The 71511-nt window shown below is 45.1% G+C and overlaps 2 protein-coding genes and 1 pseudogene across 2 annotated transcripts; all 3 read right to left on the bottom strand.

Moving 5' to 3' along the window:
* LOC148591073 (structure-specific endonuclease subunit SLX4-like) overlaps positions 1-3509 on the bottom strand; it is a 13021-nt pseudogene extending 9512 nt beyond the window's left edge.
* An 11179-nt stretch (positions 3510-14688) lies between these two features.
* LOC148591072 (uncharacterized) lies at positions 14689-29582 on the bottom strand. The gene is made up of 11 exons (XM_088538143.1): positions 29213-29582; positions 28179-28436; positions 27176-27350; positions 26335-26544; positions 25271-25485; positions 23859-24151; positions 20211-20351; positions 19266-19441; positions 17088-18410; positions 14872-15055; positions 14689-14742 (listed from the first exon to the last, which is right to left on the bottom strand). The coding sequence occupies exons 1-11, from the start codon at positions 29580-29582 to the stop codon at positions 14689-14691; spliced, it is 3399 nt and encodes a 1132-aa protein (XP_088394269.1).
* Positions 29583-40764: 11182 nt separating this feature from the next.
* On the bottom strand, positions 40765-63369 carry LOC148591071 (uncharacterized). The gene is made up of 5 exons (XM_088538142.1): positions 63217-63369; positions 46314-46460; positions 45371-45546; positions 43187-44509; positions 40765-41131 (listed from the first exon to the last, which is right to left on the bottom strand). The coding sequence occupies exons 1-5, from the start codon at positions 63367-63369 to the stop codon at positions 40765-40767; spliced, it is 2166 nt and encodes a 721-aa protein (XP_088394268.1).
* Between the last annotated feature and the right edge of the window lie 8142 nt (positions 63370-71511).

The raw sequence follows: 71511 nt of genomic DNA, 5'->3' as shown, positions 1-71511 counted from the left end.
CACTGCTCTCCAAGTTCAGTATGGCTAAACGTGGCTCCTCATAGCTGATGACACCAGAGAGGAGGCTCATGAGGCTGCCAGAACTTACTTGGCTGCTCTACTTCCTGAGCGTCGTTAAGCTCAAGCCTCCACTGAGTTTGTGCTTCCATGGCCAACTCAACCAGTTGCTGCAGAGTCTGAACATGAACCTTCTCGCCCTGAGACGAAATCTGTCCAGCCTGTTCAGAGCCCGAGTCAGCTTCATCAGCAGCTTTTTCTCCAGTCTCTGGAGAAGCAGGATAATGAGGACTGAGATCAGGCTGAAGTTGCTGAGATACTTCTGGTTGATCAGATCCCACTGATGGCAGAGAAGTCTCTGACTTACAAATCTGATCAAAGGAGAGAAAAAAAAAAGACATCAATAAATTAATTTGGTATGTATTTGCAGAGTTCAGAGTACAGTCTCTGAATTGATCTCTAGTTCATACTTTCAAAATATCTTAATAAATATTAATAAAATACTTTGAGCGATCCCCAGATACATACTTGCTCTCCAAGAAGATAGTGCTATAAGGCGACAGACTAAAAGGTCCTGTCTGTTTCTGTAGGCAGCATTTATAAAACTACAGAAAAACGAGAGGGAAGACATCTGGATAATAACAGAGTGAGACCGCCCGGTTTAAAACTGGATCACAGTCCTGCATGCAGCTTCAGGCAGTGGGATACATGGGGAAAGCCTGAAATGCAAACGCTTCACTTTACAACCCTAGGAGTGCCCACCCCCTCCTCAGTGTAACACACAAGCATCCATCTTCAGTGTGAACTTTCCACACTGTTCCTTGCTGCCTTGATACAAAACATGAGTAAAGAAAGAGAAAGGCTCTGATTATAATCAGTCAGAGAAAAGTATCAAGAAGGACACAAGAGTCAGGCTACTGTAAAAATAGCTAAGCTAGTGGCAAAATGAAGAGGCTCAAGCCCTCTCACTCAGTGCTCTGCTCCCATTTGTTTTGTCTTCCAAAAGCCCAAAGAACAGCATGGCAACACAAGCCTCAGCCTCCTGTCCAAAAGGGAGAAGTGAAAGTTCAAGATCACCAAACCTACTTGTGTGAGACCAGGGGACAGTTGTGCAGGAGCAGAGAGCATGCAGAGCATGGGGTGACTCACTTAAATGGCAGAAAAGAGAAGGGCTACAGAGCAAGTAAACTGTGGCACACAAATACCAGAGGAAGGAGAAAAGAGCATCCCACCTGCACAGTTATGCAATGTACGATTGGAGGGGTCAGTTCAGCAGTGTAGAATGATTCAGGGTCGCAGGGCCCTGTTAGAGCACTGCTGTTCCATAAAGGGCAGTCCTTGTTTCTGGGCGATGGCATGAGCCAGTCTGTTTTCTCAGATCCATCCTCCAAAATCCTACTGGTGGGAAGCCGAGGAGTGGGAGGGAATTCCATCTCTTGTGTAAGCACCATGGCGGCTCGCTCTTCAGTCCTTTTGCGGGCTGTCTCTGGATCCCGCAGCAGTAACGGTGGAGGAGTAGTTGGGCCTCTTTTACGTGTTCTTTTCTCTTTAAAAAGAAAAGCAAAAGAAACCCAAATAAATGAACAGCTGAACACATAAGCAGAGGAACTGAACCTGCCAGCTTTTTCAAGTGTTGCAGTTGGCAATGATCAAAATGCAACTACAGCAGAACACAAGATTTCTGCAATAAGTCCCAAGCCTCCCGTTACTTCTGCCAGAGAAACAAACCTTCAGGGAAGACTTATTCGTGCACACATGGTCCTGCTGGGCTGAGCTGTCAAATCAGATCACTATGAAAGCAACTGATACCTATGTGCAGGCTACCTTCCAGACCCTTTGAACAGTGAGCGTACAGTGCTTTTGGCTAGTTAGCAGCGCTTCACTCAAAAAAGAGAGAGAGAGAGAGAGAGAGAGAGAGAGAGAGATAAGAAAAAAGACTCCAAAGCCATGAAGGACTGCTTTTGGTGCGTCTTGATCACTGGTGATGGTCACTCATGTCAAACCACAGCACATATGAATCATACAATCACCCTAAGCAGCCCTCAGCACTCTCCATGCACACACAGGAGCTAAATAACAGCAGAAACGTACCTTTTTCCTCGCTTTCTCGCTTTCTCGGGTTCTCTTCCTCGCTTTCATCAGAGGAATTCCTGCTAGCTGCAGCCTTTGGCAAGCTATCGCCCAGGCTATGTTTTAGCTGCTCAGGTGCCACTCTCTTGAAGTGCTGCATTCTCTCCACCGCCAGCTTTGCTGCCCGCACCTTCGACCCAGGCAGCAGTGGTGTCTTCAAGGTGTCTGAAGAGCAGGTCTCTGGTTGTGAAGGACGGAAGGATAGTGTAGTCTGGGAACAGTCACTCGGAGCATTCACTGAAGGGGACAAAGCACAGTTTCCCAGTCAGAATTAAACAGGTAACTGAGCTGCCCAGGGAGCTCTTGGGAAGCTTCCCAAAACAGCAACCTGAGATAGTCAAAAAAAATGAACATGTTTCTACTCTGATCTTCAAGCCCTATCCATGGTTCGGACTTTCAGGCTCAGAACCAAGCAACAGGTGTTCCTAAGGAGGGGTGGTAACGAGCAGCAGGCTAACAGCTCAGTGTATCTCCGCTCTGCTTTGAGGCAACCTGTGAGATCAGACCAAAGATCTCACCAGCCCAGTTTCTGAGTGCAGTCACTAGTAGATAATTACGAAAGGGTATCAGGCAGAACAAGTACAAAATAATCCTTCTCCTGGTTGACCTTAGCTGTCAGTTTAAGGATTTCATGCACTGGTGACTGCCTTCTGGTCATCATATTTAGTCATCACTGAAAGACCAATCCTTCATGAATTAACCCAGAACCTTTCTTAATTTATCTTTTTGGCCTTGGTGACAGTCAATGGCAACATAATTCAACATTCAATACAATAACACACTGTGAAAAAACACTTTGATATAATCTGAACTTGCTTCTTGATGATTTGAGGGATGATTTACATTCTGAAGTCGCAAAAAAAAAGGTAATGATTCCCTCATATATCACTCAGCACTTAGGTTTCACCTTACTGAAGAACTGCATACCTCCTCCAGACTTCTAAAGAGCTCTACTGAACTGAGTCTTTTCAGTACTAGCCTATTTTCTGTCTGAAAGATTTCAGTGCACGCACCTGTCACATTCCTCTTGGTAGAGTAACTGGTCACTGTGCGCAGCTGGCTGTCAGGGAAAGCGCTTCTCCTGTCTTCTTGTGACGTCCCACCACTACTGCAGGGCACAGCATCGTCGTCTTCTTCACGCATCCCTGTCGGCACCTTAGAACCCAAATTTTGTGGCAAATCTTTCCCTTCACTACTGGAAAGCACTGATCGATTTGGCTCCCAGGAACAGATCTGCCTGTTGTAGTGGTCTTTGTCCATTTCTGAACCTTCTTTGTTGCCTCAGTATCCTCAGCTTTCTCCTCAGTATCCTCAGCTTTCTTCTTTGCCCTACCGACAATTTTTGCCCACACTACTTTAAATTCATTGTCCTCTTCATCCATGGTGCTGCAGGCTGCAGTAATGCTGCCTAGCAGCGCTACAGGGAAAGATCTCAGGAACAGTCAGGGCTGCGTCTTCTCTGGCTCGCCGCCTTCATTCTTCAGGCGCCAGCACTTCTCCACTGTTCCAACGGTGGACTTTCCTCTGTGATTAATTCATCTGCATAGAATATATTATAGCATTTAGTGCAGCACATTCTCCAAGGACCCTGCTTATTTTTCACTCAGCACAGTGATGACTTTCTTGTTCAGAGGATTTTGGAATAGAAGTGAAGCATTTCAATCTGCCCAAAGCATGTGTAGGATCTTCATGGTACGCTAGAGGGCTTCAGAAAGATTTACTGAAGCCCTTTAATGGAAAAACCTCTAAAAGGTGGATATGTAAGATGGTATACGCAGATGCAGTGTGAAACAGGCCTCTGGTACCAATTTGAAAGAGGACATTCTTTGAAGACTCTTCTTTGAAGGAGAAGAGATTCTCATATAAAATATTGCAGCACATAAGTATAATAGCACATATTGACCCAAAACACTAATACTGTACTTTCAGCACAGACGGACACAGGCCACATTCAAAAGCATGCTGACCTCTCCTTTGAGGTCAGAATCCTGCCTGGAGCTCAGAATTTGAGATGTCCCACTTGTATATGCATCCATAGCTACATTTATATAACACAGCAAAAATGAATGTATTCACTCCCATAAGGTGGGGAGGAAAGACTGTCACTCGGAGTGCAAAATTTCATTTTGTGACACAGCATATTTAAAGAAGAGAGCCTGTCCCCATGATGAAAAGTAGCTAACAGAGTAAGGCTTAGCAGTGCTTGGCCTTGCAGAAGAGTTTCTTGGACAGATGAGAGAGCACATCTAACAAATGTGCCCACCCTTCTTTCACCCTCTGTGTTCTTACCTCCTCCTTTGGCTACTCAGTAGACACTGACCATGTCTCATAAACTGTGTCAAATACACCAGATAAAAGTATTGTCTCTTTCTTAGCTGGTTTAAATTAGCTTCTTATACTAATTTAAAAAAACCTGATTTAACTAAGTTTCTTAAACTTTCTCTACATTAAGAATAACAGTGCTAGCTAGTGATTTCTTGGAACAGCGACAGGTACAACAACATCCATATGGAAATGCCATCAATCCCTGAGCAACACTAGAACTAGATTTCTATTCTTAGACATTTTGATTGTCCTCTTCTTCCAAGCCCTATGTTCACTACGGTTCTGGCTATTTTAATGGAGCTTTTATATTGACTCCCAAATCCATTTCTTTCAAAACTTAAACAGAGTGTTTCATTTGGAATGGCAGCAGCTGTGGTTCAGTTTCTCCAATAAAGCTCTGGGCACCAAAAGACTCAAAATGCAGGAAGAACACAAGCAGGATTGTTTTCTCAAATGGCTTGGCTGCAGCCATGCAAGGCTAAGGAATGCTGGTTACACATTTTCACAGGTCAGCCTTTCCTATAAGCAATTACAGATGTTAATGGATTTATTTATTTTAAATTCAACCTCCGCAAACCTGCAGAGGACTTTGCTGTGAGTCTTGGAATATTTCCTGAGAGAGAAATTGACATTTTCTGTAACCAGTTCATGAATTTATTTTTTTCAGACGGAATCTTGAAGTAGTTATCACTACAAATTGACCTTTTTTTTTTTTTTCCCTAAGTAGGAGGAGGCACACAGAGAATCTCACATCCTCCATGGCTTTAAATAACTCTCACAGACATATGCGTACACATGTCATATTATTTACGGTGACTTCCTGATGTTAAACTTTTGTTTGCAATTAATACTGAATGCCCCAGGCAGATCATGTGAGATGCATAAGCAATGCAAACCTAAGGATTAATCTATCTTACTCCTCCATCTACAGACATGTAGTGAGGCGTAGGCACAGACCAGGATCCTCTAAATACATCTGATCATGCTGTCATTCATGTACCTTAAAGCCCCTTTGGCACCATCTTGTAGAGCTTGTCAAGTAACGGTTTTGCAAAATTATTTATTTCAATATAGAATTCAATTAATTTTGTAAGATTTTAGGACTCTACAAATCACACAAGCTGGTCAAATAAAATAAACAGCAGCACTTACCTATCCACTTAGATGTTCGGTCTATAGCCCAACTGAACCTTTTGATGTATATAATCAAAATAGCACAGAGCAGCAAGAACCTAGATGGTTCTTGAAGATGGAACCTAGAAATTGGGAGGAAAGGGTTAGATTTTAGTGTATTTTTACTAATTCCTCTTTTTGCTCAAGTTCCAAGCTTCAGAAGGTGGGAGAAGGTGACAGCAGATGCTCTAATGGTGCTAAGTTTAGCCACTTCCACAAGTACCTGTGTACTTAAATATGTGTGTGAATTCAAATATTACTCAGGATCTGCTCAGCCCAGCACTGCTCCCAGCAGTGAACAGCACTGCTCCTGCAGAAAACAAACAAACAAACAAACAACAAAACCCCCCAACGCAGCTCTTTGGAGGTCAGAATAGATCAGGCTAGATAAAGTCCTGAATAACACAACGCAATTCTAGAGCTGACCCTATTTTGAGCAGAAAGTTGGGACTTATGATACCATGAATAGTCTGCCCTTTCTTTTTCCATCTTGTTTCCTAATAACTTTCTTGAACCCAGAACCACAACTCTATGGCACACTCTCTCCTACTGAGACATAATGCAAGAGCTGCACAGTGCAGGTTCTCTGGCTTTGTGGAAGTGCCAATATAATATATAATACTGAGGAGAGAGAACAGGAGTTACTCAGTGAGCAGAGCACAAATATAAGTGTAGAAGACAAATTCCAAATCAGGTACTAACCTTTCTGCTCTAGTCTCTGTCAGTCTTCCTATGCAGACAAGGGTAACTGAAACAGATAGGGAAATACAAGCAATGACAAATTAACAAGCAAAAAATAACGGCTAAAAAAACAAAAAAGATTTTAAGAAGCAACTTTAGCAATGACCAGCATCATTCTCTACCAGACACTACCCACTTATGTTCCCTCATAACCCATCAGTGCATCATGTTCATGTTTCCTTTAAAGCAACCCCCCTCACTAGTACCTCGTACATAAGGCAAAACATTTTATATCTAGTAAAATTTTTATCACGTTCCAGAAATTAATTTTAAATTGGTACTTACATGACAAAAACTGCCCCTGTTTTTTAAGTGTTATAGAAACTAACCTCCTATTTTACAGAGCATCTTATTGAAAACAGGAAAAACTTCACATTATACCTCCTATGGAAGGATAAAGGGGAAGTAATCATAAAAATAAAAAGTAACGGTTGCTCAGGTGCAAATTTTCATGGCTTGTACGCAAACACAGTAACATACAAATCAGGAATCTATGCAGCGGGTGTTTCAAAATGAAAAATACAACTGAGAATTAAGCACTGTTTAAAAACATTTCAACTGATGCCCAAAATTCTACCATTCCACAACTAACGAACAGGACACCAGTTGTTAAATGCTAATCTGATTTTCAGAGGAGAAATATTCAGAGCAGGAATAAAAACAAATATGCAAAATAGCAACGTGATAACGAAATGGTGCAGTGCAGAACATAAAAAAAGGAACTGCATTAAAATGAGAATGTGGTAAAATTACACAAGATTTATTAGAGAATGTTCAAAAGGAGCTTTTGGTGTACATAAAACCCACAGAAAACTAACAACGCTATTAGATCGTTATTAAAACTACTTACTCAGAAATCAATGGTCTAATGGCATCTATCCCATAATGATGATGACATTAGTGTACTACAAGAGAAGCCCAAACACTATTAAAAACCACAGCTCCTGCAGGTCCCGATTTCTAGCAACGAGCTGCAACGCAACAGATGCTACGGGCGAACAGGCCGAGCGCTCTCTGGCCCGGCAGAGCCCCCGATCTCTCAGAATCCCCGTCCCCAGCGGCGACCTTTGAGCAGGACCGTTGGGGAAGCAAGAATCTTGCAGACCGAAACGGACGGCAACGCGAAATAAATGACTGATACGGGACTCGATGGATAACGAATTAACACGAATCCAAACAATTTTGTGAAGAACGAGGTCTCCCGGGCTAAGTCGGTATCTTTTTGGCGAGTTTTTTTTTTTTTTAAGTCACTTTAGAGGCGTGAACCACCGCGCAAGCGGCGCCGCCGTGACATCACGCCGCCGGCCCGGCCCTCCGCACAGAGCCGCGGCCCGCGGAGGGGATCGGGGGGCGCCGGTGCCGCCGCTCCCGCCCGGTCCTCGCCGCCCCCGGCCCGCCGCTGACCTCTCCGCCGCAGCCGCGGCTCCCTCCGCTCCTCGCACCCCGCCACAACACCGGGAAGGACCGCAGCGAAGCGCATGCACCGCGCGCCAACGGCCCGCGCTTGCCGCTGCTCGGGCGGTGCGCGCAGGCGCGTCCGAGCCGAGCGACGCAGGCGCAACACAGACTTCCTGACGCCACAGCGGTTGCCGTGGTGACGGGCCCCGCCCTGCGAACCGGGCCCAACGGCCGCCGCTCGCCATCGGCGCCCCCTGAGGGCCGCCCGCCCCGAGCGCGGGAAAATAAAATAAAAACGCTCAAATATGGAGTAAAACCCTAAAACACCGATCCGCTGGGCACACCGCTCACCCGCTCTCGGGCAAAAACAGCGCCAAAGCACGAAAACTTACAGCAGGGAGGGGCGCTTCTATTAAGAATTAAGGTCTTTGAAACATCCAATGCTAGAAACACATACATGTTGAGGAGATAAAGACAGAGCCTCTGCTTGCGAGCATCAAATATTTGCTTTTTCAGCTCTGTGGTTAAAACCCGCAGTGGTCATTTGCGGGCCACAAAGCTGCTGCTAAAGTCCATTAAATCCTCCTGCTCCAGGGATTTAACAAGCCCCTTCCTGCTTGCAATGAAGCTGGAAGGTGGACAGCTCCATCGCTCAGGCTTTCACAGAGCCCATCGGTCAAGCGACAGAGCATTACCTTTCATTTGTGCTTTCTGCTACCTGGAGTTGACAAGGAAGACGGATGTTGCCTTTCCACAGCATTTAGTTTGGGCTAAGATCACACGCTGCATTTTAATTTCAGACTGTGTTCAAAAGCAATTGAGTTAGTTGTGGCTAAAGGTCTAAAGGTTTGAAACTTGCAAAAACTGACACGAAAAACTCCTTTGTTTTTGTGTCTTTCAACACTTCTGCTGGTTTATTCAACTTCTTTCTTAAGTTGCTACACTTCATGGGAATTAGAAATGCTCTTAAGAAAATCCTGCAAGAACTTGCAAGCAAATATTGCACAAATATACCGAAAATACTCCAGTTAGGAGGTACTGAGACATTGCATCGGTTCCACAATTACTACTAAGCCAAGTCACAGTAATATTTTGCTGCACAGTACTATAAATGCCATTCTTGAGCACCAAATACTTAAAATAAAAACCCAAACTAAATGTTAGAGACACAGGAAACATAGTATAGGGAGAGAGCTAAATTATTCCAAACAATCTTACTTTTGCCTTCATATTCTCATCTGTGTTTCCAAATAGACAAAGCAAGACAGGGACTAAGCAAGAGACAAAACCCTTATATACAGCCCTTAAAAACTAACACATAAGGTAAAACCTTAGCTTTCTAGAAATGTCAGATCACATTCCTCACCTTCCAGCATAGCACTTGCTAGTACTGAGCCCCAAAGGCCAAGTTCTCTGGGATAGATGTTACTGGCTTAGGTGGCGAATCGCACTGAATTGTCCAATGAAAAACACTGACACTTAAAAGAGGAGGATCCCTCAAAAATGTGAAATGCATAACACGCACAGGAATCTGTTTTTTCATCCTCTGAATCATTTACAACTTGTCTTCAACTTCTATACGACAACCACCTTGAACCTTGCTGATCCATGTGAATACCTTGCAGCCTTTTTAAAATCTGCACTTAAAAACAACCAGCTGTATTGTAGTATTATTATATAAACAGACTCCAAAGCAAAGAGATTTAACAGTATCTGCTAGTATCTGTAGACGTTCATACTGGTAAACCTGTATCTATTTCACAGCACATTTCTATGCTTCTGACCATTGCTGCAATGCAACAAGGTCATCGTTGCTACAAAAGCCTCCATTTGCTATTTGCACCCAAGAATATTTGGAAGACGCTGCCACAGTAACAGGCATAGAGAGAGGAAGGAGCTTTCCCAAAATTATGCAGCTGATCAGAGGCAGGATATCAGATTCCCTGCGTAGGAGCTGATCTACAAGACTTTTGTTACTAAAACTCACTTTTTTGTCCCATTAGGGAAGTGGTCTGTGTCTGAGATGACCAGCCAGTCCCTGATCCATCATCTTTGCATTTGAAGAGCAGCTGCGACCGGTCCCAGCTATTGGAGTTTGCAGCCACTCGCTTAGGGCCTGCGATGTCACCTTCTGGGCACAAGAAGCTCCAGTTCCCCAAGAGTGGCGGTGACGGGAGCGCAGGGGCAGCAGTGGAAGGCACACGTGGTTCCTGCTAACCGGGGAGTGCAGATTCCCCTGGCTCAATGCAGGCAGCTGGGAGATAACAGCTCCCTACTGAACTTCAGCCGAACAGTAGAGCTAAAAATGGCTTGGAGCAATGACATGGGACTGAAATGATGTGCTATATTAATAGTACTGGGAAAGGTACAGAAAGGTAACATGGATGCCCAGGTTTGGAGCAGCCTCTGTATGAGAAATGATTTAACGGGGTGTTCCGCCCAAGAAAGGTTCATCTGATGGGAGATATCAGAGCTCTGTAAGAACACGCATGTCCTGCAGAGGGTGGGCAGCCATCTGCCCTGCGCTGTTTATTCCAAAACAAGAACCACGGGCATCCAGCGAACCAGTAGAAGGCAGCTTCAAAGCAGAGGATGTGGTTCCTCACAAAGCGCTGCAAGCTGCAGAATTCCTCAATGTAAGTTAGGCTGGATGCTAAAACACCCGCAGATGCAGACAGCAATAAAACACACAGCGGGTTATGAAATACCCCACACCGCGGCTGGCTCGGGAGTGCCCGAAGCCGCAGAAGACCCGGTTCGGACGGCGCGGGGGGCCCTTACCTGCACGGGCGCTGCTCAGGGGCGCCTGGAGCCGGCGGAGCCACCGCTCCTCGTCCTGCTCCATGTGGGAGATCATGTTCCGCCGCTGCCCGGAGCTCCTGCCGGGGGAAGGGAAAGGGGAGAGCAGAGCCCGGCCGCCCGCCCCGCCGGGGCGCCTGCGCCGGGGTCCAGAGAGCAGCGACGCGCGGCCTCGAGGCGACAGCCGCGCTGCCCGGGCCCGCGGGGCCGGCTCCGACCGTGTAGCGGCCGCCGCGAGGCCGGGCCGAGCCGGGCCGAGCCCGGCCGGGCCGCTACCCGCTCCGGGCTCGCCCACAGCCCGGCGGCGGAGCCACGTGACGGCGGCGGCCAATGGCAGGCGGCGGTCGCGGCCGCGGCCTGCGAGGACGACGTGAAATGGCGGCGGCGGCGGCGCTGCTGCCGGTGCTCGGCGCTGTCCGGGCGCGTTACGAGGCGCTTCTCGCCGTTCAGGGCCCGTTGCTGCCGAGTATGAACGGCGGGCAAGCTCGTTACCTGCAGCACGCGGCTCCCCCGTGGGGGAAGCGCCGCTGTCACGCGGGGGAGCCGCTTCTGAGCCTCGTGCAGGAGCAGGAGGAAGGTTCTTGGCCCTCGAGGTCCCCAGCGAAAGCAGAGGGGCAAAGCAGGAGAGCGGAGACCTGCCCTGGGAGGCCGCCAGGAGGGCTGCCGGCACCGGGGCCCAGGCGTCAGGGACACACGTCAGCCACCACCGCGGCTGGGGCGAGATGAAAGGGAAGAGCAACCGCACGCAAGGAGGTCGGAACGCACCGTGAACGCGTTACCTGTGTCCCCAGGAACCTCCGTGGGACCTGCGTGGCCAGGCCTCCCCCCGTCCTTCGTACGGCCACCATGGAGCTGAAGCGCACAGGTCACTGACCAAAGCCCACGGAATCCACCAGCATGGAGCTACCAAAGGCTCCAGGAGGCCCTTGGATGAGCACAAGGCTGTTCTTGTATTTAGCACTTCGGTACCTAAACTTTAGCACCGTAAACACAATAGTTGGGAGTTATTGGTCGGGTAGAAAGGGAGGGCACAACAGTCATCACCCTACTGATTTTGTAGGTAGGAAATGTGATAATGCACAAAACAACAGGCAGTAGCTGCAAAAGTTGCTCTACTAGTATCCATAGGCACTCACACAGATCACTTCGTTGTCACACACATTTGGAAGCAGTTTTTTTCCAAAGCTCATTTGGAGCTCATCAGGTGTGTCGGGGTAGGACAAGGGCTTTATGCATTGCCAATAACATATTGGCTACTTTTTAACGTAGGAAACAATTCAAATCTTAGTTGAAAAGGCTTTTTTCTTATAGAGACAAGGGATTTTCCAAGAGAGATATGACCCTGTGTTAGGAACATACAAAAACAGAGAAAAGTATACAGATGAAACTGATTGATAACATCATCACTGGCAGATGGGAACATCAATATTAGCTGGAAGAGACACCCTTGCGTACAGATTAATGGAGCAGGAGAATGAATAATGGCTTTCTGATAATTTGCAGCATGCAGGCTGCATTGTGACCTATCTGACATGCTGCAAGTCATTTTTCCTCTTTTGGGAGAATTGTTAGAATTAGGAAAACCATTTAATTTTGTCAACTGTAGCCACAAGAATACTGAGAGAAGCCTCTGCAAAATGTTATCTCCAACCCGAATGGCACAGTTGTTAAATTTTTGTTTTGTTTCATTAGGCAAAGTGTCCACTTGAAAGGCTTAAGGATGACAGAAATAAGAGGATATAGGCATTTTCGGTAACTGTTCTTTTTTAAATTTTTTTTTTCTTAGCATGCAACCAAGTTTCTTATGGTGCAGTCCTATTAGTTGAACGATTGTAATTTATATGCCCAAAGTGTAACACTGTATTTGCTGAAGGTCAAGATATAAGAAAGAATTGATTGCAAAAGTTTTGATGATAAATGTCTTGACTAGGAATACAGCAGAGAAGATGGAAAGGGGTCTTACTTATTTTCACATATTAAGACTGACAAGAGAGAAATATGTGATACATTATGGGAAACAGTATTTCCTAGAATGCCACTTAAGGCAAAACTTGGCCTTTTTCTGCAAGGAAGTCTTCCCCATCTCTCCTTCTGGCTGACCAAAACACCTTCCCCAGCCTTACCTGGAGTCTCTCCTACCTTGGTGCTCTCCATCTCAAACAAACCTGGTGATCTTCCTCTCTCCAGCCACTGCGCAGCAATCCCTTGTTCCAGCTCTCCTTGCTGCTGGGCCCCTGTGCCACGACTCACCTTGTCCTTCCGTCCTCTGCTGAGGACCCTTCCAGCCAGAGCGCTCACTGTGGAGCCACTACTGCTCCCAGCTAGACCCAGGACTGCTGCTTAGGCTGCCCCGGGCCTTCCTAAGGCATTACCTGTTACAGTTTATCATCAAGATCTTATTCTGTTTATTTATATAAATTAAATAAAAAGGCTATAATATATCAAAAATATAAATAATTTCCAGAATACATAAATACGTTACAAAAGTGGCTCCTTTTTAAAAAAAAATAACAATGTGCCCTTTTTGCCAAGACCTTTTCAGATTCAAAGCTCTCAAAACACATGAAAGTCAGAAGAGCTCACAAAATACATATAAAAGATGACCTTTTAGGGTCCAGGAGTTTGTCCAAGAGTTCCAGATGATGTTCACAACTTCTTTTACAATAGGTTTAAGAAGAGACTGTTCAAGGAAGAGATTTAATCACTATAATACCATCTCCTTAAAAAAACAAAACCAAAAAACCCCACCTCTGTCAAGGATGTGCTCTGATCGGACTACAAAGACAAGGTAACACAGCCCTCAGAAAATGGAGCAGATTATATCTTGGAGATCCCAGCACGCCAATACCTGCTACATGTTGGACACACACAGCGGAATGTTGGAATCCAGGCTTTCACACAATTGCTGGTGTTAGAGGACACTGCAAAGCCATGAGAAATAGTTTAGAAGAACAGCTGCACACAGATTGAGGAGTGTTACCAGAGACCACCAAATTAACCAAGGACAGCAAAGGCCTCTTATTTCCACAATGTCCCCTGCGTAGCAATCAGTAGGGCCGCTAAGATACTGAATAAATAACTACTTGGAGAGTCTGAAGATTCAGGAAAAAAGATCTTATTAGGGAACTAAAACTTATTAGGAAAAAATGGAAAGCAAAGATAAAGAGGAGAAGCAGCAGGGGAGTGCACCAACAGGAGGGATCTTTGCAGCTGCCGCTGGAAATGGGAGAGAGGCTCCATTCAGTAGCGTTTCCTCTGTCTTCCGTTCCCCTTGCCTTTGGCTTCCTTCTCCTTCCGCTCTGCAGCCGTGGTGAAGGTGATACAGTAAGCATCTAGAAAATCCATCAGCTTTGCCTTGGAAATCTTCATGCCGTTTGCTTTCAGCTCTCGGTGCAGTGCAGCCAGCTCAATTGGCTCGTAAAAGAGGACCTTGTGGTACAGGACTGAATTTGAAAAGATGTAGTTTCCCACTGCGTCCAGTGTATCTGCTTCCTGGGCTGCTGTCTGAGAAGCTGGGAGCTCCTCTTCCTCATCTTCGGATATATTGCTACAAGAACTAAAAGTGAGAAAAAGTGCAAAAAACAATCAAGGAAACAACTGGTCATCAAGGGCACACTCAGAGATGCCCAAGTCCCTGGCTGCCAACCCTTGCAATGCCCTGTGTAGGATCTCCGACACCAGCAATTGCCAAAGGGAGGGAGGCAGAACACGCCACGTGTTCTGCAAACCTGCACGTCGAGCTGTGCCGGTGCTGCCCGGCATTCCTTGCTCCTGCTGCACTACTGCTGACACACTTGCTCTGTGCAGCACCACACGCAGTGCTCACCGAGCAGCGCTCCCTGCTCCTCTTGCAGGCTCTCACTCAACCCTGCGAGGCTCCTTGCAGTGCCAGCTTTGAGCTCTGCCCATGTGCAGTTTCACCCGTGAGCATTTCTGTGCTCTCAGAATAGCTCACTAGCAATTAGACTGAAACGCACAACAGAAGAACTTACTTCAAGTGACAAAAGCTCAGGGAAGCTGGCTACAGTACAGATCCCCTGTATTCTGCATTGACACTTATATTTCCCATTTTCCCAGCTCATCTCTGTGCTGCACAGTAGACTCCTTTGTTAGTATTTTGTTCCCCTACCTCTGTATACCAGTAGAGACGTCACTGCCATCCAGCGAGGATGACGATTCCTGAGAATATGAAGATTCCTGAGATGATGACAGCATCAGCTCCTCCTTATCAGCTGCCAGAGAGCCCCTCTCTGGAGATACATTTGGTGTCTGTCTACCGTTGGAGATTTTGGCACGTTTCGCACCAACATGCCCGTTAGTCTTCAGCTGCCTACGGCGCTTGGCTGGAGGCCTCTGTGGGGGAAGCTGGGAGGATGGGATATCATCCTCCGTGTCAGTATCCACATCCGTATCCACGTCCTGGTGAGTATACTGGAATATGGCCTTCAACTTTAACACCATCTGGCGTTTTGGGAAAGGACGAACTCCAAATCTGAAAGAGAAAGGTAGGACTTAAGCCTAAGATAATGCTGCGCCTTCCACTGCTATAGCTCACAATGTGACCAGGCCAGGAAGCTCAGTGGCCAGCTGGAAGAGCATGACATTGGAAAACCATCAAGTTTTCCCCTTTAGCACAGTAGCTGCCTTTCACACCACCTACCAGCAGGTTTCTCACAGAATCACAGAATGGTTGGCGTTGGAAGGGACCTCTCGAAATCATCTAGTCCAACCCCCCTGCTCCAGCAGGGACACCTAGAACATGTGGCACAGGGTGACATCCAGGCGGGTTTGGAAGATCTCCAGGGGAGGAGACTCCACAACCTCTCTGGGCAGCCTGTTCCGGGGCTGTGACACCCAAACAGTAAAGAAGTTCTTCCTCATATGGAGATGGAACTTCCATGTATTTTTTCTGCTCATAAAGAGATGTACTTGTACTTTTTTTTTTTCTAGATATACTTGTAGAAGCAGTGCTAACCTGCTCAACTCCCTCTTCAGTTCTGGGGTCTTCATAAGGGAGTAAGCTGGCATTGGTGTCATAGGAGTCTCAGGAGACTTGTCCTTCTCAGGAGACTTGTCCTTCTCTTGACAGGCAGGTTCTGCAACAGAATGAAATTGTCATCAGAATTAGTACAGAAGGATATAGGAGGGATGATATCTTCCCCTCCTGGTGGCAGATATTTTAATGTTATCTAGTAACTGTTTAAGAAGAACTACTTGTCTGCAAGCTGGCCTACTAAATACCTTTATACTGAACAGATCAACACTTTCGTCTTCCTTGGGTCTAGGATATTTGTTTTTTACTGTCTTTAAATCAGAAAACAAATTGAGCCATATGTTAGGTCTGAATAAAAAAGCCCACTGGAGGCTTTGATAGAACTGCTGCAAGCTAATTAAAAATATATGTTTACTGAATTCTGTGAAGTGGTTCTTTCCCAAGGAAGAAAATTGCATAGGAGAGACTTGATGCAGAAGAAACTGAACAAGTCAAGGTTCTGGGGGCCTGAATTAGATACTGATTTAGTGATACTGATTTCCTGATACTGTGAAGCACAGTCAGTCTCAGGTCATGTTCTAAATCCTGCTTGTTAAACTAATTACTTACGATAGTATAATTAGTAATATATCTAATAAATATTAAGGGATAAATTACTGTTCTTAGAGCTTAGATGGAAGGAACTGTCCTAGTAAGCAGCTGACCCCAGAAGGGTATGACCCCAGAGGCTAGTGTTCTCTGTGTCATCAGACATTCAAGCAGACAAGGCCCAGCTCCTGACACCACTAAGTGCAATCTGGTGGCAAAGAGCAGCTTGGCCCTTAGTCTTGTGTGCGTCCTGAAACCGCTCACTGTGTCCTCCAGTTGGGACCAGTGCTGGACACACAAAAATCTGTTGGAAGAGCCTACAATCAGCAAACAGAAGGGCAGGGCAAGTCAAAGCAAAGGCAAATCAGAAGAGCTTTGCAGGAAAATATGCAGAGAGCCTACCCGTGGGCAGGAGAGGCACCTACTTCCAGCCAACCTCTATCTTCTACCACTGGAAGCAAAGCTTACCCGATGTCTTCGTGTAATTGTTAGCACATACATCAGTGATGAATGCATGAAAAACAAGACCCATTACTGCAAGGAATAATCATTCCCTAGCATGCAAAGTGAAGGCTGTTTGATTTTTTTTTCCCCTCCCAGGTAATGTCTCATCATTTCTACAATGCATACGATCACTGTCAAAGCAGCAGCATGAATGGATCACAAATGGCTACGCTCCAACTATCCCACGTATTTAGTTGCACTCCCCCACATCAGAAGCTGACTGTACCTTCTTGTGCCTGGCCCTGACTGCTTTGGATTAGAAGGCCAAAACACCCTCTCAATATAGCAGGTGAACAACAAACAGGATGATCACCTAAAATGACAGCAATTTAACCTACTTCAGTGAACTCTGTACAGATACAAGCTCTCACCGGGAGTCTTTGCAAGGTCTGTCGGACAGGCATCTGCTGAAGCTGACACCTTCTCAGTTAAAAAAAGCATCTGTGGGAATTCCTCCTCTTCACTATCCGAAACTTCCCAGAATCTGGGCTTCAGGAAACTTTCAGGAGAGCCAGACTCTGGTAACTTCCTCTCTTGTTCTAGCTCCATTTCATCATCAGAAGATGAAACAATAATATCAGCCTCTTTTCTGTTCTGGACTGCAACATCCGGAGTTTTTATGACTGGTGTTGACAAAACTGAAGCATATTTATGCTTGTTTAAATCAGTGCAGGAAAGCTCTTCTGGAGAAATTGTGCTCTCTATGTTCCGATTTCCTGATGTAATGTCCTGCTCATTGGCTTTCTGGAAAGCTATTTTGGGAGACGGGAATGGTTTTTGATTTCTCTCTGGTGTTTTTGCTTCTCTGGGAAATTTCCTATCCGATTCTGAAGACATAGGTGAAGAACCAACAGCAGGATAAAAAGACATAGAAGATTTGAGAGGAGGACTGCCAAAAAAACCATCCCTTTGTGGAGAGAGGTCTTTTTGTGACTTGGAGTAAGGAAGCAAATCATTAACATCAACATGTTTTTCGCTAACAGCCTTTCCTGACTCTTTGATAACTTCTTTCATTGGAGAAGGCTCACAGTATTCTATCTGATTTTTGGAAAATAAGCATTTATAATTTTCACGCCTATCAGTATCATTGTGCAGTGAACAGTTGGTGAATTGTTGTTCTTCCAAGCGGTCGTCCCCTCCCATATTATGTGAAGCCTGAGACAACTTGAAATCTTTCCCACTTTCCCATCTCCTAACCCACTTCTGAGGTTCAAACTGACAAGACTCAAAATTGATGCTTGTGGCATTCACATTTTTGCATCCACTTGTATTCTGCATTTTCTCTTCTTCAGACAAGTCACATTTGGATGTTTCCACATCATTGTCTTCCCTCAGATGCTTGAAGTCATTGCTTATCAAGGCAGATACGGACCTTTTTGCCTCTTTTTTCTTAGTCTGCTGGTTCGCACCTTGGGCTACCTCAGTATCCCTACAGATGTTGTAATCTGTGCCTTCACTCATCTCCAGTTTGTCTTGAACCATTTTTCTTTGAGTTGCAGCAAACTCATATATTTCCTCCAGCTCCTGTTCACCCACCCCGTTGTCGTCTTCCTTCTGGCATGCAGGGTTTAGCACAGCTTCTTCTTCCTCATCTTCAGCCACCCACACTGAGTTCAGGAGCTCTTTGAAGTTCTCAGCTCTGTTATCATTATCTTCATCATCTCTCGCAGAGGGGAGATCATCTTCTGGATCCACTCCAGAAGATGCCTGGCTCTCTTCAGCGCAGTCCTTACACCTGAGCACAAGTTCCCTTAAATCAAACCTGCAAGAATGTAACAGAAATGTTAATCTCCCTCAAAATTCATTCAAAATTCCAAAATGTTATAGTTGCCTGATCAATCTAGTGAGTCTTGTAAAGAAAGTTAAATTTAATTTGTGAAACTGTTGTGCCAAATTAGACATGCATTTTCAACATTAATAAAGTCAATAACAATTTCAGGTTTTCACTCCGTGTCACCATAATCTTCTCAGGTTTCACACTTATTTCCCCCATTCCAAACAATGCATCGCTGCCACTACAGAGGATAATCAGTTCTCCTTGATTAGGTATGAGTTTAACTGACTATCAACATAAAAGAGCAGATTTTTTTTCCTGGTCTTTTTCAGAATTATTTTAAAAGGAGGACACCTACATTTCCAGAACTAAGTGATTTTGATCCGATAGAATGTGTTTCATCTGCTGCTGTTTCAAGTTCATTATCTAACACATGTCTAGGATCATGACTGACATAACAAATTAGCATTCCCTGCATCCACATTCTGCAAGTCTCATTCAGATTAAGTGTGTCACTAGGGCAATGCTTTGAGAATTACACTCATCACCATTGCCACCATCAGCTGTCATTAAAGATCATGAGACAAAACTTGGCAAAAGTGTTCTAGTCATAAACCAAAAATAGAAAATCTCAAGCAGATGTAACCTGAAGAAAGATTCATGAAAAAATGAGGATAAGATGCTCGTGTGTTCATATTTCACTTAAGATGGAAGCAGAGGTACTTGCATCTCAAGTGAAATGAGTTTTGTGAAAGCCACTGAAACCACAACAGAAGGTATCAGGTTAAAGTCCATGTGGCTGAAAGCATGAGGTGACCCAAAGCACACTCATAAGATACAAACCTGGTAGCCAAAGCCCTCAGCTGGGGCACAATTCTAGCAGGGATGTCAGTATAAGCAGTGTAAAGATATCGCAGGAACGCGAGGACTGCCTCTTTTGTCACATCGCTCAGCAGCACCCGGCGCGTCTGCTCGTCGTCATCGTCCTTCACCTTCACATATATCCCTTCGTCGTAAACCTGTGCGGTAAAAGGAAAGCAAACGAGGTCCACTTCCTCATAACGGAACAACACCAGCAGTATCTGCTCTCTATCAGGCCACTATTTTTTTTTTTTTTTTGTGTGTCAAAGTCTGTTCCTATGGCCAGGATTTGATGCCTCAGAGGGAAGCTAAAAGGACCAGAGATACAGAGCTCCCTGGGGAATAGGGAGCTCCATACAGCTGTTAACTTGTACCCTGAAGCTTTCAAGGACCCCTCATAAATGGTCCTAAGCACCTTGAGTTGAAACTGCTGTAATCATGCATGAGGACAAAACGAATTCTACTGATTCCAGAAAGAATGACAAAACTTTGTCAAGAAGTTGGTATGGTCTGGTGGCAGCACTGTCAGAGGGCAAGTTCCTGTCTTCAGCCCACTGCCTTTCATTGCCTTTGCAGGAAATTGCACAGGAGCAGGCTGGAAACTGTATGAACCAAAATGCTTCTGGAAACACAGAAATTACTTCACTGGCCTTGCCAAAGGCACAGGTCAATGCAGCTACCTCCATAGCACCTGTGGGAGTGACAGACCTCTGTTTGGGTTAGTTACAAGCACAGCTTGTAAATACTGTCTACTCCATAATCAGCAGGTCCAGAGTGACTTGCCACTGGATCTCCAAATACTCTGTGCTTACTGTACGGCATCACTAACTCATTTGTTGTGATCAGCCTGGAATAGACGGTCAAACTCCTGTTACTGCAAAGGGGCTTTACTCGAGGGGAAGAGAAAAGTCTAACAGCAGTACTTACCAGCTGAACAGCCCGAGGACAGCGTGCATACAGCACAAACATATGGGCATAAAGGATTTCTCCAGAGTCCACTTGAAACTGGATATCACTCAAGTAGGCGTTGTTGACCATGATATTGTAATCTTCTGCCAGCATCCTGAAAGAGGACTAGAACATAGAAGGGACACAAAGACAGAAGTTGTTACAGCTGTAAGGCATTTTCCTGGCAGATAAGGAGGCAACAGCCCAGTTTGTCAGCACTGCTGTACTCTGGGTCCCAGCGTGGGTATGGCTGCCTTGGCCTTCTCAGGACTAACAGAATCCTTATCAGTGCAAGGTCTTCTTGAGGGAGGCTGCCTGACTGTAAGTAGAAAGCAGCTTTACCTGAGACACTAATTGTTGACCTTGTAATTTCTGAACCTAGCGCAGACTGGAAGAAAGGCAAGTTTTATCCAACTCCATGAGATGTAGTTCCACCAGAAACAGCAGAGCTCTTTATTTTATTAGCAGGTTTCTAGGTTAGTTCAGTGGGAACTCAGCCTCTCTACTTGCTTCAGTGTGTTTGCAAGGAGCCAGTACCAGTTAGCATGGAAACGGCAGCACACGCTGGGCCATTTCTTCCAGGCTTCACAGGTGGGCTAGAGGAGACTCTGCACGTCATGGACTGCTCTCCAAGGGCAAGACAGGAAGCTCAGTCTGGAAACCTATTAGGTGTTTCCTGCTCTCTTTTTCTTGGCAGGTAGGACACCTGCAAGACGGTACCCCGAGAAGGCAGGCACTGCTTTCCAGGCAGGAAGCCCAGAACAGCCTTCCTGCTGACACTAAAATTATGACTCGAAAATGGGGAAATTAAGTAAGAACAGAAATATTCTGGCTGCACCATTCTCTGTGCAAAAGAAAGACTGGAAAGGAAGATAAGAGGAGAGGCATTGACAAAGTTCTGCTCAGAACCATGCAAAATGGGTGCGTACATGAGCCTGGATGAAACCCCAGACAGTTCTGTCTCTCCTGGTCTCCAGGAAGTGTGGCCTGTGTCATCTAGGCTGGGCATCAAAGCAGAGTACTACCTAAGTGCTGAGCAGATACATCCCTAGTAACTACCCCCAAATACTCTATGCACTACAGCCTCAATATTTAACCTGGTTCTCTTTGTGTAAATTATGCACAAATTTGCTTTATGTTACCTGTTATTTTAAATTAAGTAGGACAAACACTCTGAAACACCCACAAGCCTGCCTGTGGGCATCAATGAAACATCACGTATTTGGACTTCAGCTTTGCCTAGGATGGTTCCTGTGAGTGACTGTAATGCTTAAACATCTCTGTTTCTGTGAAAATGAATGGGAAATACTCCATACTTCTGGAAATTAATCAAATAGGAGAGGCTTTTTTTTTTTTAAACAAATAAACAATACAAAAATACAGTGCAAATAAACAATACAAAAAAGGGGAAAAATAACATTTGTCCTTACATTTATATCGTTGCTTCTCGGAAATCTCTTCTCTATGGGTAGAGGGGCAAAGCCACTTAGTGAAGAATCACTGGAAGTCAATTCTTTTCCTCAAAGAAGAAAAGGCACATCTCAAGTCATGTACAACCTTCTTGTAAGACAGAACGAAGTGGCAACTCTTAACTGCCATTTCTTCCTTGCCATGACAACTCCCCAAGAGACTCCTGTCCCAGGCTGACATTTCTGAGCTGAACGGTTCAGCCTCTCCCTCTTGGCTTTATCAGATGCATTTGGTTTTCTTGGCATATGACCAGCAGCCATTTGCTGCAGCTTAATAGGAGAACTGAGGGAATTTTACCCAAGTCAAGTACAAAGCAGAGAGACATTAGATTTAGCAACCATAGTCTTCACTGATGAGTGAACAGGAGACACACAGTGCATATATTATGCTAAATGGTTGGACAATTTTAAGGCTACCATTGGTCTTGGAATGTGCCGTTGTGCAATGCACACCACTGTAACCAGGGAAGTTAGAGCTGCTCTTGAAGGAATTCTAGGTGGTGGACTTTTTTCAGCCTGTACAGATCAACTTCAGGGACTGTGTATCCATGTACCAACACAACATCATCTCTTACGCTCTTCTTTCACCAGGTCTTCTCCTGGTGAAACCTCGTAAGACAGTGCTGTCGGCAAAAGCCACTAGGCAGAAAAGAGCATATATTTTGGGGATATATTTTTGCCTCACGATTGGCCGTGTCTGGGCCCCCGGCTGGCAGAAACGCATCTGACACCTTTAAAGGATTTTTAAAATAAAATTTAGAAGCTGCTGTCTAAGAGGAGCTCTTCTTAAATATTGGGATCTATGAATCATTTCAGAAATGTCAACTTGATTGTACCTAAAGCCTACTACAGAACAATGCCCCCAAATATCACCCCCTGGATCAACAATATCGTCCTGCAGCTGCTGCCACTGCTCTCCAAGTTCAGTATGGCTAAACGTGGCTCCTCATAGCTGATGACACCAGAGAGGAGGCTCATGAGGCTGCCAGAACTTACTTGGCTGCTCTACTTCCTGAGCGTCGTTAAGCTCAAGCCTCCACTGAGTTTGTGCTTCCATGGCCAACTCAACCAGTTGCTGCAGAGTCTGAACATGAACCTTCTCGCCCTGAGACGAAATCTGTCCAGCCTGTTCAGAGCCTGAGTCGGCTTCATCAGCAGCTTTTTCTCCAGTCTCTGGAGAAGCAGGATAATGAGGACTGAGATCAGGCTGAAGTTGCTGAGATACTTCTGGTTGATCAGATCCCACTGATGGCAGAGAAGTCTCTGACTTACAAATCTGATCAAAGGAGAGAAAAAAAAAGACATCAATAAATTAATTTGGTATGTATTTGCAGAGTTCAGAGTACAGTCTCTGAATTGATCTCTAGTTCATACTTTCAAAATATCTTAATAAATATTAATAAAATACTTTGAGCGATCCCCAGATACATACTTGCTCTCCAAGAAGATAGTGCTATAAGGCGACAGACTAAAAGGTCCTGTCTGTTTCTGTAGGCAGCATTTATAAAACTACAGAAAAACGAGAGGGAAGACATCTGGATAATAACAGAGTGAGACCGCCCGGTTTAAAACTGGATCACAGTCCTGCATGCAGCTTCAGGCAGTGGGATACACGGGGAAAGCCTGAAATGCAAACGCTTCACTTTACAACCCTAGGAGTGCCCACCCCCTCCGCAGTGTAACACACAAGCATCCATCTTCAGTGTGAACTTTCCACACTGTTCCTTGCTGCCTTGATACAAAACATGAGTAAAGAAAGAGAAAGGCTCTGATTATAATCAGTCAGAGAAAAGTATCAAGAAGGAACACAAGAGTCAGGCTACTGTAAAAATAGCTAAGCTAGTGGCAAAATGAAGAGGCTCAAGCCCTCTCACTCAGTGCTCTGCTCCCATTTGTTTGGTCTTCCAAAAGCCCAAAGAACAGCTTGGCAACACAAGCCTCAGCCTCCTGTCCAAAAGGGAGAAGTGAAAGTTCAAGATCACCAAACCTACTTGTGTGAGACCAGGGGACAGTTGTGCAGGAGCAGAGAGCATGCAGAGCATGGGGTGACTCACTTAAATGGCAGAAAAGAGAAGGGCTACAGAGCAAGTAAACTGTGGCACACAAATACCAGAGGAAGGAGAAAAGAGCATCCCACCTGCAGAGTTATGCAAGGTACGATTGGAGGGGTCAGTTCAGCAGCGTAGAATGATTCAGGGTCGCAGGGCCCTGTTAGAGCACTGCTGTTCCATAAAGGGCAGTCCTTGTTTCTGGGCGATGGCATGAGCCAGTCTGTTTTCTCAGATCCATCCTCCAAAATCCTACTGGTGGGAAGCCGAGGAGTGGGAGGGAATTCCACCTCTTGTGTAAGCACCATGGCGGCTCGCTCTTCAGTCCTTTTGCGGGCTGTCTCTGGATCCCGCAGCAGTAACGGTGGAGGAGTAGTTGGGCCTCTTTTACGTGTTCTTTTCTCTTTAAAAAGAAAAGCAAAAGAAACCCAAATAAATGAACAGCTGAACACATAAGCAGAGGAACTGAACCTGACAGCTTTTTCAAGTGTTGCAGTTGGCAATGATCAAAATGCAACTACAGCAGAACACAAGATTTCTGCAATAAGTCCCAAGCCTCCCGTTACTTCTGCCAGAGAAACAAACCTTCAGGGAAGACTTATTCGTGCACACATGGTCCTGCTGGGCTGAGCTGTCAAATCAGATCACTATGAAAGCAACTGATACCTATGTGCAGGCTACCTTCCAGACCCTTTGAACAGTGAGCGTACAGTGCTTTTGGCTAGTTAGCAGCGCTTCACTCAAAAAAGAGAGAGAGAGAGAGAGAGAGAGAGAAGAAAAAAGACTCCAAAGCCATGAAGGACTGCTTTTGGTGCGCCTTGATCACTGGTGATGGTCACTCATGTCAAACCACAGCACATATGAATCCTGCACAGCTCTCATTTGTCAGGTCTGTTTCTCAGGTCTGTTTCTTTACTGCCTTTGACTTACTAATTCCCAATATAATTGGCAGTGGTTATCAGCAGGAAGAGATTGAGGAGAGCCACGAAGAGCAAAGTGTCTCCTATGTGCAGAACTCAACCTTCCCCCAGGGCAACTGGCTTCTTTTCTGACCATTTTTGTGCATTTAGATAGCAAACCACAGGTTCAACGTGTGTAGTTGTATGCACATATACTTCAGAAAGAAAGCAGAGCAAGGAGAGAAGGATGAAAAAGTTGCATAATCAAGGGTATGGGACAGTGAATAAGAAAAATGCACTGCAAAAAAAATAACAATGGTCTTTTCATGTTTTCCCTTTGGGATTTATTAAAAAAACAACTCATCTTAAAAACATTCTATAGTTTTGAAACAATCAACCAGTGAAATAAATATAAGACTCAGAATGGATTTCAGTGAAACATCCTGCAGCCTCCCTTGGCTATCTGTATGTGGATACTTTGCATTACTCCATCTCGGACAACTTAAATGAAACAGAAGTGTGGTTGTCATCCCCTATGCCCAACAGAAAAGTTGGCAGTGAAGAGCAGGCTGTTACATCACTCCTCCAATAGTATAGCCTGAGACACTCACGGTGACACATACCTGATCCAGGCTTCCATTTGATTGGCAAGGCAGCCACAGGTTTCATATTTGCAGCTACTGCTGCTTGTTCACGCTTTTCTTGCTCCAAGAGAGAGCGTGACATTGCCATAGCAACCTGCAGATCTTCATCCTGAGGTTCCATTTTGATCCTCTTTTTCATTTCCTTGGAGTCATCTCCGGAGAACTCTTTGCGTTTTGATATGTTTGGTTGATTGCTGAAACGTAAGAATGCAGCAGAAAGCCCAAGTTAACCTAACATAACTGGATCAGAGACAAGAAACCCTGAGCACTTCAGACCAGCTGCCCCACTTCCTCAGAGAGATTCCCATATCCAGAATAATAAGAAAGCATCAACAGTACTTTTTTCTGTGGAGGAAAGAAAAGGATTTCTTATCATGCGTGGAATTCACAGCAATTTGGAGAAAATCTTATTTTGGAAAGGTAAACATAAGACTGCAGCACTGACAAACTGCCTTTTTTTTTTTTTTTTTTTTTGCAAGGGCAGGAATGGCCTTAACCATCTGCTACCTCAAACCTAAACTTTGTATCAAAGGGCAAAAATCAGGTTGAAGTCAAGAAGACCGTCACCAAAACCGTTCTGCCAATCTTACACTTCCACAGTAAACAAGCAATGGCCCTTCCTCATCACAATAAGACTTAAAAGTCCTTTGGATACATTTCAGGCAGGCACCACTCGCTATACTCTGAACATGTTGCTCAAATCCCAAAGAGCAGATACATCTCTGCACCCAGCACAATTCAAAACATCCTGTATGTTTCCTCCTTGACTCTGTGGATAAGGCCCATGTATCCAGGACAGCAACGAGCCGAAAAGCTGAGGCCTTGGAAACACAGATACTCCGAAGAGACTGTATGCTCATATAGCATGTTCTGCTTAATAAGCTCAACCACGCTATTCAGCTTTATTACGTAATTACCTCTCAGAGCATAAATATTTCTGACAAATTAGTGTAAGATTATTTACTTCCCATTTTGCTTCTGTCTCCTGACTCATAGTCATCCACCACTTTTGAAGGAAAGCAAGATTTTCACCAAAATCTTACCTGGGATACTTAGGAGAGGCAACTCCAAACTGAGACACCTGCAGTGCCTGAAGCAGCATTTTAGGAGGAACATCCATCTTCACAGCACAGCGTTTCAAGTGAGTAGTTTGGCTCTCGGAAGTTTGGAAATGTTTGCCAGAGCTGAGACAATCAGGGATTGCTGGTTTGCTGGAGGAGGAGATCTCTGCTGCCTCCATCTCATCCAGACACCTGGAGGATGATGGAAACAAAACAAAACAAAATAAAATAAAATGCTCTTTTTGAACCTTGCCTCCTGAAATGCTGTAATTGAGCAACTCCAACTACTTAAGCAAGCTGTTTACAATACTTTCTTTACAGAGAAGCACAGACTTTTCATTTATAAAGAGCTAGCTGTATGTAATATTTTAACAGTATTTAATATTTACCACTAAGGAAACTGTTATAGAGTGCTGGCATCAATTTAAGCCCACACCATTCTGACAAAAGAAAACACAAGGATCCTTCCCTTAGCCTTCCACTCTCATTACCTGTGGAAAGCAAAGGTCTATAGTGCATATATATAGTATTTACAAAGGTATATAGTGCACAGTTTTACAAAAGTATATAGTGCATAGTCTATGTATTTATTCATCTTGCAAAACAGTATCACATCTTTCCTTCAGCGAATAGCTCAGATTTGCAAACAGCTGACATAACCAAATGTTCTCAGGAAATCATTATTTAATTGAATAAATGGTGTTGAAATGGGCAGATTTTGAAATGGACACTAATGGGTAGCTTTGCTACCTAGTCTGCAATTACATCTTCTCTAAGGCACTGCTGCTGAAAGCCACACTGGCCTTTCATGCTAGTGCTTCACCTATTAACGTGCTGCCCCCGTCGTGTTGTGTTCATGGCTGAAAGATCCTTCTGGCAGATCTGACAAAAAAACAAGCCCTTCTCCTCTAGGCTTTCCGGGACTTCCTCCTTGATCTTCTGCTGAAGGGCAAAAGCCAAAGCACCATCGTCCTTTGTGGATGGAAGATCGTGGGTAACTGGCACAGAAGGGGGAGATGATAGAGTTAAACATCTTGTAGTGAAAGGCATGAAACTGTTACATTTGTCATGATGATTTTATTAACTTAAAAAACCCCTGCAATCTTCCTGTTGCATCTTCACATCTCATTTCTCACAAGGGAATGCACAAACAGTACAGGAGAGCACTACCCCAGGAGTGGAAGGTGGCAATTGGTTCATCGCACATTATGTATCAGAACCAAAAGGAGAGTTATGTTTTAGATGAAGTTTCTGGGAGAACATGGGGTCTTAAACATTACATATTAAGCACAGGAAATTCTCATGTCCATAGAGAACCAGCAGGGCCTTGACTTTTAAAGGGGCCTTGACTTTTAAAGCACCAAAACACCAAAAAAGTGCTATGAATTCAAATTGCTACGGATTCAATTCATCTGCATAGAACATCCTATTTTGTAAGTGCTCAGAGATTTACAGAAGACACGGAGTAACTAAGGTCATATTTATATGAGCTACACAATATTGCCCCGAGAAGAACGACTGGATTTACTGATGCTCTTAGAATCTCAACTTGTTTCCAGAAAGTAAATTCTCTCTCCAGAACTTAACATAAAATCAAATTTCAGCCTCACAAAAGATCTAGGAGAGAAGTATAGAGATCAATACACATTTATCAATAGAGAAAGCAAGTTCTCAGACATGTGGAGCGATTTATTCAGCATCACACAAGCCACCTGTCCAGCTGTGAACAAAGCCCAGGAATCCAGACTGCTGCTCATGCAATCACCCTAAGCAGCCCTCAGCACTCTCCATGCACACACAGGAGCTAAATAACAGCAGAAACGTACCTTTTTCCGGGTTCTCTTCCTCGCTTTCATCAGAGGAATTCCTGCTAGCTGCAGCCTTTGGCAAGCTATCGCCCAGGCTATGTTTTAGCTGCTCAGGTGCCACTCTCTTGAAGTGCTGCATTCTCTCCACCGCCAGCTTTGCTGCCCGCACCTTCGACCCAGGCAGCAGTGGTGTCTTCAAGGTGTCTGAAGAGCAGGTCTCTGGTTGTGAAGGACGGAAGGATAGTGTAGTCTGGGAACAGTCACTCGGAGCATTCACTGAAGGGGACAAAGCACAGTTTCCCAGTCAGAATTAAACAGGTAACTGAGCTGCCCAGGGAGCTCTTGGGAAGCTTCCCAAAACAGCAACCTGAGATAGTCAAAAAAAATGAACATGTTTCTACTCTGATCTTCAAGCCCTATCCATGGTTCGGACTTTCAGGCTCAGAACCAAGCAACAGGTGTTCCTAAGGAGGGGTGGTAACGAGCAGCAGGCTAACAGCTCAGTGTATCTCCGCTCTGCTTTGAGGCAACCTGTGAGATCAGACCAAAGATCTCACCAGCCCAGTTTCTGAGTGCAGTCACTAGTAGATAATTACGAAAGGGTATCAGGCAGAACAAGTACAAAATAATCCTTCTCCTGGTTGACCTTAGCTGTCAGTTTAAGGATTTCATGCACTGGTGACTGCCTTCTGGTCATCATATTTAGTCATCACTGAAAGACCAATCCTTCATGAATTAACCCAGAACCTTTCTTAATTTATTTTTTTGGCCTTGGTGACAGTCAATGGCAACATAATTCAACATTCAATACAATAACACACTGTGAAAAAACACTTTGATATAATCTAAACTTGCTTCTTGATGATTTGAGGGATGATTTACATTCTGAAGTCGCAAAAAAAAAGGTAATGACTCCCTCATATATCACTCAGCACTTAGGTTTCACCTTACTGAAGAACTGCATACCTCCTCCAGACTTCTAAAGAGCTCTACTGAACTGAGTCTTTTCAGTACTAGCCTATTTTCTGTCTGAAAGATTTCAGTGCACGCACCTGTCACATTCCTCTTGGTAGAGTAACTGGTCACTGTGCGCAGCTGGCTGTCAGGGAAAGCGCTTCTCCTGTCTTCTTGTGACGTCCCACCACTACTGCAGGCCACAGCATCGTCGTCTTCTTCACGCATCCCTGTCGGCACCTTAGAACCCAAATTTTGTGGCAAATCTTTCCCCTTCACTACTGGAAAGCACTGATCGATTTGGCTCCCAGGAACAGATCTGCCTGTTGTAGTGGTCTTTGTCCATTTCTGAACCTTCTTTGTTGCCTCAGTATCCTCAGCTTTCTCCTCAGTATCCTCAGCTTTCTTCTTTGCCCTACCGACAATTTTTGCCCACACTACTTTAAATTCATTGTCCTCTTCATCCATGGTGCTGCAGGCTGCAGTAATGCTGCCTAGCAGCGCTACAGGGAAAGATCTCAGGAACAGTCAGGGCTGCGTCTTCTCTGGCTCGCCGCCTTCATTCTTCAGACGCCAGCACTTCTCCACTGTTCCAACGGTGGACTTTCCTCTGTGATTAATTCATCTGCATAGAATATATTATACCATTTAGTGCAGCACATTCTCCAAGGACCCTGCTTATTTTCACTCAGCACAGTGATGACTTTCTTGTTCAGAGGATTTTGGAATATAAGTGAAGCATTTCAATCTGCCCAAAGCATGTGTAGGATCTTCATGGTACGCTAGAGGGCTTCAGAAAGATTTACTGAAGCCCTTTAATGGAAAAACCTCTAAAAGGTGGATATGTAAGATGGTATACGCAGATGCAGTGTGAAACAGGCCTCTGGTACCAATTTGAAAGAGGACATTCTTTGAAGACTCTTCTTTGAAGGAGAAGAGATTCTCATATAAAATATTGCAGCACATAAGTATAATAGCACATATTGACCCAAAACACTAATACTGTACTTTCAGCACAGACAGACACAGGCCACATTCAAAAGCATGCTGACCTCTCCTTTGAGGTCAGAATCCTGCCTGGAGCTCAGAATTTGAGATGTCCCACTTGTATATGCATCCATAGCTACATTTATATAACACAGCAAAAATGAATGTATTCGCTCCCATAAGGTGGGGAGGAAAGACTGTCACTCGGAGTGCAAAATTTCATTTTGTGACACAGCATATTTAAAGAAGTGAGCCTGTCCCCATGCTGAAAAGCAGCTAACAGAGTAAGGCTTAGCAGTGCTTGGCCTTGCAGAAGAGTTTCTCGGACAGATGAGAGAGCACATCTAACAAATGTGCCCACCCTTCTTTCACCTCTGTGTTCTTACCTCCTCCTTTGGCTACTCAGTAGACACTGACCATGTCTCATAAACTGTTGTCAAATACACCAGATAAAAGTATTGTCTCTTTCTTAGCTGGTTTAAATTAGCTTCTTATACTAATTTAAAAAAACCTGATTTAACTAAGTTTCTTAAACTTTCTCTACAGTAAGAATAACAGTGCTAGCTAGTGATTTCTTGGAACAGCGACAGGTACAACAACATCCATATGGAAATGCCATCAATCCCTGAGCAACACTAGAACTAGATTTCTATTCTTAGACATTTTGATTGTCCTCTTCTTCCAAGCCCTATGTTCACTACGGTTCTGGCCATTTTAATGGAGCTTTTATATTGACTCCCAAATCCATTTCTTTCAAAACTTAAACAGAGTGCTTCATTTGGAATGGCAGCAGCTGTGGTTCAGTTTCTCCAATAAAGCTCTGGGCACCAAAAGACTCAAAATGCAGGAAGAACACAAGCAGGATTGTTTTCTCAAATGGCTTGGCTGCAGCCATGCAAGGCTAAGGAATGCTGGTTACACATTTTCACAGGTCAGCCTTTCCTATAAGCAATTACAGATGTTAATGGATTTATTTATTTTAAATTCAACCTCCCAAACCTGCAGAGGACTTTGCTGTGAGTCTTGGATCATTTCCTGAGAGAGAAATTGACATTTTCTGTAACCAGTTCATAAATTTATTTTTTTCAGACGGAATCTTGGAGTAGTTATCACTACAAATTGACCTTTTTTTTTTTTTTTTTTTTTCCCTAAGTAGGAGGAGGCACACAGAGAATCTCACATCCTCCATGGCTTTAAATAACTCTCACAGACATATGCGTACACATGTCATATTATTTACGGTGACTTCCTGATGTTAAACTTTTGTTTGCAATTAATACTGAATGCCCCAGGCAGATCATGTGAGATGCATAAGCAATGCAAACCTAAGGATTAATCTATCTTACTCCTCCATCTACAGACGTGTAGTGAGGCGTAGGCACAGACCAGGATCCTCTAAATACATCTGATCATGCTGTCATTCATGTACCTTAAAGCCCCTTTGGCACCATCTTGTAGAGCTTGTCAAGTAACGGTTTTGCAAAATTATTTATTTCAATATAGAATTCAATTAATTTTGTAAGATTTTAGGACTCTACAAATCACACAAGCTGGTCAAATAAAATAAACAGCAGCACTTACCTATCCACTTAGATGTTCGGTCTATAGCCCAACTGAACCTTTTGATGTATATAATCAAAATAGCACAGAGCAGCAAGAACCTAGATGGTTCTTGAAGATGGAACCTAGAAATTGGGAGGAAAGGGTTAGATTTTAGTGTATTTTTACTAATTCCTCTTTTTGCTCAAGTTCCAAGCTTCAGAGGGTGGGAGAAGGTGACAGCAGATGCTCTAATGGTGCTAAGTTTAGCCACTTCCACAAGTACCTGTGTACTTAAATATGTGTGTGAATTCAAATATTACTCAGGATCTGCTCAGCCCAGCACTGCTCCCAGCAGTGAACAGCACTGCTCCTGCAGAAAACAAACAAACAAACAAACAACAAAACCCCCCCAACGCAGCTCTTTGGAGGTCAGAATAGATCAGGCTAGATAAAGTCCTGAATAACACAACGCAATTCTAGAGCTGACCCTATTTTGAGCAGAAAGTTGGGACTTATGATACCATGAATAGTCTGCCCTTTCTTTTTCCATCTTGTTTCCTAATAACTTTCTTGAACCCAGAACCACAACTCTATGGCACACTCTCTCCTACTGAGACATAATGCAAGAGCTGCACAGTGCAGGTTCTCTGGCTTTGTGGAAGTGCCAATATAATATATAATACTGAGGAGAGAGAACAGGAGTTACTCAGTGAGCAGAGCACAAATATAAGTGTAGAAGACAAATTCCAAATCAGGTACTAACCTTTCTGCTCTAGTCTCTGTCAGTCTTCCTATGCAGACAAGGGTAACTGAAACAGATAGGGAAATACAAGCAATGACAAATTAACAAGCAAAAAATAACAGCTAAAAAAAAAAAAAGATTTTAAGAAGCAACTTTAGCAATGACCAGCATCATTGTCTACCAGACACTACCCACTTATGTTCCCTCATAACCCATCAGTGCATCATGTTCATGTTTCCTTTAAAGCAACCCCCCTCACTAGTACCTCGTACATAAGGCAAAACATTTTATATCTAGTAAATTTTTTATCACGTTCCAGAAATTAATTTTAAATTGGTACTTACATGACAAAAACTGCCCCTGTTTTTTAAGTGTTATAGAAACTAACCTCCTATTTTACAGAGCATCTTATTGAAAACAGGAAAAACTTCACATTATACCTCCTATGGAAGGATAAAGGGGAAGTAATCATAAAAATAAAAAGTAACGGTTGCTCAGGTGCAAATTTTCATGGCTTGTATGCAAACACAGTAACATACAAATCAGGAATCTATGCAGCGGGTGTTTCAAAATGAAAAATACAACTGAGAATTAAGCACTGTTTAAAAACATTTCAACTGATGCCCAAAATTCTACCATTCCACAACTAACGAACAGGACACCAGTGGTTAAATGCTAATCTGATTTTCAGAGGAGAAATATTCAGAGCAGGAATAAAAACAAATATGCAAAACAGCAACGTGATAATGAAATGGTGCAGTGCAGAACATAAAAAAAGGAACTGCATTAAAATGAGAATGTGGTAAAATTACACAAGATTTATTAAAGAATGTTCAAAAGGAGCTTTTGGTGTACATAAAACCCACAAAAAACTAACAACGCTATTAGATCGTTATTAAAACTACTAACTCAGAAATCAATGGTCTAATGGCATCTATCCCATAATGATGATGACATTAGTGTACTACAAGAGAAGCCCAAACACTATTAAAAACCACAGCTCCTGCAGGTCCCGATTTCTAGCAACGAGCTGCAATGCAACAGATGCTACGGGCGAACAGGCCGAGCGCTCTCTGGCCCGGCAGAGCCCCCGATCTCTCAGAATCCCCGTCCCCAGCGGCGACCTTTGAGCAGGACCGTTGGGGAAGCAAGAATCTTGCAGACCGAAACGGACGGCAACGCGAAATAAATGACTGATACGGGACTCGATGGATAACGAATTAACACGAATCCAAACAGTTTTGTGAAGAACGGGGTCTCCCGGGCTAAGTCGGTATCTTTTTGGCGAGTTTTTTTTTTTTTTTAAGTCACTTTAGAGGCGTGAACCACCGCGCAAGCGGCGCCGCCGTGACATCACGCCGCCGGCCCGGCCCTCCGCACAGAGCCGCGGCCCGCGGAGGGGATCGGGGGGCGCCGGTGCCGCCGCTCCCGCCCGGTCCTCGCCGCCCCCGGCCCGCCGCTGACCTCTCCGCCGCAGCCGCGGCTCCCTCCGCTCCTCGCACCCCGCCACAACACCGGGAAGGACCGCAGCGAAGCGCATGCACCGCGCGCCAACGGCCCGCGCTTGCCGCTGCTCGGGCGGTGCGCGCAGGCGCGTCCGAGCCGAGCGACGCAGGCGCAACACAGACTTCCTGACGCCACAGCGGTTGCCGTGGTGACGGGCCCCGCCCTGCGAGCCGGGCCCAACGGCCGCCGCTCGCCAACGGCGCCCCCTGAGGGCCGCCCGCCCCGAGCGCGGGAAAATAAAATAAAAAAAAAAACGCTCAAATATGGAGTAAAACCCTAAAACACCGATCCGCTGGGCACACCGCTCACCCGCTCTCGGGCAAAAACAGCGCCAAAGCACGAAAACTTACAGCAGGGAAGGGCGCTTCTATTAAGAATTAAGGTCTTTGAAACATCCAATGCTAGAAACACATACATGTTGAGGAGATAAAGACAGAGCCTCTGCTTGCGAGCATCAAATATTTGCTTTTTCAGCTCTGTGGTTAAAACCCGCAGTGGTCATTTGCGGGCCACAAAGCTGCTGCTAAAGTCCATTAAATCCTCCTGCTCCAGGGATTTAACAAGCCCCTTCCTGCTTGCAATGAAGCTGGAAGGTGGACAGCTCCATCGCTCAGGCTTTCACAGAGCCCATCGGGCAAGCGACAGAGCATTACCTTTCATTTGTGCTTTCTGCTACCTGGAGTTGACAAGGAAGACGGATGTTGCCTTTCCACAGCATTTAGTTTGGGCTAAGATCACACGCTGCATTTTAATTTCAGACTGTGTTCAAAAGCAATTGAGTTAGTTGTGGCTAAAGGTCTAAAGGTTTGAAGCTTGCAAAAACTGACACGAAAAACTCCTTTGTTTTTGTGTCTTTCAACACTTCTGCTGGTTTATTCAACTTCTTTCTTAAGTTGCTACACTTCATGGGAATTAGAAATGCTCTTAAGAAAATCCTGCAAGAACTTGCAAGCAAATATTGCACAAATATACCGAAAATACTCCAGTTAGGAGGTACTGAGACATTGCATCGGTTCCACAATTACTACTAAGCCAAGTCACAGTAATATTTTGCTGCACAGTACTATAAATGCCATTCTTGAGCACCAAATACTTAAAATAAAAACCCAAACTAAATGTTAGAGACACAGGAAACATAGTATAGGGAGAGAGCTAAATTATTCCAAACAATCTTACTTTTGCCTTCATATTCTCATCTGTGTTTCCAAATAGACAAAGCAAGGCAGGGACTAAGCAAGAGACAAAACCCTTATATACAGCCCTTAAAAACTAACACATAAGGTAAAACCTTAGCTTTCTAGAAATGTCAGATCACATTCCTCACCTTCCAGCATAGCACTTGCTAGTACTGAGCCCCAAAGGCCAAGTTCTCTGGGATAGATGTTACTGGCTTAGGTGGCGAATCGCACTGAATTGTCCAATGAAAAACACTGACACTTAAAAGAGGAGGATCCCTCAAAAATGTGAAATGCATAACACGCACAGGAATCTGTTTTTTCATCATCTGAATCATTTACAACTTGTGTTCAACTTCTAGACGACAACCACCTTGAACCTTGCTGATCCATGTGAATACCTTGCAGCCTTTTTAAAATCTGCACTTAAAAACAACCAGCTGTATTGTAGTATTATTATATAAACAGACTCCAAAGCAAAGAGATTTAACAGTATCTGCTAGTATCTGTAGATGTTCATACTGGTAAACCTGTATCTATTTCACAGCACATTTCTATGCTTCTGACCATTGCTGCAATGCAACAAGGTCATCGTTGCTACAAAAGCCTCCATTTGCTATTTGCACCCAAGAATATTTGGAAGACGCTGCCACAGTAACAGGCATAGAGAGAGGAAGGAGCTTGCCCAAAATTATGCAGCTGATCAGAGGCAGGATATCAGATTCCCTGCGTAGGAGCTGATCTACAAGACTTTTGTTACTAAAACTCACTTTTTTGTCCCATTGGGGAAGTGGTCTGTGTCTGAGATGACCAGCCAGTCCCTGATCCATCATCTTTGCATTTGAAGAGCAGCTGCGACCGGTCCCAGCTATTGGAGTTTGCAGCCACTCGCTTAGGGCCTGCGATGTCACCTTCTGGGCACAAGAAGCTCCAGTTCCCCAAGAGTGGCGGTGACGGGAGCGCAGGGGCAGCAGTGGAAGGCACACGTGGTTCCTGCTAACCGGGGAGTGCAGATTCCCCTGGCTCAATGCAGGCAGCTGGGAGATAACAGCTCCCTACTGAACTTCAGCCGAACAGTAGAGCTAAAAATGGCTTGGAGCAATGACATGGGACTGAAATGATGTGCTATATTAATAGTACTGGAAAAGGTACAGAAAGGTAACATGGATGCCCAGGTTTGGAGCAGCCTCTGTATGAGAAATGATTTAACGGGGTGTTCCGCCCAAGAAAGGTTCATCTGATGGGAGATATCAGAGCTCTGTAAGAACACGCATGTCCTGCAGAGGGTGGGCAGCCATCTGCCCTGCGCTGTTTATTCCAAAACAAGAACCACGGGCATCCAGCGAATCAGTAGAAGGCAGCTTCAAAGCAGAGGATGTGGTTCCTCACAAAGCGCTGCCAGCTGCAGAATTCCTCAATGTAAGTTAGGCTGGATGCTAAAACACCCGCAGATGCAGACAGCAATAAAACACACAGCGGGTTATGAAATACCCCACACCGCGGCTGGCTCGGGAGTGCCCGAAGCCGCAGAAGACCCGGTTCGGACGGCGCGGGGGGCCCTTACCTGCACGGGCGCTGCTCAGGGGCGCCTGGAGCCGGCGGAGCCACCGCTCCTCGTCCTGCTCCATGTGGGAGATCATGTTCCGCCGCTGCCCGGAGCTCCTGCCGGGGGAAGGGAAAGGGGAGAGCAGAGCCCGGCCGCCCGCCCCGCCGGGGCGCCTGCGCCGGGGTCCAGAGAGCAGCGACGCGCGGCCTCGAGGCGACAGCCGCGCTGCCCGGGCCCGCGGGGCCGGCTCCGACCGTGTAGCGGCCGCCGCGAGGCCGGGCCGAGCCGGGCCGAGCCCGGCCGGGCCGCTACCCGCTCCGGGCTCGCCCACAGCCCGGCGGCGGAGCCACGTGACGGCGGCGGCCAATGGCAGGCGGCGGTCGCGGCCGCGGCCTGCGAGGACGACGTGAAATGGCGGCGGCGGCGGCGCTGCTGCCGGTGCTCGGCGCTGTCCGGGCGCGTTACGAGGCGCTTCTCGCCGTTCAGGGCCCGTTGCTGCCGAGTATGAACGGCGGGCAAGCTCGTTACCTGCAGCACGCGGCTCCCCCGTGGGGGAAGCGCCGCTGTCACGCGGGGGAGCCGCTTCTGAGCCTCGTGCAGGAGCAGGAGGAAGGTTCTTGGCCCTCGAGGTCCCCAGCGAAAGCAGAGGGGCAAAGCAGGAGAGCGGAGACCTGCCCTGGGAGGCCGCCAGGAGGGCTGCCGGCACCGGGGCCCAGGCGTCAGGGACACACGTCAGCCACCACCGCGGCTGGGGCGAGATGAAAGGGAAGAGCAACCGCACGCAGGGAGGTCGGAACGCACCGTGAACGCGTTACCTGTGTCCCCAGGAACCTCCGTGGGACCTGCGTGGCCAGGCCTCCCCCCGGCCTTCGTACGGCCACCATGGAGCTGAAGCGCACAGGTCACTGACCAAAGCCCACGGAATCCACCAGCATGGAGCTACCAAAGGCTCCAGGAGGCCCTTGGATGAGCACAAGGCTGTTCTTGTACTTAGCACTTCGGTACCTAAACTTTAGCACCGTAAACACAATAGTTGGGAGTTATTGGTCGGGTAGAAAGGGAGGGCACAACAGTCATCACCCTACCGATTTTGTAGGTAGGAAATGTGATAATGCACAAAACAACAGGCAGTAGCTGCAAAAGTTGCTCTACTAGTATCCATAGGCACTCACACAGATCACTTCGTTGTCACACACATTTGGAAGCAGTTTTTTTCCAAAGCTCATTTGGAGCTCATCAGGTGTGTCGGGGTAGGACAAAGGCTTTATGCATTGCCAATAACATATTGGCTACTTTTTAACATAGGAAACAATTCAAATCTTAGTTGAAAAGGCTTTTTTCTTATAGAGACAAGGGATTTTCCAAGAGAGATATGACCCTGTGTTAGGAACATACGAAAACAGAGAAAAGTATACAGATGAAACTGATTGATAACATCATCACTGGCAGATGGGAACATCAATATTAGCTGGAAGAGACACCCTTGCGTACAGATTAACGGAGCAGGAGAATGAATAATGGCTTTCTGATAATTTGCAGCATGCAGGCTGCATTGTGACCTATCTGACATGCTGCAAGTCATTTTTCCTCTTTTGGGAGAATTGTTAGAATTAGGAAAACCATTTAATTTTGTCAACTGTAGCCACAAGAATACTGAGACAAGCCTCTGCAAAATGTTATCTCCAACCCGAATGGCACAGTTGTTAAATTTTTGTTTTGTTTCATTAGGCAAAGTGTCCAGTTGAAAGGCTTAAGGATGACAGAAAAGAGGATATAGGCATTTTCAATAACTGTTCTTTTTTAATTTTTTTTTTCTTAGCATGCTACCAAGTTTCTTATGGTGCAGTCCTATTAGTTGAATGATTGTAATTTATATGCCCAAAGTGTAACACTGTATTTGCTGAAGGTCAAGATATAAGAAAGAATTGATTGCAAAAGTTTTGATGATAAATGTCTTGACTAGGAATACAGCAGAGAAGATGGAAAGGGATCTTACTTATTTTCACATATTAAGACTGACAAGAGAGAAATACGTGATACATTATGGGAAACAGTATTTCCTAGAATGCCACTTAAGGCAAAACTTGGCCTTTTTCTGCAAGGAAGTCTTCCCCATCTCTCCTTCTGGCTGACCAAAACACCTTCCCCAGCCTTACCTGGAGTCTCTCCTACCTTGGTGCTCTCCATCTCAAACAAACCTGGTGATCTTCCTCTCTCCAGCCACTGCGCAGCAATCCCTTGTTCCAGCTCTCCTTGCTGCTGGGCCCCTGTGCCACGACTCACCTTGTCCTTCCGTCCTCTGCTGAGGACCCTTCCAGCCAGAGCGCTCACTGTGGAGCCACTACTGCTCCCAGCTAGACCCAGGACTGCTGCTTAGGCTGCCCCGGGCCTTCCTAAGGCATTACCTGTTACAGTTTATCATCAAGATCTTATTCTGTTTATTTATATAAATTAAATAAAAAGGCTATAATATATCAAAAATATAAATAATTTCCAGAATACATAAATACGTTACAAAAGTGGCTCCTTTTTTAAAAAAAATAACAATGTGTCCTTTTTGCCAAGACCTTTTCAGATTCAAAGCTCTCAAAACACATGAAAGTCAGAAGAGCTCACAAAATACATATAAAAGATGACCTTTTAGGGTCCAGGAGTTTGTCCAAGAGTTCCAGATGATGTTCACAACTTCTTTTACAATAGGTTTAAGAAGAGACTGTTCAAGGAAGAGATTTAATCACTATAATACCATCTCCTTAAAAAAACAAAACCCCCCACCTCTGTCAAGGATGTGCTCTGATCGGACTACAAAGACAAGGTAACACAGCCCTCAGAAAATGGAGCAGATTATATATTGGAGATCCCAGCACGCCAATACCTGCTACATGTTGGACACACACAGTGGAATGTTGGAATCCAGGCTTTCACACAATTGCTGGTGTTAGAGGACACTGCAAAGCCATGAGAAATAGTTTAGAAGAACAGCTGCACACAGATTGAGGAGTGTTACCAGAGACCACCAAATTAACCAAGAACAGCAAAGGCCTCTTATTTCCACAATGTCCCCTGCGTAGCAATCAGTAGGGCCGCTCAGATACTGAATAAATAACTACTTGGAGAGTCTGAAGATTCAGGAAAAAAGATCTTATTAGGGAACTAAAACTCATTAGGAAAAAATGGAAAGCAAAGATAAAGAGGAGAAGCAGCAGGGGAGTGCACCAACAGGAGGGATCTTTGCAGCTGCCGCTGGAAATGGGAGAGAGGCTCCATTCAGTAGCGTTTCCTCTGTCTTCCGTTCCCCTTGCCTTTGGCTTCCTTCTCCTTCCGCTCTGCAGCCGTGGTGAAGGTGATACAGTAAGCATCTAGAAAATCCATCAGCTTTGCCTTGGAAATCTTCATGCCGTTTGCTTTCAGCTCTCGGTGCAGTGCAGCCAGCTCAATTGGCTCGTAAAAGAGGACCTTGTGGTACAGGACTGAATTTGAAAAGATGTAGTTTCCCACTGCGTCCAGTGTATCTGCTTCCTGGGCTGCTGTCTGAGAAGCTGGGAGCTCCTCTTCCTCATCTTCGGATATATTGCTACAAGAACCAAAAGTGAGAAAAAGTGCAAAAAACAATCAAGGAAACAACTGGTCATCAAGGGCACACTCAGAGATGCCCAAGTCCCTGGCTGCCAACCCTTGCAATGCCCTGTGTAGCATCTCCGACACCAGCAATTGCCAAAGGGAGGGAGGCAGAACACGCCACGTGTTCTGCAAACCTGCACGTCGAGCTGTGCCGGTGCTGCCCGGCATTCCTTGCTCCTGCTGCACTACTGCTGACACACTTGCTCTGTGCAGCACCACACGCAGTGCTCACCGAGCAGCGCTCCCTGCTCCTCTTGCAGGCTCTCACTCAACCCTGCGAGGCTCCTTGCAGTGCCAGCTTTGAGCTCTGCCCATGTGCAGTTTCACCCGTGAGCATTTCTGTGCTCTCAGAATAGCTCACTAGCAATTAGACTGAAACGCACAACAGAAGAACTTACTTCAAGTGACAAAAGCTCAGGGAAGCTGCCTACAGTACAGATCCCCTGTATTCTGCATTGACACTTATATTTCCCATTTTCCCAGCTCATCTCTGTGCTGCACAGTAGACTCCTTTGTTAGTATTTTGTTCCCCTACCTCTGTATACCAGTAGAGACGTCACTGCCATCCAGCGAGGATGAAGATTCCCGAGAATATGAAGATTCCCGAGATGATGAGAGCATCAGCTCCTCCTTATCAGCTGCCAGAGAGCTCCTCTCTGGAGATACAGTTGGTGTCTGTCTACAGTTGGAGATTTTGGCACGTTTCGCACCAACATGCCCGTTAGTCTTCAGCTGCCTACGGCGCTTGGCTGGAGGCCTCTGTGGGGGAAGCTGGGAGGATGGGATATCATCCTCTGTGTCAGTATCCACATCCGTATCCACGTCCTGGTGAGTATACTGGAATATGGCCTTCAACTTTAACACCATCTGGCGTTTTGGGAAAGGACGAACTCCAAATCTGAAAGAGAAAGGTAGGACTTAAGCCTAAGATAATGCTGCGCCTTCCACTGCTATAGCTCAGGAATGTGACCAGGCCAGGAAGCTCAGTGGCCAGCTGGAAGAGCATGACATTGGAAAACCATCAAGTTTTCCCCTTTAGCACAGTAGCTGCCTTTCACACCACCTACCAGCAGGTTTCTCACAGAATCACAGAATGGTTGGGGTTGGAAGGGACCTCTCGAAATCATCTAGTCCAACCCCCCTGCTCCAGCAGGGACACCTAGAACATGTGGCACAGGGTGACATCCAGGCGGGTTTGGAAGATCTCCAGGGGAAGAGACTCCACAACCTCTCTGGGCAGCCTGTTCCAGGGCTGTGACACCCAAACAGTAAAGAAGTTCTTCCTCACATGGAGATGGAACTTCCATGTATTTTTTCTGCTCATAAAGAGATGTACTTGTACTTTTTTTTTTTTTTCTAGATATACTTGTAGAAGCAGTGCTAACCTGCTCAACTCCCTCTTCAGTTCTGGGGTCTTCATAAGGGAGTAAGCTGGCATTGGTGTCATAGGAGTCTCAGGAGACTTGTCCTTCTCAGGAGACTTGTCCTTCTCAGGAGACTTGTCCTTCTCTTGACAGGCAGGTTCTGCAACAGAATGAAATTGTCATCAGAATTAGTACAGAAGGATATAGGAGGGATGATATCTTCCCCTCCTGGTGGCAGATATTTTAATGTTATATAGTAACTGTTTAAGAAGAACTACTTGTCTGCAAGCTGGCCTACTAAATACCTTTACACCGAACAGATCAACACTTTCGTCTTCCTTGGGTCTAGGATATTTGTTTTTTACTGTCTTTAAATCAGAAAACAAATTGAGCCATATGTTAGGTCTGAATAAAAAAGCCCACTGGAGGCTTTGATAGAACTGCTGCAAGCTAATTAAAAATATATGTTTACTGAATTCTGTGAAGTGGTTCTTTCCCAAGGAAGAAAATTGCATAGGAGAGACTTGATGCAGAAGAAACCGAACAAGTCAAGGTTCTGGGGGCCTGAATTAGATACTGATTTAGTGATACTGATTTCCTGATACTGTGAAGCACAGTCAGTCTCAGGTCATGTTCTAAATCCTGCTTGTTAAACTAATTACTTACGATAGTATAATTAGTAATATATCTAATAAATATTAAGGGATAAATTGCTGTTCTTAGAGCTTAGATGGAAGGAACTGTCCTAGTAAGCAGCTGACCCCAGAAGGGTATGACCCCAGAGGCTAGTGTTCTCTGTGTCATCAGACATTCAAGCAGACAAGGCCCAGCTCCTGACACCACTAAGTGCAATCTGGTGGCAAAGAGCAGCTTGGCCCTTAGTCTTGTGTGCGTCCTGAAACCGCTCACTGTGTCCTCCAGTTGGGACCAGTGCTGGACACACAACAATCTGTTGGAAGAGCCTACAATCAGCAAACAGAAGGGCAGGGCAAGTCAAAGCAAAGGCAAATCAGAAGAGCTTTGCAGGAAAATATGCAGAGAGCCTACCCGTGGGCAGGAGAGGCACCTACTTCCAGCCAACCTCTATACTTCTACCACTGGAAGCAAAGCTTACCCGATGTCTTCGTGTAATTGTTAGCACATACATCAGTGACGAATGCATGAAAAACAAGACCCATTACTGCAAGGAATAATCATTCCCTAGCATGCAAAGTGAAGGCTGTTTGATTTTTTTTTCCCCTCCCAGGTAATGTCTCATCATTTCTACAATGCATACGATCACTGTCAAAGCAGCAGCATGAATGGATCACAAATGGCTACGCTCCAACTATCCCACGTATTTAGTTGCACTCCCCCACATCAGAAGCTGACTGTACCTTCTTGTGCCTGGCCCTGACTGCTTTGGATTAGAAGGCCAAAACACCCTCTCAATATAGCAGGTGAACAACAAACAGGATGATCACCTAAAATGACAACAATTTAACCTACTTCAGTGAACTCTGTACAGATACAAGCTCTCACCGGGAGTCTTTGCAAGGTCTGTCGGACAGGCATCTGCTGAAGCTGACACCTTCTCAGTTAAAAAAAGCATCTGTGGGAATTCCTCCTCTTCACTATCCGAAACTTCCCAGAATCTGGGCTTCAGGAAACTTTCAGGAGAGCCAGACTCTGGTAACTTCCTCTCTTGTTCTAGCTCCATTTCATCATCAGAAGATGAAACAATAATATCAGCCTCTTTTCTGTTCTGGACTGCAACATCCTGAGTTTTTATGACTGGTGTTGACAAAACTGAAGCATATTTATGCTTGTTTAAATCAGTGCAGGAAAGCTCTTCTGGAGAAATTGTGCTCTCTATGTTCCGATTTCCTGATGTAATGCCCTGCTCATTGGCTTTCTGGAAAGCTATTTTGGGAGACGGGAATGGTTTTTGATTTCTCTCTGGTGTTTTTGCTTCTCTGGGAAATTTCCTATCCGATTCTGAAGACATAGGTGAAGAACCAACAGCAGGATAAAAAGACATAGAAGATTTGAGAGGAGGACTGCCAAAAAAAACATCCCTTTGTGGAGAGAGGTCTTTTTGTGACTTGGAGTAAGGAAGCAAATCATTAACATCAACATGTTTTTCGCTAACAGCCTTTCCCGACTCTTTGATAACTTCTTTCATTGGAGAAGGCTCACAGTATTCTATCTGATTTTTGGAAAATAAGCATTTATAATTTTCACGCCTATCAGTATCATTGTGCAGTGAACAGTTGGTGAATTGTTGTTCTTCCAAGCGGTCGTCTCCTCCCATATTATGTGAAGCCTGAGACAACTTGAAATCTTTCCCACTTTCCCATCTCCTAACCCACTTCTGAGGTTCAAACTGACAAGACTCAAAATTGATGCTTGTGGCATTCACATTTTTGCATCCACTTGTATTCTGCATTTTCTCTTCTTCAGACAAGTCACATTTGGATGTTTCCACATCATTGTCTTCCCTCAGATGTCTGAAGTCATTGCTTATCAAGGCAGATATGGACCTTTTTGCCTCTTTTTTCTCAGTCTGCTGGTTCGCACCTTGGGCTACCTCAGTATCCCTACAGATGTTGTCATCTGTGCCTTCACTCATCTCCAGTTTGTCTTGAACCATTTTTCTTTGAGTTGCAGCAAACTCATATATTTCCTCCGGCTCCTGTTCACCCACCCCGTTGCCGTCTTCCTTCTGGCATGCAGGGTTTAGCACAGCTTCTTCTTCCTCATCTTCAGCCACCCACACTGAGTTCAGGAGCTCTTTGAAGTTCTCAGCTCTGTTATCATTATCTTCATCGTCTCTCGCAGAGAGGAGATCATCTTCTGGATCCACTCCAGAAGATGCCTGGCTCTCTTCAGCGCAGTCCTTACACTTGAGCACAAGTTCCCTTAAATCAAACCTGCAAGAATGTAACAGAAATGTTAATGTTTATCTCCCTCAAAATTCATTCAAAATTCCAAAATGTTATAGTTGCCTGATCAATCTAGTGAGTCTTGTAAAGAAAGTTAAATTTAATTTGTGAAACTGTTGTGCCAAATTAGACATGCAGTTTCAACATTAATAAAGTCAATAACAATTTCAGGTTTTCACTCCGTGTCACCATAATCTTCTCAGGTTTCACACTTATTTCCCCCATTCCAAACAATGCATCGCTGCCACTACAGAGGATAATCAGTTCTCCTTGATTAGGTATGAGTTTAACTGACTATCAACATAAAAGAGCAGATTTTTTTTCCTGGTCTTTTTCAGAATTACTTTAAAAGGAGGACACCTACATTTCCAGAACTAAGTGATTTTGATCCGATAGAATGTGTTTCATCTGCTGCTGTTTCAAGTTCATTATCTAACACATGTCTAGGATCATGACTGACATAACAAATTAGCATTCCCTGCATCCACTTTCTGCAAGTCTCATTCAGATTAAGTGTGTCACTAGGGCAATGCTTTGAGAATTACACTCATCACCATTGCCACCATCAGCTGTCATTAAAGATCATGAGACAAAACTTGGCAAAAGTGTTCTAGTCATAAACCAAAAATAGAAAATCTCAAGCAGATGTAACCTGAAGAAAGATTCATGAAAAAATGAGGATAAGATGCTCGTGTGTTCGTATTTCACTTAAGATGGAAGCAGAGGTACTTGCATCTCAAGTGAAATGAGTTTTGTGAAAGTCACTGAAACCACAACAGAAGGTATCAGGTTAAAGTCCATGTGGCTGAAAGCATGAGGTGACCCAAAGCACACTCATATGATACAAACCTGGTAGCCAAAGCCCTCAGCTGGGGCACAATTCTAGCAGGGATGTCAGTATAAGCAGTGTAAAGATATCGCAGGAATGCGAGGACTGCCTCTTTTGTCACATCGCTCAGCAGCACCCGGCGCGTCTGCTCGTCGTCATCGTCCTTCACCTTCACATATATCCCTTCGTCGTAAACCTGTGCGGTAAAAGGAAAGCAAACAAGGTCCACTTCCTCATAACGGAACAACACCAGCAGTATCTGCTCTCTATCAGGCCACTAATTTTTTTTTTTTTTTGTGTCAAAGTCTGTTCCTATGGCCAGGATTTGATGCCTCAGAGGGAAGCTAAAAGGACCAGAGATACAGAGCTCCCTGGGGAATAGGGAGCTCCATACAGCTGTTAACTTGTACCCTGAAGCTTTCAAGGACCCCTCATAAATGGTCCTAAGCACCTTGAGTTGAAACTGCTGTAATCATGCATGAGGACAAAAGGAATTCTACTGATTCCAGAAAGAATGACAAAACTTTGTCAAGAAGTTGGTATGGTCTGGTGGCAGCTCTGTCAGAGGGCAAGTTCCTGTCTTCAGCCCACTGCCTTTCATTGCCTTTGCAGGAAATTGCACAGGAGCAGGCTGGAAACTGTATGAACCAAAATGCTTCTGGAAACACAGAAATTACTTCACTGGCCTTGCCAAAGGCACAGGTCAATGCAGCTACCTCCATAGCACCTGTGGGAGTGACAGACCTCTGTCTGGGTTAGTTACAAGCACAGCTTGTAAATACTGTCTACTCCATAATCAGCAGGTCCAGAGTGACTTGCCACTGGATCTCCAAATACTCCGTGCTTACTGTACGGCATCACTAACTCATTTGTTGTGATCAGTCTGGAATAGACGGTCAAACTCCTGTTACTGCAAAGGGGCTTTACTCGAGGGGAAGAGAAAAGTCTAACAGCAGTACTTACCAGCTGAACAGCCCGTGGGCAGCGTGCATACAGCACAAACATATGGGCATAAAGGATTTCTCCAGAGTCCACTTGAAACTGGATATCACTCAAGTAGGCGTTGTTGACCATGATATTGTAATCTTCTGCCAGCATCCTGAAAGAGGACTAGAACATAGAAGGGACACAAAGACAGGAGTTGTTACAGCTGTAAGGCATTTTCCTGGCAGATAAGGAGGCAACAGCCCAGTTTGTCAGCACTGCTGTACTCTGGGTCCCAGCACGGGTATGGCTGCCTTTGCCTTCTCAGGACTAACAGAATCCTTATCAGTGCAAGGTCTTCCATAAGAGACGTAAGCAACCTAGTCCAACACACATCTCTGGCTTTGTTTCCCTCCTTCTCCTCTCTTCAAAGCTTAGCAGCTGTGAAGAGGCAGTCACATGCTGTCTTCCACTCTACTTGTGGAACAGCCTTTTGCATTACAGCACATCATCATCCTCGGATCTTTACCACATCATTTCCTGATGTGGCAGAGCCACTGCCTGCAGTTGGCCTCTTGCTCTGCTGTCTTCCACCATGTTTTTGAAAGCTGTAATTCCCACCTTGATGGAACTGAACTCCGTTCATAACAATTGCATAGAGCAAGAGGAATGAGGATGACCCAGGGGCAAGGTAAAGAGCCTTTCCTCTCTTGTTCACTGTTTTGGTCTAGCAATGACACCTGGGAAGAAGCCCTCTGCAACAAGGGGGCAACACAGAATAAAAGAAATGCAGGTATCTAGTCCAAAGGAATTTGTGCACTTGTTAGTGAAATCTCCTTTGAAAATTCCTTTATTTATTTACTTTTAAGTATTTACTCTTATAATTTTAGACTCCTTTACTTCTGCTTTGCCTATCATGATTCCTGTGAGTGACTGTAATGCTTAAACATCTCTGTTTCTGTGAAAATGCATGGGAAATACTCCATACTTCTGGAAATTAATCAAATAGGAGAGGCTTTTTTTTTTTTAACAAATAAACAATACAAAAATACAGTGCAAATAAACAATACAAAAAAGGGGAAAAATAACATTTGTCCTTACATTTATATCGTTGCTTCTCGGAAATCTCTTCTCTATGGGTAGAAGGGCAAAGCCACTTAGTGAAGAATCACTGGAAGTCAATTCTTTTCCTCAAAGAAGAAAAGGCACATCTCAAGTCATGTACAACCTTCTTGTAAGACAGAATGAAGTGGCAACTCTTAACTGCCATTTCTTCCTTGCCATGACAACTCCCCAAGAGACTCCTGTCCCAGGCTGACATTTCTGAGCTGAATGGTTCAGCCTCCCCCTCTTGGCTTTATCAGATGCATTTGGTTTTCTTGGCATATGACCAGCAGCCATTTGCTGCAGCTTAATAGGAGAACTGAGGGAATTTTACCCAAGTCAAGTACAAAGCAGAGAGACATTAGATTTAGCAACTATAGTCTTCACTGATGAGTGAACAGGAGACACACAGTGCATATATTATGCTAAATGGTTGGACAATTTTAAGGCTACCATTGGTCTTGGAATGTGCCGTTGTGCAATGCACACCACTGTAACCAGGGAAGTTAGAGCTGCTCTTGAAGGAATTCTAGGTGGTGGACTTTCTTCAGCCTGTACAGATCAACTTCAGGGACTGTGTATCCATGTACCAACACAACATCATCTCTTACGCTCTTCTTTCACCAGGTCTTCTCCTGGTGAAACCTCGTAAGACAGTGCTGTCGGCAAAAGCCACTAGGCAGAAAAGAGCATATATTTTGGGGATATATTTTTGCCTCACGATTGGCCGTGTCTGGGCCCCCGGCTGGCAGAAATGCATCTGACACCTTTAAAGGATTTTTAAAATAAAATTTAGAAGCTGCTGTCTAAGAGGAGCTCTTCTTAAATATTGGGATCTATGAATCATTTCAGAAATGTCAACTTGATTGTACCTAAAGCCTACTACAGAACAATGCCCCCAAATATCACCCCCTGGATCAACAATATCATCTTGCGGCTGCTGCCACTGCTCTCCAAGTTCAGTATGGCTCAACGTGGCTCCTCACAGCTGATGACACCAGAGAGGAGGCTCATGAGGCTGCCAGAACTTACTTGGCTGCTCGACTTCCTGAGCGTCGTTAAGCTCAAGCATCCACTGAGTTTGTGCTTCCATGGCCAACTCAACCAGTTGCTGCAGAGTCTCAACATGAACCTTCTCGCCCTGAGACGAAATCTGTCCAGCCTGTTCAGAGCCCGAGTCAGCTTCATCAGCAGCTTTTTCTCCAGTCTCTGGAGAAGCAGGATAATGAGGACTGAGATCAGGCTGAAGTTGCTGAGATACTTCTGGTTGATCAGATCCCACTGATGGCAGAGAAGTCTCTGACTTACAAATCTGATCAAAGGAGAGAAAAAAAAAGACATCAATAAATTAATTTGGTATGTATTTGCAGAGTTCAGAGTACAGTCTCTGAATTGATCTCTAGTTCATACTTTCAAAATGTCTTAATAAATATTAATAAAATACTTTGAGCGATCCCCAGATACATACTTGCTCTCCAAGAAGATAGTGCTATAAGGCGACAGACTAAAAGGTCCTGTCTGTTTCTGTAGGCAGCATTTATAAGACTACAGAAAAACGAGAGGCAAGACATCTGGATAATAACAGAGTGAGACCGCCCGGTTTAAACTGGATCACAGTCCTGCATGCAGCTTCAGGCAGTGGGATACATGGGGAAAGCCTGAAATGCAAACGCTTCACTTTACAACCCTAGGAGTGCCCACCCCCTCCTCAGTGTAACACACAAGCATCCATCTTCAGTGTGAACTTTCCACACTGTTCCTTGCTGCCTTGATACAAAACATGAGTAAAGAAAGAGAAAGGCTCTGATTATAATCAGTCAGAGAAAAGTATCAAGAAGGAACACAAGAGTCAGGCTACTGTAAAAATAGCTAAGCTAGTGGCAAAATGAAGAGGCTCAAGCCCTCTCACTCAGTGCTCTGCTCCCATTTGTTTTGTCTTCCAAAAGCCCAAAGAACAGCTTGGCAACACAAGCCTCAGGCTCCTGTCCAAAAGGGAGAATTGAAAGTTCAAGATCACCAAACCTACTTGTGTGAGACCAGGGGACAGTTGTGCAGGAGCAGAGAGCATGCAGAGCATGGGGTGACTCACTTAAATGGCAGAAAAGAGAAGGGCTACAGAGCAAGTAAACTGTGGCACACAAATACCAGAGGAAGGAGAAAAGAGCATCCCACCTGCAGAGTTATGCAAGGTACGATTGGAGGGGTCAGTTCAGCAGTGTAGAATGATTCAGGGTCGCAGGGCCCTGTTAGAGCACTGCTGTTCCATAAAGGGCAGTCCTTGTTTCTGGGCGATGGCATGAGCCAGTCTGTTTTCTCAGATCCATCCTCCAAAATCCTACTGGTGGGAAGCCGAGGAGCGGGAGGGAATTCCATCTCTTGTGTAAGCACCATGGCGGCTCGCTCTTCAGTCCTTTTGCGGGCTGTCTCTGGATCCCGCAGCAGTAACGGTGGAGGAGTAGTTGGGCCTCTTTTACGTGTTCTTTTCTCTTTAAAAAGAAAAGCAAAAGAAACCCAAATAAATGAACAGCTGAACACATAAGCAGAGGAACTGAACCTGCCAGCTTTTTCAAGTGTTGCCGTTGGCAATGATCAAAATGCAACTACAGCAGAACACAAGATTTCTGCAATAAGTCCCAAGCCTCCCGTTACTTCTGCCAGAGAAACAAACCTTCAGGGAAGACTTATTCGTGCACACATGGTCCTGCTGGGCTGAGCTGTCAAATCAGATCACTATGAAAGCAACTGATACCTATGTGCAGGCTACCTTCCAGACCCTTTGAACAGTGAGCGTACAGTGCTTTTGGCTAGTTAGCAGCGCTTCACTCAAAAAAGGGAGAGAGAGAGACAAGAAAAAAGACTCCAAAGCCATGAAGGACTGCTTTTGGTGCGTCTTGATCACTGGTGATGGTCACTCATGTCAAACCACAGCACATATGAATCATACAATCACCCTAAGCAGCCCTCAGCACTCTCCATGCACACACAGGAGCTAAATAACAGCAGAAACGTACCTTTTTCCGGGTTCTCTTCCTCGCTTTCATCAGAGGAATTCCTGCTAGCTGCAGCCTTTGGCAAGCTATCGCCCAGGCTATGTTTTAGCTGCTCAGGTGCCACTCTCTTGAACTGCTGCATTCTCTCCACCGCCAGCTTTGCTGCCCGCACCTTCGACCCAGGCAGCAGTGGTGTCTTCAAGGTGTCTGAAGAGCAGGTCTCTGGTTGTGAAGGACGGAAGGATAGTGTAGTCTGGGAACAGTCACTCGGAGCATTCACTGAAGGGGACAAAGCACAGTTTCCCAGTCAGAATTAAACAGGTAACTGAGCTGCCCAGGGAGCTCTTGGGAAGCTTCCCAAAACAGCAACCTGAGATAGTCAAAAAGAATGAACATGTTTCTACTCTGATCTTCAAGTCCTATCCATGGTTCGGACTTTCAGGCTCAGAACCAAGCAACAGGTGTTCCTAAGGAGGGGTGGTAACGAGCAGCAGGCTAACAGCTCAGTGTATCTCCGCTCTGCTTTGAGGCAACCTGTGAGATCAGACCAAAGATCTCACCAGCCCAGTTTCTGAGTGCAGTCACTAGTAGATAATTACGAAAGGGTATCAGGCAGAACAAGTACAAAATAATCCTTCTCCTGGTTGACCTTAGCTGTCAGTTTAAGGATTTCATGCACTGGTGACTGCCTTCTGGTCATCATATTTAGTCATCACTGAAAGACCAATCCTTCATGAATTAACCCAGAACCTTTCTTAATTTATTTTTTTGGCCTTGGTGACAGTCAATGGCAACATAATTCAACATTCAATACAATAACACACTGTGAAAAAACACTTTGATATAATCTAAACTTGCTTCTTGATGATTTGAGGGATGATTTACATTCTGAAGTCGCAAAAAAAAAAGGTAATGACTCCCTCATGTATCACTCAGCACTTAGGTTTCACCTTACTGAAGAACTGCATACCTCCTCCAGACTTCTAAAGAGCTCTACTGAACTGAGTCTTTTCAGTACTAGCCTATTTTCTGTCTGAAAGATTTCAGTGCACGCACCTGTCACATTCCTCTTGGTAGAGTAACTGGTCACTGTGCGCAGCTGGCTGTCAGGGAAAGCGCTTCTCCTGTCTTCTTGTGACGTCCCACCACTACTGCAGGCCACAGCATCGTCGTCTTCTTCACGCATCCCTGTCGGCACCTTAGAACCCAAATTTTGTGGCAAATCTTTCCCCTTCACTACTGGAAAGCACTGATCGATTTGGCTCCCAGGAACAGATCTGCCTGTTGTAGTGGTCTTTGTCCATTTCTGAACCTTCTTTGTTGCCTCAGTATCCTCAGCTTTCTCCTCAGTATCCTCAGCTTTCTTCTTTGCCCTACCGACAATTTTTGCCCACACTACTTTAAATTCATTGTCCTCTTCATCCATGGTGCTGCAGGCTGCAGTAATGCTGCCTAGCAGCGCTACAGGGAAAGATCTCAGGAACAGTCAGGTCTGCGTCTTCTCTGGCTCGCCGCCTTCATTCTTCAGACGCCAGCACTTCTCCACTGTTCCAACGGTGGACTTTCCTCTGTGATTAATTCATCTGCATAGAATATATTATAGCATTTAGTGCAGCACATTCTCCAAGGACCCTGCTTATTTTCACTCAGCACAGTGATGACTTTCTTGTTCAGAGGATTTTGGAATATAAGTGAAGCATTTCAATCTGCCCAAAGCATGTGTAGGATCTTCATGGTACGCTAGAGGGCTTCAGAAAGATTTACTGAAGCCCTTTAATGGAAAAACCTCTAAAAGGTGGATATGTAAGATGGTATACGCAGATGCAGTGTGAAACAGGCCTCTGGTACCAATTTGAAAGAGGACATTCTTTGAAGACTCTTCTTTGAAGGAGAAGAGATTCTCATATAAAATATTGCAGCACATAAGTATAATAGCACATATTGACCCAAAACACTAATACTGTACTTTCAGCACAGACGGACACAGGCCACATTCAAAAGCATGCTGACCTCTCCTTTGAGGTCAGAATCCTGCCTGGAGCTCAGAATTTGAGATGTCCCACTTGTATATGCATCCATAGCTACATTTATATAACACAGCAAAAATGAATGTATTCACTCCCATAAGGTGGGGAGGAAAGACTGTCACTCGGAGTGCAAAATTTCATTTTGTGACACAGCATATTTAAAGAAGAGAGCCTGTCCCCATGCTGAAAAGTAGCTCACAGAGTAAGGCTTAGCAGTGCTTGGCCTTGCAGAAGAGTTTCTTGGACAGATGAGAGAGCACATCTAACAAATGTGCCCACCCTTCTTTCACCTCTGTGTTCTTACCTCCTCCTTTGGCTACTCAGTAGACACTGACCATGTTTCATAAACTGTTGTCAAATACACCAGATAAAAGTATTGTCTCTTTCTTAGCTGGTTTAAATTAGCTTCTTATACTAATTTAAAAAAACCTGATTTAACTAAGTTTCTTAAACTTTCTCTACAGGAAGAATAACAGTGCTAGCTAGTGATTTCTTGGAACAGCGACAGGTACAACAACATCCATATGGAAATGCCATCAATCCCTGAGCAACACTAGAACTAGATTTCTATTCTTAGACATTTTGATTGTCCTCTTCTTCCTAGCCCTATGTTCACTACGGTTCTGGCTATTTTAATGGAGCTTTTATATTGACTCCCAAATCCATTTCTTTCAAAACTTAAACAGAGTGTTTCATTTGGAATGGCAGCAGCTGTGGTTCAGTTTCTCCAATAAAGCTCTGGGCACCAAAAGACTCAAAATGCAGGAAGAACACAAGCAGGATTGTTTTCTCAAATGGCTTGGCTGCAGCCATGCAAGGCTAAGGAATGCTGGTTACACATTTTCACAGGTCAGCCTTTCCTATAAGCAATTACAGATGTTAATGGATTTATTTATTTTAAATTCAACCTCCCAAACCTGCAGAGGACTTTGCTGTGAGTCTTGGATCATTTCCTGAGAGAGAAATTGACATTTTCTGTAACCAGTTCATAAATTTATTTTTTTCAGACGGAATCTTGGAGTAGTTATCACTACAAATTGACCTTTTTTTTTTTTTTTTTTTTTTTTCCCTAAGTAGGAGCAGGCACACAGAGAATCTCACATCCTCCATGGCTTTAAATAACTCTCACAGACATATGCGTACACATGTCATATTATTTATGATAATAAATAATTCCTGATGTTAAACTTTTGTTTGCAATTAATACTGAATGCCCCAGGCAGATCACGTGAGATGCATAAGCAATGCAAACCTAAGGATTAATCTATCTTACTCCTCCATCTACAGATATGTAGTGAGGCGTAGGCACAGACCAGGATCCTCTAAATACATCTGATCATGCTGTCATTCATGTACCTTAAAGCCCCTTTGGCACCATCTTGTAGAGCTTGTCAAGTAACGGTTTTGCAAAATTATTTATTTCAATATAGAATTCGATTAATTTTGTAAGATTTTAGGACTCTACAAATCACACAAGCTGGTCAAATAAAATAAACAGCAGCACTTACCTATCCACTTAGATGTTCGGTCTATAGCCCAACTGAACCTTTTGATGTATATAATCAAAATAGCACAGAGCAGCAAGAACCTAGATGGTTCTTGAAGATGGAACCTAGAAATTGGGATGAAAGGGTTAGATTTTAGTGTATTTTTACTAATTCCTCTTTTTGCTCAAGTTCCAAGCTTCAGAGGGTGGGAGAAGGTGACAGCAGATGCTCTAATGGTGCTAAGTTTAGCCACTTCCACAAGTACCTGTGTACTTAAATGTGTGTGTGAATTCAAATATTACTCAGGATCTGCTCAGCCCAGCACTGCTCCCAGCAGTGAACAGCACTGCTCCTGCAGAAAACAAACAAACAAACAAACAACAAAACCCCCCAACGCAGCTCTTTGGAGGTCAGAATAGATCAGGCTAGATAAAGTCCTGAACAACACAACGCAATTCTAGAGCTGACCCTATTTTGAGCAGAAAGTTGGGACTCATGATACCATGAATAGTCTGCCCTTTCTTTTTCCATCTTGTTTCCTAATAACTTTCTTGAACCCAGAACCACAACTCTATGGCACACTCTCTCCTACTGAGACATAATGCAAGAGCTGCACAGTGCACGTTCTCTGGCTTTGTGGAAGTGCCAATATAATATATAATACTGAGGAGAGAGAACAGGAGTTACTCAGTGAGCAGAGCACAAATATAAGTGTAGAAGACAAATTCCAAATCAGGTACTAACCTTTCTGCTCTAGTCTCTGTCAGTCTTCCTATGCAGACAAGGGTAACTGAAACAGATAGGGAAATACAAGCAATGACAAATTAACAAGCAAAAAATAACGGCTAAAAAAAAAAAAAAGATTTTAAGAAGCAACCTTAGCAATGACCAGCATCATTGTCTACCAGACACTACCCACTTATGTTCCCTCATAACCCATCAGTGCATCATGTTCATGTTTCCTTTAAAGCAACCCCCCTCACTAGTACCTCGTACATAAGGCAAAACATTTTATATCTAGTAAAATTTTTATCACGTTCCAGAAATTAATTTTAAATTGGTACTTACATGACAAAAACTGCCCCTGTTTTTTAAGTGTTATAGAAACTAACCTCCTATTTTACAGAGCATCTTATTGAAAACAGGAAAAACTTCACATTATACCTCCTATGGAAGGATAAAGGGGAAGTAATCATAAAAATAAAAAGTAACGGTTGCTCAGGTGCAAATTTTCATGGCTTGGATGCAAACACAGTAACATACAAATCAGGAATCTATGCAGCGGGTGTTTCAAAATGAAAAATACAACTGAGAATTAAGCACTGTTTAAAAACATTTCAACTGATGCCCAAAATTCTACCATTCCACAACTAACGAACAGGACACCAGTTGTTAAATGCTAATCTGATTTTCAGAGGAGAAATATTCAGAGCAGGAATAAAAACAAATATGCAAAACAGCAACGTGATAATGAAATGGTGCAGTGCAGACCATAAAAAAAGGAACTGCATTAAAATGAGAATGTGGTAAAATTACACAAGATTTATTAGAGAATGTTCAAAAGGAGCTTTTGGTGTACATAAAACCCACAAAAAACTAACAATGCTATTAGATCGTTATTAAAAACTACTAACTCAGAAATCAATGGTCTAATGGCATCTATCCCATAATGATGATGACATTAGTGTACCACAAGAGAAGCCCAAACACTATTAAAAACCACAGCTCCTGCAGGTCCCGATTTCTAGCAACGAGCTGCAATGCAACAGATGCTACGGGCGAACAGGCCGAGCGCTCTCTGGCCCGGCAGAGCCCCCGATCTCTCAGAATCCCCGTCCCCAGCGGCGACCTTTGAGCAGGACCGTTGGGGAAGCAAGAATCTTGCAGACCGAAACGGACGGCAACGCGAAATAAATGACTGATACGGGACTCGATGGATAACGAATTAACACGAATCCAAACAGTTTTGTGAAGAACGGGGTCTCCCGGGCTAAGTCGGTATCTTTTTGGCGAGTTTTTTTTTTTTTTTTTAAGTCACTTTAGAGGCGTGAACCACCGCGCAAGCGGCGCCGCCGTGACATCACGCCGCCGGCCCGGCCCTCCGCACAGAGCCGCGGCCCGCGGAGGGGATCGGGGGGCGCCGGTGCCGCCGCTCCCGCCCGGTCCTCGCCGCCCCCGGCCCGCCGCTGACCTCTCCGCCGCAGCCGCGGCTCCCTCCGCTCCTCGCACCCCGCCACAACACCGGGAAGGACCGCAGCGAAGCGCATGCACCGCGCGCCAACGGCCCGCGCTTGCCGCTGCTCGGGCGGTGCGCGCAGGCGCGTCCGAGCCGAGCGACGCAGGCGCAACACAGACTTCCTGACGCCACAGCGGTTGCCGTGGTGACGGGCCCCGCCCTGCGAGCCGGGCCCAACGGCCGCCGCTCGCCAACGGCGCCCCCTGAGGGCCGCCCGCCCCGAGCGCGGGAAAATAAAATAAAAAAAAAAACGCTCAAATATGGAGTAAAACCCTAAAACACCGATCCGCTGGCACACCGCTCACCCGCTCTCGGGCAAAAACAGCGCCAAAGCACGAAAACTTACAGCAGGGGCGCTTCTATTAAGAATTAAGGTCTTTGAAACATTCAATGCTAGAAACACATACATGTTGAGGAGATAAAGACAGAGCCTCTGCTTGCGAGCATCAAATATTTGCTTTTTCAGCTCTGTGGTTAAAACCCGCAGTGGTCATTTCCGGGCCACAAAGCTGCTGCTAAAGTCCATTAAATCCTCCTGCTCCAGGGATTTAACAAGCCCCTTCCTGCTTGCAATGAAGCTGGAAGGTGGACAGCTCCATCGCTCAGGCTTTCACAGAGCCCATCGGGCAAGCGACAGAGCATTACCTTTCATTTGTGCTTTCTGCTACCTGGAGTTGACAAGGAAGACGGATGTTGCCTTTCCACAGCATTTAGTTTGGGCTCAGATCCCACGCTGCATTTTAATTTCAGACTGTGTTCAAAAGCAATTGAGTTAGTTGTGGCTAAAGGTCTAAAGGTCTGAAGCTTGCAAAAACTGACACGAAAAACTCATTTGTTTTTGTGTCTTTCAACACTTCTGCTGGTTTATTCAACTTCTTTCTTAAGTTGCTACGCTTAATGGGAATTAGAAATGCTCTTAAGAAAATCCTGCAAGAACTTGCAAGCAAATATTGCACAAATATACCGAAAATACTCCAGTTAGGAGGTACTGAGACATTGCATCGGTTCCACAATTACTACTAAGCCAAGTCACAGTAATATTTTGCTGCACAGTACTATAAATGCCATTCTTGAGCACCAAATACTTAAAATAAAAACCCAAACTAAATGTTAGAGACACAGGAAACATAGTATAGGGAAAGAGCTAAATTATTCCAAACAATCTTACTTTTGCCTTCATATTCTCATCTGTGTTTCCAAATAGACAAAGCAAGGCAGGGACTAAGCAAGAGACAAAACCCTTATATACAGCCCTTAAAAACTAACACATAAGGTAAAACCTTAGCTTTCTAGAAATGTCAGATCACATTCCTCACCTTCCAGCATAGCACTTGCTAGTACTGAGCCCCAAAGGCCAAGTTCTCTGGGATAGATGTTACTGGCTTAGGTGGCGAATCGCACTGAATTGTCCAATGAAAAACACTGACACTTAAAAGAGGAGGATCCCTCAAAAATGTGAAATGCATAACACGCACAGGAATCTGTTTTTTCATCCTCTGAATCATTTACAACTTGTGTTCAACTTCTAGACGACAACCACCTTGAACCTTGCTGATCCATGTGAATACCTTGCAGCCTTTTTAAAATCTGCACTTAAAAACAACCAGCTGTATTGTAGTATTATTATATAAACAGACTCCAAAGCAAAGAGATTTAACAGTATCTGCTAGTATCTGTAGATGTTCATACTGGTAAACCTGTATCTATTTCACAGCACATTTCTATGCTTCTGACCATTGCTGCAATGCAACAAGGTCATCGTTGCTACAAAAGCCTCCATTTGCTATTTGCACCCAAGAATATTTGGAAGACGCTGCCACAGTAACAGGCATAGAGAGAGGAAGGAGCTTTCCCAAAATTATGCAGCTGATCAGAGGCAGGATATCAGATTCCCTGCGTAGGAGCTGATCTACAAGACTTTTGTTACTAAAACTCACTTTTTTGTCCCATTAGGGAAGTGGTCTGTGTCTGACATGACCAGCCAGTCCCTGATCCATCATCTTTGCATTTGAAGAGCAGCTGCGACCGGTCCCAGCTATTGGAGTTTGCAGCCACTCGCTTAGGGCCTGCGATGTCACCTTCTGGGCACAAGAAGCTCCAGTTCCCCAAGAGTGGCGGTGACGGGAGCGCAGGGGCAGCAGTGGAAGGCACACGTGGTTCCTGCTAACCGGGGAGTGCAGATTCCCCTGGCTCAATGCAGGCAGCTGGGAGATAACAGCTCCCTACTGAACTTCAGCCGAACAGTAGAGCTAAAAATGGCTTGGAGCAATGACATGGGACTGAAATGATGTGCTATATTAATAGTACTGGGAAAGGTACAGAAAGGTAACATGGATGCCCAGGTTTGGAGCAGCCTCTGTATGAGAAATGATTTAACGGGGTGTTCCGCCCAAGAAAGGTTCATCTGATGGGAGATATCAGAGCTCTGTAAGAACACGCATGTCCTGCAGAGGGTGGGCAGCCATCTGCCCTGCGCTGTTTATTCCAAAACAAGAACCACGGGCATCCAGCGAACCAGTAGAAGGCAGCTTCAAAGCAGAGGATGTGCTTCCTCACAAAGCGCTGCCAGCTGCAGAATTCCTCAATGTAAGTTAGGCTGGATGCTAAAACACCCGCAGATGCAGACAGCAATAAAACACACAGCGGGTTATGAAATACCCCACACCGCGGCTGGCTCGGGAGTGCCCGAAGCCGCAGAAGACCCGGTTCGGACGGCGCGGGGGGCCCTTACCTGCACGGGCGCTGCTCAGGGGCGCCTGGAGCCGGCAGAGCCACCGCTCCTCGTCCTGCTCCATGTGGGAGATCATGTTCCGCCGCTGCCCGGAGCTCCTGCCGGGGGAAGGGAAAGGGGAGAGCAGAGCCCGGCCGCCCGCCCCGCCGGGGCGCCTGCGCCGGGGTCCAGAGAGCAGCGACGCGCGGCCTCGAGGCGACAGCCGCGCTGCCCGGGCCCGCGGGGCCGGGTCCGACCGTGTAGCGGCCGCCGCGAGGCCGGGCCGAGCCGGGCCGAGCCCGGCCGGGCCGCTACCCGCTCCGGGCTCGCCCACAGCCCGGCGGCGGAGCCACGTGACGGCGGCGGCCAATGGCAGGCGGCGGTCGCGGCCGCAGCCTGCGAGGACGACGTGAAATGGCGGCGGCGGCGGCGCTGCTGCCGGTGCTCGGCGCTGTCCGGGCGCGTTACGAGGCGCTTCTCGCCGTTCAGGGCCCGTTGGTGCCGAGTATGAACGGCGGGCAAGCTCGTTACCTGCAGCACGCGGCTCCCCCGTGGGGGAAGCGCCGCTGTCACGCGGGGGAGCCGCTTCTGAGCCTCGTGCAGGAGCAGGAGGAAGGTTCTTGGCCCTCGAGGTCCCCAGCGAAAGCAGAGGGGCAAAGCAGGAGAGCGGAGACCTGCCCTGGGAGGCCGCCAGGAGGGCTGCCGGCACCGGGGCCCAGGCGTCAGGGACACACGTCAGCCACCACCGCGGCTGGGGCGAGATGAAAGGGAAGAGCAACCGCACGCAAGGAGGTCGGAACGCACCGTGAACGCGTTACCTGTGTCCCCAGGAACCTCCGTGGCACCTGCGTGGCCAGGCCTCCCCCCGTCCTTCGTACGGCCACCATGGAGCTGAAGCGCACAGGTCACTGACCAAAGCCCACGGAATCCACCAGCATGGAGCTACCAAAGGCTCCAGGAGGCCCTTGGATGAGCACAAGGCTGTTCTTGTATTTAGCACTTCGGTACCTAAACTTTAGCACCGTAAACACAATAGTTGGGAGTTTTTGGTCGGGTAGAAAGGGAGGGCACAACAGTCATCACCCTACTGATTTTGTAGGTAGGAAATGTGATAATGCACAAAACAACAGGCAGTAGCTGCAAAAGTTGCTCTACTAGTATCCATAGGCACTCACACAGATCACTTCGTTGTCACACACATTTGGAAGCAGTTTTTTTCCAAAGCTCATTTGGAGCTCATCAGGTGTGTCGGGGTAGGACAAGGGCTTTATGCATTGCCAATAACATATTGGCTACTTTTTAACATAGGAAACAATTCAAATCTTAGTTGAAAAGGCTTTTTTTTATAGAGACAAGGGATTTTCCAAGAGAGATATGACCCTGTGTTAGGAACATACAAAAACATAGAAAAGTATACAGATGAAACTGATTGATAATGTCATCACTGGCAGATGGGAACATCAATATTAGCTGGAAGAGACACCCTTGTGTACAGATTAACGGAGCAGGTGAATGAATAATGGCTTTCTGATAATTTGCAGCATGCAGGCTGCATTGTGACCTATCTGACATGCTGCAAGTCATTTTTCCTCGTTTGGGAGAATTGTTAGAATTAGGAAAACCATTTAATTTTGTCAACTGTAGCCACAAGAATACTGAGAGAAGCCTCTGCAAAATGTTATCTCCAGCCCGAATGGCACAGTTGTTAAATTTTTGTTTTGTTTCATTAGGCAAAGTGTTCAGTTGAAAGGCTTAAGGATGACAGAGAAAAGAGGATATAGGCATTTTCAGTAACTGTTCTTTTTAAATTTTTTTTCTTAACATGCTACCAAGTTTCTTTTGGTGCAGTCCTATTAGTTGAACGATTGTAATTTATATGCCCAAAGTGTAACACTGTATTTGCTGAAGGTCAAGATATAAGAAAGAATTGATTGCAAAAGTTTTGATGATAAATGTCTTGACTAGGAATACAGCAGAGAAGATGGAAAGGGATCTTACTTATTTTCACATATTAAGACTGACAAGAGAGAAATATGTGATACATTATGGGAAACAGTATTTCCTAGAATGCCACTTAAGGCAAAACTTGGCCTTTTTCTGCAAGAAAGTCTTCCCCATCTCTCCTTCTGGCTGACCAAAACACCTTCCCCAGCCTTACCTGGAGTCTCTCCTACCTTGGTGCTCTCCATCTCAAACAAACCTGGTGATCTTCCTCTCTCCAGCCACTGCGCAGCAATCCCTTGTTCCAGCTCTCCTTGCTGCTGGGCCCCTGTGCCACGACTCACCTTGTCCTTCCGTCCTCTGCTGAGGACCCTTCCAGCCAGAGCGCTCACTGTGGAGCCACTACTGCTCCCAGCTAGACCCAGGACTGCTGCTTAGGCTGCCCCAGGCCTTCCTAAGGCATTACCTGTTACAGTTTATCATCAAGATCTTATTCTGTTTATTTATATAAATTAAATAAAAAGGCTATAATATATCAAAAATATAAATAATTTCCAGAATACATAAATACGTTACAAAAGTGGCTCCTTTTTTAAAAAAAATAACAATGTGTCCTTTTTGCCAAGACGTTTTCAGATCCAAAGCTCTCAAAACACATGAAAGTCAGAAGAGCTCACAAAATACATATAAAAGATGACCTTTTAGGGTCCAGGAGTTTGTCCAAGAGTTCCAGATGATGTTCACAACTTCTTTTACAATAGGTTTAAGAAGAGACTGTTCAAGGAAGAGATTTAATCACTATAATACCATCTCCTTAAAAAAACAAAACCAAAAACCCCCACCTCTGTCAAGGATGTGCTCTGATCGGACTACAAAGACAAGGTAACACAGCCCTCAGAAAATGGAGCAGATTATATCTTGGAGATCCCAGCACGCCAATACCTGCTACATGTTGGACACACACAGCGGAATGTTGGAATCCAGGCTTTCACACAATTGCTGGTGTTAGAGGACACTGCAAAGCCATGAGAAATAGTTTAGAAGAACAGCTGCACACAGATTGAGGAGTGTTACCAGAGACCACCAAATTAACCAAGAACAGCAAAGGCCTCTTATTTCCACAATGTCCCCTGCGTAGCAATCAGTAGGGCCGCTCAGATACTGAATAAATAACTACTTGGAGAGTCTGAAGATTCAGGAAAAAAGATCTTATTAGGGAACTAAAACTTATTAGGAAAAAATGGAAAGCAAAGATAAAGAGGAGAAGCAGCAGGGGAGTGCACCAACAGGAGGGATCTTTGCAGCTGCCGCTGGAAATGGGAGAGAGGCTCCATTCAGTAGCGTTTCCTCTGTCTTCCGTTCCCCTTGCCTTTGGCTTCCTTCTCCTTCCGCTCTGCAGCCGTGGTGAAGGTGATACAGTAAGCATCTAGAAAATCCATCAGCTTTGCCTTGGAAATCTTCATGCCGTTTGCTTTCAGCTCTCGGTGCAGTGCAGCCAGCTCAATTGGCTCGTAAAAGAGGACCTTGTGGTACAGGACTGAATTTGAAAAGATGTAGTTTCCCACTGCGTCCAGTGTATCTGCTTCCTGGGCTGCTGTCTGAGAAGCTGGGAGCTCCTCTTCCTCAGCTTCCTGGGCTGCTGTCTGAGAAGCTGGGAGCTCCTCTTCCTCATCTTCGGATATATTGCTACAAGAACTAAAAGTGAGAAAAAGTGCAAAAAACAATCAAGGAAACAACTGGTCATCAAGGGCACACTCAGAGATGCCCAAGTCCCTGGCTGCCAACCCTTGCAATGCCCTGTGTAGCATCTCCGACACCAGCAATTGCCAAAGGGAGGGAGGCAGAACACGCCACGTGTTCTGCAAACCTGCACATCGAGCTGTGCCGGTGCTGCCCGGCATTCCTTGCTCCTGCTGCACTACTGCTGACACACTTGCTCTGTGCAGCACCACACGCAGTGCTCACCGAGCAGCGCTCCCTGCTCCTCTTGCAGGCTCTCACTCAACCCTGCGAGGCTCCTTGCAGTGCCAGCTTTGAGCTCTGCCCATGTGCAGTTTCACCCGTGAGCATTTCTGTGCTCTCAGAATAGCTCACTAGCAATTAGACTGAAACGCACAACAGAAGAACTTACTTCAAGTGACAAAAGCTCAGGGAAGCTGCCTACAGTACAGATCCCCTGTATTCTGCATTGACACTTATATTTCCCATTTTCCCAGCTCATCTCTGTGCTGCACAGTAGACTCCTTTGTTAGTATTTTGTTCCCCTACCTCTGTATACCAGTAGAGACGTCACTGCCATCCAGCGAGGATGACGATTCCTGAGAATATGAAGATTCCTGAGATGATGAGAGCATCAGCTCCTCCTTATCAGCTGCCAGAGAGCCCCTCTCTGGAGATACATTTGGTGTCTGTCTACCGTTGGAGATTTTGGCACGTTTCCCACCAACATGCCCGTTAGTCTTCAGCTGCCTACGGCGCTTGGCTGGAGGCCTCTGTGGGAGAAGCTGGGAGGATGGGATATCATCCTCTGTGTCAGTATCCACATCCGTATCCACGTCCTGGTGAGTATACTGGAATATGGCCTTCAACTTTAACACCATCTGGCGTTTTGGGAAAGGACGAACTCCAAATCTGAAAGAGAAAGGTAGGACTTAAGCCTAAGATAATGCTGCGCCTTCCACTGCTATAGCTCACAATGTGACCAGGCCAGGAAGCTCAGTGGCCAGCTGGAAGAGCATGACATTGGAAAACCATCAAGTTTTCCCCTTTAGCACAGTAGCTGCCTTTCACACCACCTACCAGCAGGTTTCTCACAGAATCACAGAATGGTTGGGGTTGGAAGGGACCTCTCGAAATCATCTAGTCCAACCCCCCTGCTCCAGCAGGGACACCTAGAACATGTGGCACAGGGTGACATCCAGGCGGGTTTGAAAGATCTCCAGGGGAGGAGACTCCACAACCTCTCTGGGCAGCCTGTTCCAGGGCTGTGACACCCGAACAGTAAAGAAGTTCTTCCTCATATGGAGATGGAACTTCCATGTATTTTTTTCTGCTCATAAAGAGATGTACTTTTTTTTTTTTTTCTAGATATACTTGTAGAAGCAGTGCTAACCTGCTCAACTCCCTCTTCAGTTCTGGGGTCTTCATAAGGGAGTAAGCTGGCATTGGTGTCATAGGAGTCTCAGGAGACTTGTCCTTCTCAGGAGACTTGTCCTTCTCTTGACAGGCAGGTTCTGCAACAGAATGAAATTGTCATCAGAATTAGTACAGAAGAATATAGGAGGGATGATATCTTCCCCTCCTGGTGGCAGATATTTTAATGTTATATAGTAACTGTTTAAGAAGGACTACTTGTCTGCAAGCTGCTCTACTAAATACCTTTATACCGAACAGATCAACACTTTCGTCTTCCTTGGGTCTAGGATATTTGTTTTTTACTGTCTTTAAATCAGAAAACAAATTGAGCCATATGTTAGGTCTGAATAAAAAAGCCCACTGGAGGCTTTGATAGAACTGCTGCAAGGTAATTAAAAATATATGTTTACTGAATTCTGTGAAGTGGTTCTTTCCCAAGGAAGAAAATTGCATAGGAGAGACTTGATGCAGAAGAAACCGAACAAGTCAAGGTTCTGGGGGCCTGAATTAGATACTGATTTAGTGATACTGATTTCCTGATACTGTGAAGCACAGTCAGTCTCAGGTCATGTTCTAAATCCTGCTTGTTAAACTAATTACTTACGATAGTATAATTAGTAATATATCTAATAAATATTAAGGGATAAATTGCTGTTCTTAGAGCTTAGATGGAAGGAACTGTCCTAGTAAGCAGCTGACCCCAGAAGGGTATGACCCCAGAGGCTAGTGTTCTCTGTGTCATCAGACATTCAAGCAGACAAGGCCCAGCTCCTGACACCACTAAGTGCAATCTGGTGGCAAAGAGCAGCTTGGCCCTTAGTCTTGTGTGCGTCCTGAAACCGCTCACTGTGTCCTCCAGTTGGGACCAGTGCTGGACACACAAAAATCTGTTGGAAGAGCCTACAATCAGCAAACAGAAGGGCAGGGCAAGTCAAAGCAAAGGCAAATCAGAAGAGCTTTGCAGGAAAATATGCAGAGAGCCTACCCGTGGGCAGGAGAGGCACCTACTTCCAGCCAACCTCTATACTTCTACCACTGGAAGCAAAGCTTACCCGATGTCTTCGTGTAATTGTTAGCACATACATCAGTGATGAATGCATGAAAAACAAGACCCATTACTGCAAGGAATAATCATTCCCTAGCATGCAAAGTGAAGGCTGTTTGATTTTTTTTCCCCTCCCAGGTAATGTCTCATCATTTCTACAATGCATACGATCACTGTCAAAGCAGCAGCATGAATGGATCACAAATGGCTACGCTCCAACTATCCCACGTATTTAGTTGCACTCCCCCACATCAGAAGCTGACTGTACCTTCTTGTGCCTGGCCCTGACTGCTTTGGATGAGAAGGCCAAAACACCCTCTCAATATAGCAGGTGAACAACAAACAGGATGATCACCTAAAATGACAACAATTTAACCTACTTCAGTGAACTCTGTACAGATACAAGCTCTCACCGGGAGTCTTTGCAAGGTCTGTCGGACAGGCATCTGCTGAAGCTGACACCTTCTCAGTTAAAAAAAGCATCTGTGGGAATTCCTCCTCTTCACTATCCGAAACTTCCCAGAATCTGGGCTTCAGGAAACTTTCAGGAGAGCCAGACTCTGGTAACTTCCTCTCTTGTTCTAGCTCCATTTCATCATCAGAAGATGAAACAATAATATCAGCCTCTTTTCTGTTCTGGACTGCAACATCCTGAGTTTTTATGACTGGTGTTGACAAAACTGAAGCATATTTATGCTTGTTTAAATCAGTGCAGGAAAGCTCTTCTGGAGAAATTGTGCTCTCTATGTTCCGATTTCCTGATGTAATGCCCTGCTCATTGGCTTTCTGGAAAGCTATTTTGGGAGACAGGAATGGTTTTTGATTTCTCTCTGGTGTTTTTGCTTCTCTGGGAAATTTCCTATCCGATTCTGAAGACATAGGTGAAGAACCAACAGCAGGATAAAAAGACATAGAAGATTTGAGAGGAGGACTGCCAAAAAAAACATCCCTTTGTGGAGAGAGGTCTTTTTGTGACTTGGAGTAAGGAAGCAAATCATTAACATCAACATGTTTTTCGCTAACAGCCTTTCCTGACTCTTTGATAACTTCTTTCATTGGAGAAGGCTCACTGTATTCTATCTGATTTTTGGAAAATAAGCATTTATAATTTTCACGCCTATCAGTATCATTGTGCAGTGAACAGTTGGTGAATTGTTGTTCTTCCAAGCGGTCGTCTCCTCCCATATTATGTGAAGCCTGAGACAACTTGAAATCTTTCCCACTTTCCCATCTCCTAACCCACTTCTGAGGTTCAAACTGACAAGACTCAAAATTGATGCTTGTGGCATTCACATTTTTGTATCCACTTGTATTCTGCATTTTCTCTTCTTCAGACAAGTCACATTTGGATGTTTCCACATCATTGTCTTCCCTCAGATGTCTGAAGTCATTGCTTATCAAGGCAGATACGGACCTTTTTGCCTCTTTTTTCTCAGTCTGCTGGTTCGCACCTTGGGCTACCTCAGTATCCCTACAGATGTTGTAATCTGTGCCTTCACTCATCTCCAGTTTGTCTTGAACCATTTTTCTTTGAGTTGCAGCAAACTCATATATTTCCTCCGGCTCCTGTTCACCCACCCCGTTGTCGTCTTCCTTCTGGCATGCAGGGTTTAGCACAGCTTCTTCTTCCTCAGCTTCAGCCAGCCACACTGAGTTCAGGAGCTCTTTGAAGTTCTCAGCTCTGTTATCATTATCTTCATCATCTCTCGCAGAGAGGAGATCATCTTCTGGATCCACTCCAGAAGATGCCTGGCTCTCTTCAGCGCAGTCCTTACACTTGAGCACAAGTTCCCTTAAATCAAACCTGCAAGAATGTAACAGAAATGTTAATGTTTATCTCCCTCAAAATTCATTCAAAATTCCAAAATGTTATAGTTGCCTGATCAATCTAGTGAGTCTTGTAAAGAAAGTTAAATTTAATTTGTGAAACTGTTGTGCCAAATTAGACATGCAGTTTCAACATTAATAAAGTCAATAACAATTTCAGGTTTTCACTCCGTGTCACCATAATCTTCTCAGGTTTCACACTTATTTCCCCCATTCCAAACAATGCATCGCTGCCACTACAGAGCATAATCAGTTCTCCTTGATTAGGTATGAGTTTAACTGACTATCAACATAAAAGAGCAGATTTTTTTTCCTGGTCTTTTTCAGAATTATTTTAAAAGGAGGACACCTACATTTCCAGAACTAAGTGATTTTGATCCGATAGAATGTGTTTCATCTGCTGCTGTTTCAAGTTCATTATCTAACACATGTCTAGGATCATGACTGACATAACAAATTAGCATTCCCTGCATCCACATTCTGCAAGTCTCATTCAGATTAAGTGTGTCACTAGGGCAATGCTTTGAGAATTACACTCATCACCATTGCCACCATCAGCTGTCATTAAAGATCATGAGACAAAACTTGGCAAAAGTGTTCTAGTCATAAACCAAAAATAGAAAATCTCAAGCAGATGTAACCTGAAGAAAGATTCATGAAAAAATGAGGATAAGATGCTCTTGTGTTCATATTTCACTTAAGATGGAAGCAGAGGTACTTGCATCTCAAGTGAAATGAGTTTTGTGAAAGCCACTGAAACCACAACAGAAGGTATCAGGTTAAAGTCCATGTGGCTGAAAGCATGAGGTGACCCAAAGCACACTCGTATGATACAAACCTGGTAGCCAAAGCCCTCAGCTGGGGCACAATTCTAGCAGGGATGTCAGTATAAGCAGTGTAAAGATATCGCAGGAATGCGAGGACTGCCTCTTTTGTCACATCGCTCAGCAGCACCCGGCGCGTCTGCTCGTCGTCATCGTCCTTCACCTTCACATATATCCCTTCGTCGTAAACCTGTGCGGTAAAAGGAAAGCAAACAAGGTCCACTTCCTCATAAAGGAACAACACCAGCAGTATCTGCTCTCTATCAGGCCACTAATTTTTTTTTTTTTTTTTTTTTTTGTGTCAAAGTCTGTTCCTATGGCCAGGATTTGATGCCTCAGAGGGAAGCTAAAAGGACCAGAGATACAGAGCTCCCTGGGGAATAGGGAGCTCCATACAGCTGTTAACTTGTACCCTGAAGCTTTCAAGGACCCCTCATAAATGGTCCTAAGCACCTTGAGTTGAAACTGCTGTAATCATGCATGAGGACAAAACGAATTCTACTGATTCCAGAAAGAATGACAAAACTTGGTCAAGAAGTTGGTATGGTCTGGTGGCAGCTCTGTCAGAGGGCAAGTTCCTGTCTTCAGCCCACTGCCTTTCATTGCCTTTGCAGGAAATTGCACAGGAGCAGGCTGGAAACTGTATGAACCAAAATGCTTCTGGAAACACAGAAATTACTTCACTGGCCTTGCCAAAGGCACAGGTCAATGCAGCTACCTCCATAGCACCTGTGGGAGTGACAGACCTCTGTCTGGGTTAGTTACAAGCACAGCTTGTAAATACTGTCTACTCCATAATCAGCAGGTCCAGAGTGACTTGCCACTGGATCTCCAAATACTCTGTGCTTACTGTACGGCATCACTAACTCATTTGTTGTGATCAGTCTGGAATAGACGGTCAAACTCCTGTTACTGCAAAGGGGCTTTACTCGAGGGGAAGAGAAAAGTCTAACAGCAGTACTTACCAGCTGAACAGCCCGTGGGCAGCGTGCATACAGCACAAACATATGGGCATAAAGGATTTCTCCAGAGTCCACTTGAAACTGGATATCACTCAAGTAGGCGTTGTTGACCATGATATTGTAATCTTCTGCCAGCATCCTGAAAGAGGACTAGAACATAGAAGGGACACAAAGACAGGAGTTGTTACAGCTGTAAGGCATTTTCCTGGCAGATAAGGAGGCAACAGCCCAGTTTGTCAGCACTGCTGTACTCTGGGTCCCAGCGTGGGTATGGCTGCCTTTGCCTTCTCAGGACTAACAGAATCCTTATCAGTGCAAGGTCTTCCATAAGAGACGTAAGCAACCTAGTCCAACACATATCTCTGGCTTTGTTTCCCTCCTTCTCCTCTCTTCAAAGCTTAGCAGCTGTGAAGAGGCAGTCACATGCTGTCTTCCACTCTACTTGTGGAACAGCCTTTTGCATTACAGCACATCATCATCCTCGGATCTTTACCACATCATTTCCTGATGTGGCAGAGCCACTGCCTGCAGTTGGCCTCTTGCTCTGCTGTCTTCCACCATGTTTTTGAAAGCTGTAATTCCCACCTTGATGGAACTGAACTCAGTTCATAACAATTGCATAGAGCAAGAGGAATGAGGATGACCCAGGGGCAAGGTAATGAGCCTTTCCTCTCTTGTTCACTGTTTTGGTCTAGCAATGACACCTGGGAAGAAGCCCTCTGCAACAAGGGGGCAACACGGAATAAAAGAAATGCAGGTATCTAGTCCAAAGGAACTTGTGCACTTGTTACTGAAATCTCCTTTGAAAATTCCTTTATTTATTTACTTTTAAGTATTTACTCTTATAATTTTAGACTCCTTTACTTCAGCTTTGCCTATCATGATTCCTGTGAGTGACTGTAATGCTTAAACATCTCTGTTTCTGTGAAAATGCATGGGAAATACTCCATACTTCTGGAAATTAATCAAATAGGAGAGGCTTTTTTTTTTTTTAACAAATAAACAATACAAAAATACAGTGCAAATAAACAATACAAAAAAGGGGAAAAATAACATTTGTCCTTACATTTATATCGTTGCTTCTCGGAAATCTCTTCTCTATGGGTAGAAGAGCAAAGCCACTTAGTGAAGAATCACTGGAAGTCAATTCTTTTCCTCAAAGAAGAAAAGGCACATCTCAAGTCATGTACAACCTTCTTGTAAGACAGAATGAAGTGGCAACTCTTAACTGCCATTTCTTCCTTGCCATGACAACTCCCCAAGAGACTCCTGTCCCAGGCTGACATTTCTGAGCTGAATGGTTCAGCCTCCCCCTCTTGGCTTTATCAGATGCATTTGGTTTTCTTGGCATATGACCAGCAGCCATTTGCTGCAGCTTAATAGGAGAACTGAGGGAATTTTACCCAAGTCAAGTACAAAGCAGAGAGACATTAGATTTAGCAACCATAGTCTTCACTGATGAGTGAACAGGAGACACACAGTGCATATATTATGCTAAATGGTTGGACAATTTTAAGGCTACCATTGGTCTTGGAATGTGCCGTTGTGCAATGCACACCACTGTAACCAGGGAAGTTAGAGCTGCTCTTGAAGGAATTCTAGGTGGTGGACTTTTTTCAGCCTGTACAGATCAACTTCAGGGACTGTGTATCCATGTACCAACACAACATCATCTCTTACGCTCTTCTTTCACCAGGTCTTCTCCTGGTGAAACCTCGTAAGACAGTGCTGTCGGCAAAAGCCACTAGGCAGAAAAGAGCATATATTTTGGGGATATATTTTTGCCTCACTATTGGCCGTGTCTGGGCCCCCGGCTGGCAGAAACGCATCTGACACCTTTAAAGGATTTTTAAAATAAAATTTAGAAGCTGCTGTCTAAGAGGAGCTCTTCTTAAATATTGGGATCTATGAATCATTTCAGAAATGTCAACTTGATTGTACCTAAAGCCTACTACAGAACAATGCCCCCAAATATCACCCCCTGGATCAACAATATCATCTTGCGGCTGCTGCCACTGCTCTCCAAGTTCAGTATGGCTCAACGTGGCTCCTCACAGCTGATGACACCAGAGAGGAGGCTCATGAGGCTGCCAGAACTTACCTGGCTGCTCTACTTCCTGAGCGTCGTTAAGCTCAAGCCTCCACTGAGTTTGTGCTTCCATGGCCAACTCAACCAGTTGCTGCAGAGTCTGAACATGAACCTTCTCGCCCTGAGACGAAATCTGTCCAGCCCGTTCAGAGCCCGAGTCGGCTTCATCAGCAGCTTTTTCTCCAGTCTCTGGAGAAGCAGGATAATGAGGACTGAGATCAGGCTGAAGTTGCTGAGATACTTCTGGTTGATCAGATCCCACTGATGGCAGAGAAGTCTCTGACTTACAAATCTGATCAAAGGAGAGAAAAAAAAAGACATCAATAAATTAATTTTGTATGTATTTGCAGAGTTCAGAGTACAGTCTCTGAATTGATCTCTAGTTCATACTTTCAAAATATCTTAATAAATATTAATAAAATACTTTGAGCGATCCCCAGATACATACTTGCTCTCCAAGAAGATAGTGCTATAAGGCGACAGACTAAAAGGTCCTGTCTGTTTCTGTAGGCAGCATTTATAAAACTACAGAAAAACGAGAGGCAAGACATCTGGATAATAACAGAGTGAGACCGCCCGGTTTAAACTGGATCACAGTCCTGCATGCAGCTTCAGGCAGTGGGATACATGGGGAAAGCCTGAAATGCAAACGCTTCACTTTACAACCCTAGGAGTGCCCACCCCCTCCTCAGTGTAACACACAAGCATCCATCTTCAGTGTGAACTTTCCACACTGTTCCTTGCTGCCTTGATACAAAACATGAGTAAAGAAAGAGAAAGGCTCTGATTATAATCAGTCAGAGAAAAGTATCAAGAAGGAACACAAGAGTCAGGCTACTGTAAAAATAGCTAAGCTAGTG

This window comes from Tinamus guttatus, unplaced genomic scaffold (genome assembly GCF_059628265.1).
Source record: "Tinamus guttatus ecotype Peru unplaced genomic scaffold, ASM5962826v1 Tinamus_guttatus_pri_ptg000930l, whole genome shotgun sequence".
NCBI lineage: Eukaryota > Metazoa > Chordata > Aves > Tinamiformes > Tinamidae > Tinamus > Tinamus guttatus.
Note: the sequence above shows the minus strand (reverse complement) of the source record. Positions and strands in the feature narration are given on the sequence as shown.

What these genes read in the sequence shown, in the direction of transcription:
- LOC148591072 (XM_088538143.1), bottom strand. Translation starts at nt 29,582, where the DNA reads ATGGATGAAGAGGACAATGAATTTAAAGTAGTGTGGGCAAAAATTGTC. An exon ending in CGGGGGCAGCACGTTAATAG is followed by an intron (nt 26,545 to 27,175) that starts GTGAAGCACTAG and finishes ATCATCCTCCAG; the next exon opens with GTGTCTGGATGAGATGGAGG. An exon ending in GAGGAGGAATTCCCACAGAT is followed by an intron (nt 15,056 to 17,087) that starts GCTTTTTTTAAC and finishes TTTCTCTTTCAG; the next exon opens with ATTTGGAGTTCGTCCTTTCC.
- LOC148591071 (XM_088538142.1), bottom strand. Translation starts at nt 63,369, where the DNA reads ATGGTGTTAAAGTTGAAGGCCATATTCCAGTATACTCACCAGGACGTG. An exon ending in GCCCACGGGCTGTTCAGCTG is followed by an intron (nt 45,547 to 46,313) that starts GTAAGTACTGCT and finishes TTTACCGCACAG; the next exon opens with GTTTACGACGAAGGGATATA. An exon ending in GAGGAGGAATTCCCACAGAT is followed by an intron (nt 41,132 to 43,186) that starts GCTTTTTTTAAC and finishes TTTCTCTTTCAG; the next exon opens with ATTTGGAGTTCGTCCTTTCC.